Source organism: Vicia villosa, linkage group LG3 (assembly GCF_029867415.1).
Source record: "Vicia villosa cultivar HV-30 ecotype Madison, WI linkage group LG3, Vvil1.0, whole genome shotgun sequence".
NCBI classification, from domain to species: Eukaryota; Viridiplantae; Streptophyta; class Magnoliopsida; order Fabales; family Fabaceae; genus Vicia; species Vicia villosa.
In genome coordinates, this window is record NC_081182.1 from 160,323,647 (window position 1) to 160,395,735 (window position 72,089).

Consider the following 72,089-nt stretch of genomic DNA (forward strand, 5'->3'; position numbering starts at 1 on the left):
AATCAGGGGCATGCATCCAAGTATGTCTAAAGCTACTCCCCAATCAACGTGAGACATTGTCATGAGCATATGACTACTGGGGGCATATCACCCATAGTGAACATCTCATAAAGTCCTCGCGAGGCGAATCTTTCCAAAGTTCCTGCTAACTGGGGCAAATCTATGCAAGTCGAGTTCAACATCTTGATCAATACTCAGTGGCGTGTCCTGAATCAAGTAGTAAGTTACTATGATACTGGGGGCGGCTTTCAAGACACCCACATCTCCCCACAGAGCCAGGTTCATAAGATCATATCCCACAGAGTAATCATTAAGAAAATATCTTCAAAAGTTCTCGTCCCGACAAAGACATGGCTCCCCAACAGAGTTTACGTCTTCAACACTGTCGTTTCTCCAACACTTTGCTCTTCTCCAAACATGGCGTATTAATGTCTTTATCCCCAATCAGGGTACATCAAGTTACTGATCGTCCCCAAGCAGAAATCATAAATCCCCAGCTGAGCAAATTTCAAGATAGGATCAAACATCAAAGTTACAATGACATGGAGATCCACCTTCTCAATCAAGATATTCCAAATAGCATAAACTATAGTCATACATCGTATACATACATATTCATACATTGTTGAACTCCATCTCATTCATCACATGCATCATGACATGGCATAAAAGACTAGCTTTACCTTTTTCAGGTTACTGCTGCAGTCAAATAAACATTATCTACCTTCAGATCTAAGTCGATACCTTGGACGGTTCCTTAATGATCTACCTTTGGAGTTAAGTCGATACCTTGGACGGTTCCTTAATGATCCACCTTCAGAGTTAAGTCGATACCTTGGACGGTTCCTTAACAATCTACCTTTAGATCTAAGTCGATACCTTGGACGGTTCCTTAATGATCCACCTTCAGAGTTAAGTCGATACCTTGGACGGTTCCTTAACAACCTACCTTCAGATCTAAGTCGATACCTTGGACGGTTCCTTAATGATCTACCTTTTGGATTAAGTCGATACCTTGGACGGTTCCTTAATGATCCACCTTCAGAGTTAAGTCGATACCTTGGACGGTTCCTTAACAATCTACCTTTAGATCTAAGTCGATACCTTGGACGGTTCCTTAATGATCCACCTTCAGAGTTAAGTCGATACCTTGGACGGTTCCTTAACAACCTACCTTCAGATCTAAGTCGATACCTTGGACGGTTCCTTAATGATCTACCTTTTGGATTAAGTCGATACCTTGGACGGTTCCTTAATGATCCACCTTCAGAGTTAAGTCGATACCTTGAACGGTTCCTTAATGATCTACCTTTGGATTTAAGTCGATACCTTGGACGGTTCCTTAATGATCTACCTTCAGAGTTAAGTCGATACCTTGGACGGTTCCTTAACAATCTACCTTCAGATTTAAGTCGATATCTCAAACAATTCCTTAAACAATCAACTTTTCAAAATATAAAAGCGGTAACCTCGGGCGGTTCCGTAACGATCAACACTCAAACAACTACGTCTCAAACACTCCAAACATAATGCATGATTTATTGGATGGCATCTTCAAGCCCATCTCTGACAAAGGTCCCTACTTCAGCTAGGGCAAATTTCTCGGTATTCTAGTGTTCAATCATCTTCCACCTTCAGATACCGACTGGCACACAAACCATTCTACATCTTCAGGTTCAAGATAATTGAACAGGGGCAGCTGTCATACCCCCAAATTTGCCCTCCAGATTTTGTTTTTTAGCGTATGCTTTGCATGTCATTTGCATCTTATAATTAGGACATTAACTTAATTTTGCATTTAATAAAAAATAAAAAAAATTGAAAATATGCATTAGATGTTCATCTTTGTGCATTATGATCGTTTTACGATTTAACAATATTTTGGTTTACTAATCTTTTTTTTAGGCTTACAATTATAATTTTAAGTTGAATTTTAATTGAAATTAGTAAATCATTTCATTATATTTTGCATATTATTCTATTTCTTTTTTAAGTGTAAATAGAGATGAGGTCCATTAAACTTAAATTGATCCAAGCCCATCTTGTAAAGCCTTTTAACCTAATTGTCATTATAAATAAACCCTTATTTTTTATATTGGGGGGGACCCGAAAAATATTTTGGGGAACCCTTATTTTGTTACCGACCTTCTCTTTCACATGGAGAAACTTTCACAATCAACATTTGAACAATTTTTTTTAACACTATTCTTTTTTTGTACATATCCATAACATACACAAATCCCTTTTTTAAATTTTTATACAAAAATCTCAATGTTTGACTTTGTAAATATTACAAACAGTTTTTTTCTTTTTTTCTGAAAGGTTTCGTAGTCCCTTGTATATGGATTCTTGACACATTAATTAACAGCCTTGTTTTTGTTACCAACAATTGGTTATAGAATATTTTTGCAGGCAAAAAGGGAGCCTTCATGATAAATCGAAACAACAAGCTTTGCCGATCCACTCCTCACCACATCCGATTCACCAATTCAAATTGGCTTATTTGCAAGTACAAGAGCATATAACAGAAAGCTGAGGAAGATTGAAAGTCTGAAATAGAATTGGAAATCGCAAACCGCTAGGCGATTCATCGACACAAACACCCAGCCGCGAGCACCACCACGCTCGTTCATCCTCTCCACTTCGTTCAACCGTCCGCAAAGCAATACAGAAGAAACAAGAACCAGAAGGAAGGGAAGTTGAATCGCAAAAAGAACATAAAACAACAAATCACCGCCGCAAAACGCCATAGCCAACATCTTCGAATCGCTCCGATCAATCTCCTCGGCGCCGCCGTTCAAGCCGATTCACCTAGCCGGAAGCATCTCCACGAGAACCCCTCCAATGACCGCTTCGCCCTTCCGGCCGCCCTGGATCTCGCCGGAATTCCCTTTGAATCCGACGACCTCTCTCACCATGTTCAATCCAGGTTTTCTCTTTCTTTTTTTTCTTCTGTATATTGCTTTGTTCTACATCTGAGAGTGAGTTGAGACTGAGATTTAAGAAAAGTTGTAGATAGAAAGGGGATAAGATACGGCTGTGATTTTTGTTACTGCTCTCTCTATCTTCAAAAGGTGTAGATATGTTGTTTATTAAAATGTCAAAAAACAAAAAATAAACTTCCAATGCTGGAGGTGGTCCGCCCCTTTTATCATGTATATCACTTTAGTTTTCTTTTTATCATAGAAAAAGTGTTAATTAATTTGGTTGAAAAAGTCAATAACTCATTTATGTATTCATTATTTATTAGTTATTGTAATTATTAGTTATACTAATTTTTAAAATGAGTTAAAATGTAAATTAAAATTAAAGAACGTGCATTTTTAGGTTAGGCTGTTAATTTGGTTACTAGGTCACTTAATTTCTACCATTAACTTAAGTAATCAAAATACAAATTTTAAAAAATATATATAATATTAGTTTTATATTAAAATACAAAAAAAAAACATGTTTAATTTAAATCTTCTTTTAGAATTTTTTTTAACATGTTTATTGTTAGTTAATCTCGATTAATCGTTAATACTTTTTTATCATCTCTCATGAATTATTTTCTATATCCGTTGCTACCCCTTTTCTTGTTAATTGCGAGGTACATTCGAGCTGTTTATCTATCCTCGTGGATAGTCGCAAATTCATCCTTACTCTCTCACCACGAGATCTCCAATAATCCAGATCTAACGTCCAAGAGCCGCACCTCTACCATGCACCTTCACAAGGGAGCCACACAAGATCGCAAGGTTAACCAAAATCCTTCAGCCATGCGCCATGCCAATCGAAAAGCTAAGTTCCTGAATTCTTATTTTATTTAATATCATTTTATTTTGCCTCTTTTAATTAAAATAGGATTAACTTTAATTGCCATTGAATTAGCCATACACTCACTACTTCCTATTATTTCTTCTGTCAATTCTCATGGTCAGAGTCAATGCTTCAGGCAACCTCCGACCACCAACCTTCATCAATCGAAGCTGAGTATTTTTACTCTTTTCTCGCATTTTTTACTTTTATTGATTAGGGTTAACTGTGATTGCCTCCGAACCGATAATTCACTCACCCCTTCTTTTGTTTATTCTTTCTTTTCCAATCTTCAGGGTTTGTCAATTGCCAAAGCTACGAGTATCGGTAACCCTAAACCCTAAACTATTATATCTTCTGCTTTTAATTATATCCCCTGGTTTCAATTCCCCTCTCCTCCGCTGGTTACAATTTCCCTTCCCCATATTATTGCGTGGTTAGTAATTTAGGGAGTGTAACCTTGAACTGAATTTAGAATAACTAATTATAAGATAAAATATTGAATTAATCACGTGATTGTTGCACACACGCACACTTTTGGGGTAACCTCTTTGCTTCCTGTTGCCTGTTGCCTTGTTGCCTGTTGCCTTGTGTTTTTTGCAGAATAGCCATGTCCCTCGAATACGAGGATACCTCAGCCATGCTGCCTGGATACAAATAAAAGTCATAAGTCCCCCTAATGATGCTGCTGTCGGTATACGAATATGACTTCGACCCTCAGAAGTTGCCTACGGAAAAGGCTGAGGTATCCTCTGGTTGCCTACGAAAAAGGCTATTATGATCCTTCCCTTAGACTACCTGCCTCTCTATGGTATGGGTCAGTCTCATGGCGAAGGATATTTCGACGACCCTTCAACCTCCAAATGAAAGGCTTCCTGCCCTCTATGGCATGGATAGACCCTTTCACCCGGAAAGGCTAAAAGAACATTTTTCATCTAACCAGATAATTGCCCCTAATTGCTTTGCCTTGCTCTAAAAATATTTTCCTTACACTTTTTCTAAAACACTTTCAAGGCTACGCTCATTTACGAGCTAAAGTCCTTGTTTCTTCATCTTCTATACATTTCTAAACTTTTGGTTTCAAAACGAGCAAAGCAATTAAGAGCCCATGGAAAACCATGGATGCAAAGGGTGCCTTACACCTTCCCTTTGCATAATTACCCCCCGAACCCTATTTTATTTAAAAGGTTTTTCCTGTTCTTTTAGCCTTTCTAAGTAATTTGGATAAAATAAAAGTCGGTGGCGACTCTTGCTATCCGCAACATTTCTTTTAAGGTCAGTTCACCGTATTACACTCACCCAGGACACATTTTTCTCTATTTTCTTTAGCACTTCATGTTTGCAAATCCAACGTTGTGGCTCCCTCACAGGACTACAATGCACCCCCAATAATGGCCAATGGATCAGCGTTGCAGTTTGATCTGAAGGACCAGAACATGATCCACACCATACACCCTCAATGACGAACCACACAGAATAAAAAGCTAAGAATTCTTTTTTCTTTTCTCTAAAGTTTTTATTTATTTATTTGGTTTCTTTTGTTTGTTTTTTTACATAATAAAATATTAAATTTATTTCATATTATCCTTTGTTTTTTCTTTATGAATTTTTAATTATTTAATCGAAATTTGATTTCCCCTATGTTCTTTTAATTTTAATTTTATCTGTTTATACATTTAATTAATTAAAATATTTGTTTTAAACCCTATAATTATTCGATTTGTTTTGGTTTTATCTAGTTAATCGAACCTTCGATTCCATTAACTTTTTTTAGGGTTTGTTTAATATCATTTGATATTTTGTTCACCTTTTGGGCTAAAGTAGGGTTCATCATTCGATCAGTCATGCACTAAGAAATTTTCTTTTTCTTGGTGCAGTTTCAGTCCGACTACGCGCCATATTAGATCAAAGCTAAGTCCCTGATTCTATTCTTCTAATTTAAATATTTATTTTTTCCTTTTAATTTAATTATTTATTTTTGCCCTTCTGATTTAAAATTATGGTTTTATCTTCAATATCAATGAACTGGCCATACACTCACCCCTTTGTTGTTTATTCTTCCTTTTCCTATTTTCAGGGTTAACCAGTCGGTCAAAGCTTAAATGTTCGGTAACCCTAAAACCTGTTCTCTTTTATTTTAATTATTACTTGTTTCAGACTTACTGCTCTACTGTTTTTTTTTCTTATTGCTTTCTCCCCTTCCCCATAATTTATCATGTATCTGTTCCCTGGTTGTATTGTGTGGCCTTGAAGGCACTTAATACTGTATATTATTTAATTGCGTGGTTAGTAATCCTAGGGAGTGGTAACCTCGAATTGAATTAGAATAATTAATTTTACAAGTTAATTTATTTTGAATCTGATCACATGATTGTTGCACCCACGCACCTTTTATGGTACCCCTCTTGTTGCCTGTTGCCTTATGTTTTTCAGTGCAGAATAGCCAAGTCCCTTGAATACGAGGATACCTCAGCAATGTTGCCCTCAGTTCATCCAGATCATAAGTCCCTAATGATGCTGCCTTCGATTCGCTAATATGATCTCGTCCCTCGAAGTTGCCTACGAAGTGCTGAGGTATCCTCCGGTTGCCTAAAAGTAAATGGCTATTCTGATCCTTCCCTTAGACTACCTGCCCCTCTATGGCAGGGACAGTCTTATGGCCAACGATAATTCGACGACCCTTCAACCTCCAAATGAAAGGACTTCCCTACCCTCCTATGGTATGGATAGCCCTGAAAGGCTAAAAGAATATTTTTCATCTAACCAGGTAATTTGCCTCTAATTGCTTTGCTCTGGTTTAAAATTATTTTTCTACCCTTTTTCTAAAAACTCATAAGGCTACGCTCATTTTACGAGCTAAAGTCCTTATTTCTTCTTCTTCTACATTTCTAAACTTTTGGTTTCAAAGAGCATAGCAATTAAGAGCCCATGGAAAACCATGGATGCAAAGGGTGCGTTACATCTTCCCTTTGTATAAATTACCCCCCGAACTCAGTTTTTATTCAAAAGGTTTTTCCTGTTCTTTTAGCCTTTCTGATAATTTGGATAAAATAAAAGTCGGTGGCGACTCTTGCTTACCGTGACATTTCGATAAAGTCAGTTCACCGTATTACAATCCTGTTGTCCCCCTTTGTTGGTGTTGTTAGCCATTCTTTTAGTATATTTCCTCTTAGGTATTGGTTGGTTTTTGTCGAAAATTTTACCACTCCTAAGGTTCATACAACGTGGACGATAACGAAATCACTCATTCTACAAACTAATTTAAATGAAAAACACTTGACAATAACACTATGACACGGTCCCACCGGGTGTGTCAATTTGTTTACCAGTGATTTCTGACAAACAACCGCTAGTCCTCCAAAGTGCTTAAACAATCTGGTTAATCGCAGGATCGACTAGATTGATCCTAGGACATAGTCAAATAGTGTTTCAGTGATTTGATTCATATTCAATAATCTTTCTAGTTTGTGAGTATATACAACTTTCTAATGTAAATTGCAATAAGTAAATGACTTTAAAACAAAATTAAGTAAGTGCATAAATAACGTAACTTTCGACTTTAAGTATAACTTTGCGTTGAACAAATAACATGAAATGTAAATATGATGTTCTTCACACATACATTGTTTCAGCAAAGACTCTTTTCTCTCACGTTGGTACTTCGAGTATTTTTGTGAATTTTCTGTATATTGATTTGAACATATCAATCTAAACAATAGCACTCCTATTTATACTATTTCGACCCTAACAGTCTCTACATAGATCTCTGCCACGTTCGACGTTTCGAACGTTTACTTCACTTCAGATGTTCCCACGCGTCCGCTAGACAAAACCGTTCCATTTGAATTTCAAATCTTCCCGCTTCAGAATTTCGACTATGCCAGCGCTTCCGTCGAAGGATACTTGTAAAAGATTATAAAAATTATCCTTGGTCGAATAACATCTCTTCCAAAGAGAAAGACCCCTAAATAGCTCTACGAAAACCATTTCTTTATTATAATCCAATACTTCAAAGCATTACAATTCCTTAGTCGAAATCTTTAGCTAACACTCATATGACCCCCCTCATAAATATCTAAGTCCAGGTGTGCTTCAACTCAAGATTCAACAACTTTCAATTTCATCGGGTCCATAATTAGGGCTTTTGACCTAATTCATCTAGGAGGTTGACTTTTTGACAAAGTATGTTTCCATGACTCAAATGATGGTTCAAGATATTCAATACCTCATCATAATCCACTCACATCACTCATTTGATTTGAAGAGCCTAATTCAACTTATACTTACAAGATTATAGTTCATTTGAAAAAAGTCAACTGTTCAATATCACCTTTAACTTTCTAGGAAATTGGTCAACCATGGACTTCTAAGGATCAAAATCATGAATATATGGTTATTAGAGTCATTTGATCAAAATAAATCAAGAAAATAAATCAAGGATCAAAAGTCAACATTTTTAGGGTTTTGACTTTTTAATGAAGAATCACATATTTTTCATTCAAATTTTGAAAGGTCATAACTTCTTCATCCCTTGGCCAAGTTTTTTGTTCCAAAGCTTATTTTGAAGAAAAAGTCAAGATCTACAACTTTTATCAAGGTGAAAATTTTCTCAAAAGTGAATGTTTTTTAAGTTATGAGCTCATGAAAGTTCTTCCAAACACTTAGAAAAACTTTCTAAGTCATTTTAACCAAATTTCTTACCAACTTCAAGTCCACTTTTCATGGTGATCCAAGATGAATTAATCCAAACCTTGAATATGAAAGTTGAAGTACATCATCCAAGCTTTCCAAAAGGTCCTAGAACACTCTTTGATTTTACTTGAGCAAAAAGTTATGAATTTTTTAATAAAGCTTCATAAATTAGTTTTCAAGCATAATTAGTTTTGCATTTCACCAATTTTCACAAGTTCTTCTTCAATTTAGCACATGTTTATGCGTTGTCATCAACCAAGATCAAGTGGAATATTTTTGAATCATTTCAAAGGAATACCAAGTACATGAATAGTTCACTTGCATGTGAAAAAGTAATCATTACAAAATGAAGATTTTTGTGAAAATGGTGAATCATCAACAAAAACCTCCAAATGCAAAAATTTTGATTCATTCTATTAGGATTCAACTTGAAATTAGAAGAATGAGAAATAAGAGGATTGAGTTCTAACTAAGCCAAAAAACTCATCATTGAAAAAATGGAATATTCTCCATAACTTACTCACTAAGTTATTCAAACTTCAAACTCATTTGCCTTCAAGAATATCTCATGAGCTTTGCCAATAAATAGAGAGCTCTCCATCATTCAAAATCACCCCGAAACAACTTCAATACTTGTTTTCTCCAATTTCTCTCCTTTCTCATTTTTTCAAAGTTTCATGGAGTGAAGAAGTGAATTCTTCAAACTTGAGCTTCTCCTTTGAAAGTATGCATCCAAACACTTCACATACATCATGTAGAATAATCATCTTCACTTTCAACTAGGATTACTATGGTTGAGGTCGGGTAGAGCCATCCAGAAGGTTCGTTCCAATTGGAGCTTTCAAACACCTTCCATAATCATCTAGAAGCTTTCCAAATCATCATCTTGCAATTGGAACATCCATATCAAGATTTCAATTTCAACTTTGAAGGTTAGTGTCTATTTTCTGAACTCTATGATCCATGCACCATAACTGTTCAAACAAGTTTCCATCATCTTTCTGCATGTGTATAAATCATTAAACCTTAATCAATTGAACAAAACCATGCACATACACGATTTCATATCAAAATTTCAGTTTTAGGGTTCTTAATGTTCATTTGCATAATTTTGAATTAAACTTAAAATAAATGAAACTAAATGTAACGCCCGTAATTTAATTAATTATTTAATTGAATTAATTTTGGATTATTTGTTGACAAGTTGTTGTATGATTATGTTGTGTTGCTAAGTTGATTATTTAGTTGATTAGTCGGTCAATTACTAAGAAAATCATTTAGTATTATTAGAAATAATATTAATATAAGTATTAGAATAATACTAGATTAATTATATGGGCTTTTAATGGTTAGAAGTAGTAATAGTGGGGAGGTGTAGAAATGAAGCCCAATAAGAATAATAGAGTAACAATAGTATTATATTAGTTAATTATAATAAAAGAAAAATTAGAAGTAGCAGAAAGAGTTTTAGGTTATCAAAAAAGAGGCAAAGCTAGGTGCGATCGAAGAAAAATTATAGAGCAACCTTCATTCCAAGGTAAGGGTGAGGTTCTATCTCTATAATAAGGTATATGATGAATATAATGTGATACTGTGTTTGTAAAGTTGCTTTTGTTTGTGTGAAATCTCCCAAATTTGTCTAAACATGTTTATTTATGTTAAGAGTTTTTGAGAGGGACTAAATGGAATGGTTAGAATTCAAAGGAATTGATTTAAAATAAACTAAATGGCACATGGGTAAATACCAACTAGTTGGAGGGCATTATGGACTTTAGTTGTCCTTTGCATGGACATAAAACTTCTTCTATGGAATTATTATGTTACAAATCATAATTTAATGCAAGGAAGAGATAAAGGAGAGCATAAGAGAAAGAGAGAGAAAGGAGAAGCTCATGTTCATCACCATCATCAACATTTTCGTGTTTCATGGAGCAGCTGCACTACTAAGGTAATAACTCCCTGCTCGTTACTCCGATTGAAACAATTTTGGACTTTTAGGAAAGCTTACGAAATTCTCTACAATTTGCATATAATATTTGCCTTCTGCATGTTTGGGACCAGAGAGAAAATCGTGTTTGAAGTTAGGGGTCTGAAGCTGATTTTTGTTATACGAGTTCCTTGAGTAGTCCTCAATCATCAAGCCATAACTTTTTACTCGTAGCTTGGATTAAGGCAATTCTTTAAGTTCTGGAATCTGCACGAAATTCTCTTCAATTTGATATATGATTTCGCGTTTATAGGTTCTGTATTGTAGGAGAAAGACGAGTTTGAAGTTTGATGATCCTTGCTGAATTTTGAGTAGAAGTGGGCTACGGGTTTGGTAGTGTTGAAAGAAGAATCTTGGCCAAATTGGAAGCTCAATGGAAGAATTTGCAACCTCTAAATATCTATTATTCAAGGTGAGTTTCAATATATAGGAACCTTAGGTAGGAATTGTTGGTGCTTTTATTGGCTGATTGGCATCTATGTTTGGCTAAAACATAATAGCAGCAAAAATATAATACAATGTGTAATCTTGCAAATATAAAAGAACAAAACAGGTACAAGCAAGATGTTGTATGGAATGTCATGACTTCAACCATGACATTACGCCTGCAGAACTGGAATGAAGATTAAGTTTAATTCTCAACAAATACAGAATATTCTGTGAATATTATGTAATCCTATGTGGCGCAAATTTAAAGGTCAAAAGAATTAAGTCAAAATATTGAAGAATCAGATCAGAAGATTGAAGATTCAGCAGTTTCTAATTTATAAGATAAATTAGGAAACTTATGATTAAAAGACCTTGATTGTAGCAGAAGATATCTGCAGATTTGTAACAGCAAGGAGTGCTGCGATTTGTAAGCCCAAGTCCAATTGGGAATATGTTATAAATAGAAACCTTTGTAACCTAGTTATAAAATATATAGAAAACTGAAAACAGAAAAGATGTAGTCATTAGGGTTTCTAAAGGTAGACCACCTAGGTTGTGGGATGGCTGCCATGTCCTTCTCGAAACATGTAGGTACGAGAAGTTATTGTTCTCACTCGAAACCTGTAGGTAAGAGTTGACTATTGTATTCTTGATGGAAGTTGTGAAGAAAGATCAAGCTACTGTTTATTGTTAATTGTATAAATAGCTGTTGCAGGATTATAACAGTTAGGTATCACTAGGGAGTGAGCAGAGGTTTTCTTGTCTTAGATGGAGTTTTAAGATAAAAGTTACATTGGGTAGTGACTAGGTAAACCAAAGGTTGTTTATCTGTAAACCAGAGGTTGTTTACATAAAATAGTACTACTAATAATGAAATCTTCTTCCTGGCTTGTAGCCCCCAGAGTAGGTAGTTAAACCGAAGTGGGTTAACAATTAACTGTGTTATTTGTCTTCTGCATTGTATTGTCTGTTCAGTCATGGATGTTATAATATCGTGTATAACATCAGGTTTAGGTAGATGTTCCTTTACAGAACAAATAAAGTTTACAATCTGGTTATGTTGACTGAACATACATGATCCCGGTACTCATGGACTCCGTATTAGGGGTAATCTAAAATTAGGGATCTTTCTGTTTTGCCTTTGCTAAGTTAATAACAGATCAAATGTCTTGACATCGTAAGTGACATCCTGAGTTTGTCATACTAGAATTTCAATTGGTATCAGAGCAGGCATCCTGTCTGTTTCTGGATGAGATCCATGAGGGATACGTTCTGGTTGTGGTGAAGGTAGAAGATTGGTTGAACAAGGAATGTTCATATTGTATGGTCCCTTGAAGTGGAGGATGGACCTATATATGGAGGATTAGACCAACCTGACCTAGAGCTGTGATGCTGGAATAAAGGAGTGCTAAATCCAAAGATTTCATGCGGGAGTGAAGAATTTGAATTGAACTAATTCAACCAGTATCTATTGATAGAGAAGAAACGCATCAAAACCTTCATGCGGGAGTGAAGATATTGATAAGGTAACCTCTGAACCTATGTGAGTTTATCAGGTCAGGATGTTGGTTAGGTCTAGTCTATTGCTTGGTGCAGAAGCAAGCATTGTGCAGGGTTGAGTTGCAGTCAATCCTTAGTTGTCATGCTTACAACTAATATCTGGAGTAAGCATTGTATGAATTCTATTGAAGTATGGCTATTTCCCGCTGCATAGCCTCTGTGCAACCCCAATTATATAAGAAAGATTCTAGGGTTATGTATATTCAACAGAATGTATGGCAGAACCTTACAGCTATAATTAAAGTGTCAAAAGCTACTTGAGAAATCTTTCAAGTCCACTCATAATGGCATGGTTTATTAGAGCTGTTGAATATCAACTGATCAATGATATTCATAATCATCTGCAAGTGTGAACCTTGAAAAACTTCAAGGCTAGAGTATTCCTAGAAGGAGGAACAAATTTCCTACCAGATGTTAGGACATTAAGAACTGGTATGCAGCTACCAGCTGGAGAACAGGTGTTCTGGTGCTAAAATAATGTAGTGTGAGAACATTGGTTTGGAACCTACTCCTGGTCTGGAAGAGGAGACATCTGACTATAAGTTGATCAGGACACGATTAACATGTGCTTCTACTCCAATTCTGTTAGAAGTAAAAAGCTCAGTACCAAAGAATATTCATGAAGATATTCCCTTCTGATCCTTTATGTTTAAATCAAGAAGAGCTTACATCTGGTATTTTCCTCTGATCAATGGAACCAAATATGTGTATTTTCATTCATAACCATAGAGCAGTTGTTGGAGCTGAATACGGTGTCTCAACCACAGTGAAATATGGTCAAGAATGTTTACTGCCCTAGTAGTTATCCAGAAAGGGTAGTGTTGTTTGGAATCAAGGAAGTTAGATGGCTCAGAAGAATCTGACTAATTCAGTGTTATGCTATAACTAAGTATGTTCTAGAAACCTAAATGAGGGAATCTCCGCTATAGGTACAGACTATAGCATCCATCATCTCAAAATCAGAATGGAAGTCTGAAGAAAAGCTTATTGAGATGTTGGCTATTATAATATGTCTGGATATTGCTGAGAATTGCATTATTCTGTTTCCACCCCAAGTGTTATGAATTAGGTGTTAAAGATGTTAACCAAGAACCATGAAGGATGATGTCATATCAGATGTCACAACATCATCTCAAGATCTTCAGTTTCTTTGTATTGTATTTGCCAAGAGAAGAAAGTATAAATGTGAAGAGGTAATCAGTCGGAATGGCCTAGTGTGAGTAGCAAATTCTAACTAAATAACTGGTAAGTACTTTGACGAGAGACTTAGTACTTATTAGGTATAGAACTTGGATGCAAGACTGAGCAGAAGAAATCAGTCAGGATGAACTAGTGTGAGTAGTAAATCTTACTGAGTAACTAATAAGTACTTTGATGGGAGACTTAGTATCTATTAGATGAGAAGTCCTTCTAGTTATGTATTCAAGGACTAGTGTGAACCAAAAGTCCGTGTTCACTATTATCTTCACAAATTAAGGAAGTGTGGCAAGAATATCTGGTGAAGCATACTGACTCTGTTAAATATCTTGATGGGAGCTGGATATTTACAATGTCTGTATGAAAAGCTCAGACGTGTATGCTGAAGATTGATTTATGGTTATACAATCATAGTTTCTTCTACTTCAAGTTGTAGAGTGTGGGAATCTGAATCTTGTGTAGCAAGTAAGCTGAGGTTTCTAAACTTGGAAACTATGGCAAATTCCAAATGAAGGGAGCTTCAAGGACGAACATAAAAGATGTCCTAAATTTGTATATCTCAGGGGGAGTAAGAAAGTACAAAGATCAGCAAAGGCAATGTTATTCTGCTTTTAATCAAATGGAAAGTCCTTCAAAGACAAATCTGTAAGCCAGAAAAACAATGTCACACAAGATGTCAGAACATAACTCAAGTCATGTTTATTCTTAAAGACCAGCAAGGAATATTCTCTGCAGTATCATCTGAAGACATGTATTGATGTTGTGTATCACTTGTTCTGACTCAGTGCATGTTCCAACCTATGCACAAGTCCACCTGGTGCAGTTCCTCTCCAAATAACATCTCTTGATCGAGACTTTGGTTAAAGTCCAGGTATGTTGTTTAAATTGCTCAGGTTTCTAGAGTCTTTTCTGTTTTGTTTGAGTCTTTTTTGAGTCTCTCATGTTCTTCTTTCGGATATGAGGAAAGTCTAGAGTCTAGGTTATGGTTGTCAAATTATGACAATCATAGGGTTTAAGGGTAGTGTTCAGACATTGTTAAGTCTGAGGTCATTCTTTGCAGTTGTTTTGTAAAGAGTAGAGTCTTGTTTCTTATCGTGAACATAAATTGTTTCTTGTGTTCCAAGTCATTCTATAGAGACGTGTTATCCATAGTCAGAGTTTGTTTGAGTTTGGATATCAGAAGAACTTATGTCTTGGGTGATGTCAACATCACAATGTGCTATTATCCTGGAAGAATGTCTAGGAATATGCATGCGAAGTTTGAAAAAGCGACATTATTGTCTAAAGTGGAAGTTCAAACATAATGTGGATTAGAATGGGCAGGTTCTGATCTGGATGTTAGTAATGTGTTCTGGCAATACATAATTACTTTCATAATGAAGACTTCACTTCGTGAATATGACTATGAAGACAAAAGTTCTATGATCTGATCAACATAGCTGAAGATAAAGGAGGATTCTTTCTGTTCAAAATAAAGGAGCATGTTAATCAATGTGTAAGATTGAGAAACATCATATCAAGAAGGATTTCAAATTTTCTTAAGTAGACCATGATCTGATACAAACATGGTAAGGTTATGCTCAACAAAGTACAAGAAGTGGCAGTTCTTTATGTTGAGATTGTGGCAACCTCTCTATGTGTGCTTCTAATGTCAAGAGGTCATCAGTTGATCATTTATGGAGGAGATAAGTTGGTTGACAAGGGTCTGTTGCAGAAAGAGATATGAACCTTGTGGAATATACTGGTAGTACTAATGACAGACACAATGTCATAACATCAAATTTCTGGTGTGAGTATTTAATGTAAAGGAGCAATATTGCCATAATGAGTGTGTTCAGCAGGATAGTTGAACAGAGGGTGCTCTCTTGAAGATATGAAGATGCGTCTTATATTTTCCATTCATCATTACAAGTTTATTCCTTGAAGAAGCCCAGACTATCTCAGATAGGGATCTTGGTCAAAAATACTTTAACATCATGAAGAAAATGTGACATTATTGTCAATTATCTGTGAATGGTTGAATCTAACCATGTGCAACTAGAATCCACAATTATTTCTCTACACTGATGAGGTAGCTGTATGTCTACAAGTGTTGAGAGATTCTTCACGGTTACGTTAAACAGTCTCAAGGTGTTCAGAACAACAGAAGTCTATGTCTATGACTAGTGAGTCAGAAGAGTAAGTGGGGAGTCTATTACTTGGTTCATAGGATGCTTTACCTGAATATTTTGAAGAATCTTGAGCTATGTGCTTAAAGGGAAGAAAAGTGACAATGTCTGACAGGATGTCATGACATGTTTAAAGACATTGAATCTTCTAAGTCAAGCAAGGAAATCTGTCTCGAAGTTTATCTACACATCAGTGGTCGGTGTAAAGTACAATCAATGACTATGCATGCACTGGTATTTCAAGATAACTCCTATCAGAAAAACAGTCAAAAATTGCTTTGGAAAGAGTAATTGCTTTTGGAACTGTTTCCTAATTAACCGTTTGACCGTTGAACAATACCAAGGACCATCGTTATTTCCTATAATCTCCAATGGCTATATAATGGCGTCTCCACAGATTATAGAAATCAAACTCTCTCAAGATGTCATTCGTGTGTGTCCTTATGAGTCGTGTCTGGGTTTGGTATTGTAATGGGTTGCTTTACCAAAACCTGTCCAGAAAAAGAAAAACACGGGCTAGGGATGTTGGTTGTCTCTACCATGGGTTTTTCTGCAATAGCAACAAAGATGTTCCATCATATACAGCCTTCAGTATAGGAACCATTTTCGTTGTGATTTATGATCTGAGTTATAAACACAATTGTGGTTTGTGTTCTGAGTTACTAGGACTGGTGGGCAGTTTTCACTCAAGTCCTCTCTCAGGCTCTAAGCTAGGATTTGGTTTCTAGTTCAAGACTGAGTAAAGGTTCTCTTATGCCACCAGTGGTCCTCAGGGACAAAGGCCTTCTCCCATCATTTTCCTCATGTACATCAGTGTTGCATGAAAGTGTTCCACTGCATATTATGACATCGGACAATTCTTTGTCATATTATGTCTAAAAAGGGGGAGAGGAATATCATCTTCTGATTTTTCTACTGTAAAAAGAAATAAAGGATTAGCATATTGAAGATGTTATGATATGGTTCAAGACCTGAAGAATAGAGAATTAAAATTATGTTCTTCCTTGTTGTCTTGAAAGTTGAAGCATTTATGTTTTGCTGCATTTTTAATGAATGTATAGTTTTAGCCAAAATATGCCAAAGGTGGAGATTGTTGGTGCTTTTATTAGCTGATTGGCATCTATGTTTGGCTAAAACATAATAGCAGCAAAAATATAATACAATGTGTAATCTTGCAAATATAAAAGAACAAAATAGGTACAAGCAAGTTGTATGGAATGTCATGACTTCAACCATGACATGACGCCTGCAGAACTGGAATGAAGATTCAGTTTAATTCTCAACAGATACAGAATATTCTGTGAATATTATGTAATCCTATGTGGCACAAATTTAAAGGTCAAAAGAATCAAGTCAGAATATTGAAGAATCAGATCAGAAGATTGAAGATTCAACAGTTTCTAATTTAGGAGATAAATTAGAAAACTTATGATTAAAAGACCTTGATTGTAGTAGAAGATATATGTAGATTTGTAACAGCAAGGAGTGCTGCGATTTGTAAGCCCAAACCCAATTAGGAATAGGTTATAAATAGAAACCTTTGTATCCTAGTTATAAAATATATAGAAAACCGAAAACAGAAAAGATGTAGTCATTAGGGTTTCTATAGGTAGACCACCCAGATTGTGGGATGGCTGCCATGTCCTTCTCGAAACCTGTAGGTAAAAGAACGGTTTGCAAAGGATCGCATTCTCCCCAAAGAAAATTAAGAACTTATTGGGCTAAGCAACTCTCAATTTGAAACAATTGCCTTAGTCACTTTAACAGATTTTCACAAGATAATGCACACATATGGTTTAGCATGATACAAAAATGGTAAAAAGATTGTTGGTCTCTTGCATTTTGTAAACGGTGGAAGGCTTTCCTCACAATGGTTAAAGGCTAACTGATCCAACAATTAATATGTACCATAAAGAAACTTCCAATGGAATTTACTAGCAACTTAAGTTTCATATTCATATCAAGAGTTTGGGAATGAAATAATTTTACCTATTTTGTCGCTTTTCAAAAAAAAAATATCTATCATTACCATTCAAATGCATGTTGCTCCATTGTTGATACTCTCATTGCTCCACTTGAGCTTTTCTTTGTGTTCTAGGTACTACTCATTCCAAATTGGGGAAAATAAAACTTTGAAACTGAAATACGAATAACACAACACAAGATAAAAACTCAAAATATCATTAGTCAATTAAAACTATCCATCCGTCCATATCATCTGCATCTGCACCTCCCCCCCCCCCCCGCACAGGAAAAGGTTTGGACTTCGGCTAACCATAGTAAATGGAATAACCTTCCCGGGCTGGGGAAGTCCGTTCCTCAGGAGTCGCAGACAAATTCCTATTGGTGTGAGAGGATAAAAGAAGGAAGTTTGTTGAAATGAAACACTAATGAGGGAGTTTTGGGTATTTTTTTAAAAAACAGAATTTTTCGCGTCACCGCGACGCGACTACTAGCTCCTGCGCCGCGCCAAACCTACTGTTTGGGCTCCGCGGCGCAACCACATACCTCCGCGACACGACTTCGCGAAAATTTGAAATTTTTAAAAAAAAACTGGGGTTATACACCCCCTCATTCGTATCTGGTTCAGACTTCCTCTACCAATTATTTTTAACTGATGATGATATAAATGCAAAGCAATAAAAGAAAAACTTACGGTGTTGGGTTGCCTCCCAACAAGCGCTTTGTTTAACGTCGTTCAAGCTCGACGGTCGACACTTTCAAGGGGTCAAAAGTGAGAGTGTGCACACCTCTCTTTCAACCTCCCCTCGAGATAAACCTTTAATTGTTTTCCATTAACGGTCCAACTTTCATTAGTCTTAAGATCCTCCACCATAATGGCTCCATAATTGCACACCTATTTTACCACATAGGGTCCCCACCACTTTGACTTAAACTTACTCGGAAATAACTTGAGTCTTGAATTACACAAGAGCACCATTTGTCCAACTTGAAAGTCTTTGTGGCGGACGTTTATATCATGATATGCCTTCACCTTGTCTTTGTGAACTAGATTTGCCACCTCCATGATTTCCTCCTCGGTGGAATCGATTCAGAAAATGTCATGCTTGTCCTTAGGGTGCTTCATGGCTTCAAAAATATTAAACGTTACCTTTTCATCTTGCACCCTTACTTTCATAAGCCCGTCATTAATATCAATCATCATTCAGCGGTCTTCATGAATGTTCTTCCAAGAATTAATGGTACATCCCGATCCTCCTCCATGTCAACTACCACAAAGTCCACCGGAAACAAGAATTTGCCTGCCTTTACTAGCATGTACCGAGCAACTCAATACGGTGAAGTGATAAACTTATCGGCTAGTTACAAAGTCATCCTAGTAGGCTTCATCACAATATTCCCCAATATTTTGACAATGTATAAAGGGTTTAAATTGATGCTAGACCCCAAATTAATCAACCCATTACCAGTGTAGTTACCTCCAATCGTTACCGCCAGGGTAACTCGTTCTGGATCAGATTCCTTTCTTGGGGTAGTTTTTTTTATTACGGCATTAAAACGGGTATCAAGCAAAATTGTCTCTTCATCTGTGTACCTCTTTTTCTTTGTGAGAATATTCTTCATGAATTTAGCCTACTTGGGCATTTGCTCCAATGCTTTGGCAAATGGAATATTTATATGAAGTTGTTTAAATATGTCCATAAATCGAGCGTAGCACCTTGCATTTTCCTTTGTTGACGGAGCATGGGGATAAGGGAGATTTTGACTTGGAATCACATTATTCGCCATCTTTTCCTTGGCACTTTTTCTCCTCCCATTGTTCCTTTTCTCCACTTTCTCACTTTTTTTCTTCGTCGTCTCTTTTTTTACTTCTTCTGCAATAATTTCATCTTCTTTACTTCCCTCCCTTTGATTTTCAACTACAACCTCTATTTCATCATTACCCTTATCTTCTTCAATTTCTCCATTACTTCCCTTAGGTCTAGTCCTAATCACCACTGCTTTGCAATGTTCTTTAGGATTTGCTTCAGTATTTGCAGAAAAAGATGAACTTGATTGGTTTACCGCAATTTGCTTGGAAAGTTGGCCCACTTGAGTTTTGAGATTTTTTATGGCCGCTTCTTGATTTTTCTGATTGGCCATTGACATTTGCATGAATTAGACGTTCCCCCTTGCTGTTATTGTTGCGGTTGAGTGTAAGGTTGAAAGGAATTTTGTTGATAACCTTGGTTGTTGGATCTTTGTTGATAACCTTGGTTATTATTCCTTTGCTAATATGGTGAAGGATTCTGATATTGATTATGCCTTTGACCCTGATTATTGTTCATATAATTAACTTCTTCTTCCATAACCGGTGGGAAAAATCTAGTTTGATGCTCACATTTGCATAACTCACAACATGCTACTTGATAACTATTAGAAACTCCATTTAGCTCCTTGAGTTGTTGTGGTAGCTTAGACATTTGTTGAGTCAAAAGTTCCACTTGTGATGTCAATAGTTTATTTAGTGCGAGAATAGCATCACTATTATTCAACTCTAAGATTCCTGGTTTCTTGTCCCTGGTGGTGCGGTCATGATTACCTTGGCGGTCGTTTAAAGCCATGCGCTCAATAATTTGAGTAGCTTAAATGGGTGTCTTAGACATAAGAGAACCACCAGCTGTGGCATCCAAAAGTGTTTTATTAACTGGAGTGAGACCATTTAGGAACATGTGAATTTGATCAACCTCTGCAAAACCATGTCCTTTGCACTTCCTCAGCATAGCCTTGTATCTCTCCCAAGCTTCATTCAATGATTCACTGCTACCTTGAGAAAATACCACAATGGCTGTTTTTGCATCAAAGAATCGATTTTTAGAGTAAAATCTTTCCAAGAATTTTTCTTCCAAGGTATTCCAATCAGTCATAATAGCCTCGGGTTGATCAAGATACCAATCCTTTGCTTTAGATAGCAAAGAGTGTGGGAACAATCTCTTAAATAATGTTTCTTCATCAGCTTGAGCAACCCCCGTAGTACCCGCTAACTCATATAATCGAGTGAGATTAGTATATGGGTCTTCATGATCCAATCCAGCGAATGGACTAGCACAAATCAACTGTAGAATACCTGTTTTTAATTCAGACGTCCTCTCGTTGGTGGCAGTTCTGGCGAACTGAGGATTCAATCTTGGACTATTTGCACATGGAGCGGTAGCGGCCATCGTGACAACCGTGGGTTATATGATGACTTCTACCTTGTCTTCCATAAAGATCTCGTCAAGGAATAATCCGTCTGCCGACTCGTCAATTGTTTCTAGATCTTGTGATGATGTTGGGATTTCTCTGTCTCGTGCCTTTGCTATCTTTGCTCTCTTCCATGCTTTACTATTGAGTTTCCTAAATGTTATTTCAATCTCTAGATCAAAAAGAAGTTGATCGTTGGGAACTTTGCAGCGCATACACTGAATTCTGCAAAACTAACAAACAAGTAAAACAACAAGATTACACTAAAGTACATGAAAAGTCAAAATTATGAGACTATTGCAATGCGTGCAATATTGACACTAATCCTTGACAACGACGCCAGTTTGTTGAAAGTATTTTTGGGTAAAAATTTTCTATATATCGTATCCACAAGAATTGGTTTAATATCACTGTCGTTCTATAGTCAGATTATTTTGAGTGAGTAAAAATAGTTGGTTTTGTTGTATTATTCTAAATTTACTTTTAAACCTAAACTATTATTAAAACTAGAATGCGGAGAATTGGTTAACAATGAAAGAAATATGTTGAGCTTTAGGGTTCATCAACCTATTCCTGTGCAATTTATTAATTAAATTATAAGTGAACCATCGTTTGAATTATTATCTTCACTTATCCTCAAAATTGAGCTCATGTCTAATGATCAAGTTAGATAATCTTTCACCGTTATGATATTCGATCTCTCAGAATATCAATATCAATAAGAGTAATAAAGCATGATAATTATGAAAACTCATTCATAATTTCATCTCTGCAAATTATGAATGAATCAATATAGTAACCTAGGGCAAAAGTTTGAACCTTTTCTTTCGATAAAAGATTCAACAATAATTTATCATAAAAACAAGGTTTCTTATTGATAATAAATTCAAACAATTGTTTACAAGAATTAATAAATGGTATTGCATGAGGTTAAATACTACCTTAAACTCAACACAAGAGGATTAGCTTTCCATAGATATGACGAACACACAAGGTTTAATGGAAGTATTTATCTTGATCAAAAGAATTTCTTCAATAGGGATAGAATCCACCTTCAATTGTTGCTCTCTGCTTTAGAATCAGATTTCTCTCTTAATTTGGTTCACCAAAACACCACTTATGACGACAAGGGCTTCTTTTTATAATAAAACTTCCTGATACGCCGTGTCCGCGGAGAGGCTCGAAGTACCGCGGCGCGGCCTCAAGACAGAGGGTTTGGCGCGGCGCGTCTCCAACTTCCCGCGGAGCGCCTTGCTTTATCTTGCCTTTTTATCTTGCTTCTGATTCTTCCAGCTTCATTTCCTCTTCACACTCTTGTAAGTCTACTTTTCAGCTCCAAACCTGCATTAATAGTACCCCAAGTGATTCGATTTGCTTCACAACTTGAACTAAACTTATAAAGTTCAATTCTTACTGGAAAACCCATGAAACTATCAGAATTTGCTTAAGTTTAGAACATAAAAGAGTTATGCTAACACACGAAAATACCATTAATTCACTCCTAATACTCACAACTAAATCTTCACTCTCAGCTATCACCTGCACGTTACCAGTATAAAGGCAATGGCGAAACAAAAGAAAGAGTGAGATATCAAACCATATAAATAAAGTTATGATAAACAATATATTCAGGTTATAAGTCATAAAATATCACTTCGCTGTATAATTCTTACCGTTCAATTCACCTCGCTATTTCAACCAAAACAATTTAATTCGCATTCAAAGTCACACAATTTTATAAGCATACAAAATGAAATGAGACTCGATAAGTGCAAATGCATGTGGTATCCAGGGCTTCAGCCTCCATCGCCAATTACCAATTATTAGAGGCATTCCAACAGGCATAAGCCTTCGTCATTGTTTCGCCAAATCCAGGCCGTCACCGAAAATGCAATTTATGCGACACAATGAAATGTAACATCATAACAAAAATCATAAAAACTCATCGCGAGGCATGCGCCTATATCACCGGAAAATATCAATAATCATTGACATTACATCGTCACTTCATTTTCCTGCACTTCACAACAATTCATAAAAATTCATTGCATCACAGCCTCACAAAAAACATCGCGAGAACAACAGTTAGCGGATTATTCCTAAAACGATCCTAATATTATTTCTAACTGCTATATTCTTCTGTCTGCTATTGTTTTCGCATGGCAAGGTGGTTCTGCTAACGAAAGTGACACTGCTAACTATTATGCAAATATTACAAAAATTGTTATTAATATTACTCTTCTATTTTCATTGTTACTATTTTATACCTGCTATATTAATTCATACTAATATCTACTATTGTATCTAAAAGCTTATCTGCTAATCTTTTCAATTCTTATTAATCTGATTCCATGGCTAATTTAGCTCTGCATTGTATCTATTAAGGTATTTAATTAAGGGAAATAATATATTTTGAACTGAGGCCCTCGTCCCCCAAACTATGGCCCTCGTCCCACTAGGGACACTCCCCCTTTGCCACTAGGGCGCCTGCCCCATTACCCTGGGTTGCCCGTCCCACAAAATTGTGGGACACTCGTCCCACCTCCTCCAAATGGGACGCCCGTCCCTTCACCATGGCCCCCCGCCACCAAATAATTTTTTTCTTCATCCTGTGCTATATTTTCTTCGTTCATTTTAATCAACCAACCCAGAAATTATTGTTCCAGTCTCAGAATTTAACAACACAACATCACACAAAAATCATCGACCAGGGATATTTTCAATTCACCATAATCACAACACAAAACAGTTATTTAAGAATTAACACAGTAACAAATTCATATGCAATTTTTCCAACACAATCACAACATAGCAAACACCCAAAATTATACCAAATCAAAGATAAAATTACAACCCCAAACCCCACATACGGTTCATCATATCCCTATTTATAGAGCAAGAACCTCACCCTTACCTTGGCTTGGAGACCGCTCTAAAATTCGTTTCTCTGATCAGAATCATCCAATTGCTCTTCGTGCCTTTTCTGCTTCTCTCTCAAAACCATTGTTCTTGTTCTGCTATCCTCTATTTCTTTTTCTCCTCCACAACAACTTTTTTGTACCAAACCTTGTTCAAAACCCTTATTCCTGATAACATATATTTTTCTTTTTACTGCCACTCCAATTTTCCACTTTATCCCATTATCAAAATATTATTATTTTCTCATAAACTCCTTAATGGGCCTATTCCCTGCACACCTCCAATTTACTAATTCTCACACAACAGCCAAAGCAACTTAATTAAATAAATAATCCAATATAATAATATTATTTCTTATATTATTTCTCCGATTAAACCGACTAATTTACCCGACTATATTTATATTATGAAAATACACATTAATATTTAAAAAAATATCGCTATTAAACTGTTACACATTTTAACAAAAATGTTTATTTATTAACTCAACAATTACATTCATATCCATAATTTATTTAATATTGTTAAAAAAACTTAAATTATATGATATTTTGTAATTAATTGATAAAATTTTACTATAAACGGGCACATGTACGAGTATTGAGATACCCATAGAATACAGGTATAAATATTGGTGACGCATATTTGGACTCGGAGACGAAGATATTTTCAAACTGCGAATATAACAACAGATACTATAATACCATGCCCAAACTCTACCCATTAGTATCTCTAGCTTAGGTTAGGGGGAATCCAAAAAAAATATTATAGGTAATAAAAAAAATTATTACACAGCATAAAGCAAAAATATATATTTTTTTTGCTATTCGCACCGGTTTCGACCCACCATATGTGAGCTACTAATCCGGCTCTTGCGTAGAGGTATGAGCACTGACCAAGCAAGATTGTTCCACCTGAGAATCGAACTCGGTATTTCCCAAATATGTCCTTGGACGGGGCTCCTTGCCAATAGAGCTCAACCAAAGCGAAAATAACTTATATTACCGGAGTAAAGTAACCATATTTAATAAATTTAATAGACAACTTTTAAAATAAAATCTCTTTATTTACTTATCTGCTGCCATAAATAAATTATCGAGTTAATTTAGAAAAAAGTGGCTATGCCTATGAATGGAGTAAACAGGAGTGAGTTAAGATTTGTATGTTCCACAATTTGGGCTCTCTCCTCCACCCAACCACCCACTCTCCTCCATGCGGCACACGGATCTGTAGTATCCTTCTAACTTGTTTTTATCGGACCCTATCATGAACCAATCATCAATTCTTATACTTGTTTGGAAACCACTTGACTCTTATCGTAGGGGTTTTCCATTTTACCTAGAATTTTCTTTTCCATGGAATTAGGGTTCTAGTCAAAACTCAAAAGTCCTTTCAGCTTGAACCTTTTTTGGAAATGAATATGTTATTGTATTTTTGATCATCATGCATTATTTGTTCATAATATTATTATTAACATGATTTTTTTTATATGCAGGGTAATTTTAGCATTTCAACTATCTTTTCATTACATTAACTAGTAGAAGACCCGTGCGTCCGCACGGGTAAATCAAATCTTAAGATGAATAATGTATTACAAACGTAAAAAATGAAGTTTAAAAATTCGAATGAGAAATATTAATTTAAAATTTACAAAACATAATATAAATGAAATGTAAAAAAAAGAATATGGAAGTGCAATAATCATTCATATCTTAGATCATTCGATAAAGCTGAGTTATTTATTATAAAATTACTACTAATTGAAATATTTATCAAATCAACATGATAAATTTAATATTTCTAATAATTATAAATATTTATAAATATGACTATTAACTATAAATATTTATAAATATCACTGATAACTACTAATATGTACCAATATTTTGTTGATTAAAATAAAAAAAAGATTGTGGCGATAATAACCCGTAAAATTAGTAAATTTCAATAATAAAATTCATAAGAGTTGTTAAAATTTATAAATAACATTCTCATTCTTTCCTTAGATGTTCACATTCTAGCATGAATGATAAAATATATTATATCAATCAAATTTTTTTCAAAAACAAATACTAATTTTGTTTCTATTTTTCATATTTTCTTTCAATATATTAATGATAAAATTCATATCTCGATAAGTTTTAAAAAAATAATATATCATATTGAAAGAAAAACAAAAAGAGTGCACAGTGCTAGTTACAAATGAAACAACACATTTTAATCATGACCATGTTTTATCATTACATGTTAAACAACCCTCTTGTACAATTTTTATACTCTGAACATCAGAATCATATATCATCCCATTTTTTCAATCAATTGGTAGAACCATCTTTGCCCAGAATCATATATCATCCCATTTTTTCAATCAATTGGTAGAACCATCTTTGCCCAAATCCATTTTCCATCATACCCTGCCGTAACCATGTAACCATAAACCTTAATTGTAATGTCCCTTGTATCTTCACAAATGTGTCCCACACTACACCATGATTTCAACTTAAATAATTCCACTATGAAGATCCAATCTTTTAGTAATGAATAAGCCACAAAAACCAATGGTTAATTATTACTACGGATTTATATATATATATATATATATATATATGAGGAGGGATATTCTTACTCCAAGAGTAAGTTATCAAGACTTACTCCTCATCATGACAATTGATTCTTCTCAATCTAATGGTTAAAATTAATGAGTATTACTTTTCTCTCTCCATATTTAATTACTTAATAATTTTAACCATTAGATTGAAAAGAATCAATGGTCATGATGAGGAGTAAGTCTTGATAACTTACTTCTGGAGTAAGAACATCCCAATTCTATTTGATATATAAATGTCACCAGATTGTTTCAAAATTGGAAATGCCAACACCGCTCGAATATGTATAACCAACATCGCTCGAATAAGTATAAGCCATTAACAGTGATTAAATAATAGACACTGAGATATACAATTATAATCCATGGCATCCTATTTAGAAGTCAGAACAAATAAATATTAATGCTCACAAATTGGAAATTAAGCTTTTTTGGATTATGTAAACATCCTCAGAATCCATAATTTTTATTTAAATATACATTGTTTTCCTAGCATGACTTGTAATTATTTGGAAAAATTAATGATCCAGATAACATTCATATAAAAGTCTTCACAGACATTCTGTTTAGAAATAATTTCAGAGATGAGTTTTCATATAACTTATGCAACTTATATGGTTAATTTGTATATATTATTCTTTTTCATGGCAAATTACAGTTAATCTAATTGATATAATATAGATTCCAAGAAGGTAAAGCACTATTATACCTATATTGCATTAGAATATATATTTAAATGGTTTTAATATATAGATCTAAATTGAACCAAAAGAACATATAGACTACTAAACTATTCCAGGCCACAAACAAAGTGAAGAAGAAAAAAAAGAAAAAAAGGTGACCATTTATGAATTTCAGAATCATTAATTCATTATATTAATTAAAAGTTTCTTTCAAGTAAATGTAATTAGTAGTCAAATATTAAAGTTTGATTTAAACTTGATAGTTTAGGTTCTTGCCAATCCCAATTTCACATCTTCTGTTATCAATTTAACAAACAATTCAAAAACAACTTTTATTATATGGATATTGTAGAAAAATAGTAGGTTGAAAAGTACTACACCAGATATTATTATGGATATTGCAGAAAAATAATAAGGCCTCATAGCATCATAAACTCAGCATCTGATATATTTAGAGCTAGGCAGCATATAAAACATAAGTATAAAAACACACACAAGACAGAAAAAGTTATAAACAAATATAAAATTATGAATAGTATTAAAAACCAAAACATCAAATGCACTTAAACATCACTTTCCTAGATATCCATAGGCAATACAATCTCTGCAGAAAGTAGAAATGCATTACAAAGGAAAGTCATTAAAAAGTACAAACACGAGAAAGATCAAGAAATTCAGCTACTTGAAACTGACAGAGTAGAAAACCAAGAAAACTGAAAACAGAAGGAATAAGTCTATTGGCTTAAAAAGATAATACTACAGTCTAAGTAGGCAAACTTGTATTTGAAAAAGTAACTAAAGTAAAGAGTATTTAGTTTGAATACTTGTTTCTATCGCATTCAGCTTTCCATAAGACTTGCTATAGGCATGTAATGACTGCATTGAAGAATCACATTCAGCTCTGCATGAAAAATAAAGTCAGAATCATATCATAAAAGTGAAAAGTGTAGAAAATAGAGTGGGATGGTTTAATGAAATGGTGGCTTGACAACACTTTTCAAGCAACTGCATTATAAAATACTATAAAATACATGGAAATGTACTGCTTAGAAGATTATGCTAAGTTAAAAAAATGAATTGTAATGATTTAAAATAAACTCAAGAAATATGACAATTGACAATAAAACACATGGTGTAAATGTGGATTATGCCGGCGAATCCATGTTCCAACTACTGGGAAATATCGGCGAAACAACAAAACACACTTATGAATAAAGCGAATTCTTAGAAACACACTTTAAGCACCTTTTATGATCTATGTTCATGATAAGGAATTATTTTAGATGACAGAACATGTATTGTTGGTAGAATATTCAACTAATTCTGACCTTACACTTCCAATCGAGAAAAGAACTTGTGTTAAATTGCATTGTAGCACCTGAAAAAATTATTTATCAGAATTCAGAATGGTAGGATTTTAGAAACAAAAGCACACAAGCAGATAAGGGCACCTAAACTTTGACTAACTTTTTTCTGAATCAATTCCCCCAGTTCCCTCTTTAAAGTTGAGTAAGTTTTGGCTAATTCTGGTTTCATGAAAAATACCAGATACCCAACATTTTTAGGTGACCATCCTGTCAAAAGAACCATATCACCATATGTCAAAGCACAATGAGTAGTTAAAAGGAATTAACAGGTATAAATAATAAAGAGCTCATCGAGGGAAGACGTGATGAAAAAACATAGTAGGAACTTACCAGTCCACCTTTGGATATGTTCTTGCCAAATAAGAGCAACATAGAATCAGGTACACCAGTTGAATCTCTAAAAAATACTGTATTCACTTTAATCTTTTCATTCAACACTAACCACAGGTATGGAATTTTGGGTACACTTCCATTTACAGAGTTCTACACGATGCAGCACCAAAACTTTAGAACTTTAGTTATCTATTAAAAACAAAAGTAAACATGAATGTAAAATTTAAAAACATATAAATATAAAAAAAGAATAACATGATACCGCAATTTTCCATACATTTTGTTTGGGCCGTAAGTCGCAAATCATGATAGAAGGCCTTGACATGTCTGAAAGCAAGATCTGTGACAAAATCAAATAAAAACACAAAGAATGAAACTTTCATGGAAATAGTAACGACAACAAACAAAGAATAACCTTTTGATTCACAACATACCAACTGATGAAAGGTCGAGAAATATTCATTCTGTTTTGACCGATGGAACAATCATCATCATCGATGAAATTCATTAACCGTCAAGACAATGATATGAATTTATGATGATTGCTACTGTTGTTATTCACCTTCAAGACCAGAAACTATAAAAACCGTAAAACAAAACCAAATGAAAATAAAAATTGCAGAACAATGATTCAAAACTAAAATTATAAATCAAATAAAAACATGGAAACTTCCCTCTTTAAACTTGAAGCCATGATTGAGATTTCTCTTTCTTAGATGAGCTGTGACGGTGGTCGACGATAGGATTCGCCAAAACCAACAACTATTCGGTTCATTTGGAAGGGAATGAGATGGGGATAATGAATATGAGATTAGTTTCGTAATCGGAGGTGGTTATGGTCGTATAGAGGGTGGAGAAAGTGGCTGCGGCGCTTTGGGAAAGGAAAGAGAGACGAGAGAAGAGAGGGAGGCGATAGGGTTTGTCTGGGTGAAAGAGACGAGAGAGAGTGTGAAATTTGTGTTTGGAGAGAGAAATAGAACTATGAAATGAGAGGGCTAGTAGTGCATAGTTGAGTAAATGTGTAAGAAGAGAATTGCTTTACCCGGTTAATGGTGTGTAGTCCTGAAAATTTGAAAAAAAGAGTGTGCCACTTGGATGAATGGGTTAATATTATTGGTTGAAATTAATCCATTTAGTAAATTACGATAAGGGGCAAATCTTAGTGATAATTAAAATACAAAGAAGGGTATTTTAGGCGGTTATGTGGCATCTTCTATTCTTAGTTAGGTAGTTGATTTCCAATTCAACTTTGGGAGATTTTGACATTTTCTTAAATGTTTGGGAGCCCTCCATTACATCTCTCAACATTCCCTACTTGCTTATCTTCACCTTTGATTATTCTTCCCAGTAATTCCTACCTTCCATATGGACCCCGGAGAAAGATAAACAGGATAACAGCTATTTCTGCAGATGCAGGGAATGTTGAACCATCCTCTCCTTCTGGATCAAACAACCCTCTTTCACTTGTTTTCGACATACCTCGTGCCATTTGGAGGCAAACTACACGTCCATTAACCGATTTTGGGTTTGGTGGTAGGAGCATTTGGGAAGGTGGCGTTGGTCTCTTTCTGGTTTCCGGTGCAGTTCTTTTTGCACTTAGTTTAGCATGGTTGAAGGGTTTCCAAATACGATCCAGGTTCAACAAGTACACAGCAACATTTGAGTTTTCTCAGGCTTCTGGTATATCTACTGGAACACCCGTGAGGATCCGAGGGGTGACTATTGGTGATGTCGTTCGTATCAATCCTTCCTTAACAAGCATTGAAGCAGTTGTTGAGGTGCCTTTTCATATCATAATTTTGTTTCACTTCTCCTACCCTAACATCCCGGTTTTGCTTTATTGACTGATTTTGGATCCTTTTGTAGATTGAAGATGATAAAACAATCATACCACGTAATTCATTGGTTGAAGTTAACCAGTTAGGTCTTCTTATGGAGACTATAATTGACATTACTCCTCGACACCCCATTCCAACACCTTCCGCTGGACCTCTTGACCATGAATGCCATAAAGAAGGTCTCATTGTGTGTGATAGACAAAAGATTAAGGGTTACCAAGGGGTAATTTTGGATGCATTGGTTGGGATATTTACCCGTCTTGGCCGAGATGTAGAGAAAATTGGTATTGCCGACACCTATTCATTGGCTGAAAGAGCTGCCTCTGTTATTGAAGAAGCAAAACCACTTCTTACAAAGGTTTGATGTAATTTTCTTAAGCTAATGTGCTCGATTGGCAGTAATACATCCTCTAGAATAGACTCTTGTATCAAAAAAAAAATTCTTGTCAATTATAACTTGACCGTTGCATAACATTGATTTACTCAATATATTACAACATCGTTTGTTCATCTTTTAGAATTCTTTGTTTGAAATATTTAGTTTGAGAATCAAATTTTAATTTCTGCTGTTATATTGTAAGAAACTTATTCTACAAACTTAACATATGGAGCATACACTAACACATCTGTCTTATACTCCTCTTTTTACCAATCAAATAACTACAGCAAAAGGAAATGTTTTCAGTATAAAATCATTTGGTCACATCCAAATTCTCATGGACATATTATGGATTTGAACTATTTTTTTTATCATTCAGTAAAAGTTAAATACTATTGTATTTCTTCATGATTATGAGCGATTTACTAATAATTGATAAGAAGAATGATAGTAAGATCATATACATACTCTGATGTCTTAATAAGGGCCTACTTATATATGGTACTCATGCATTTTGTGTGTGTTTGATGTTTCCTTTTCTATTATTCTACTATTATATATGCTCATACCTATATTTCCCTTTGCTGTAGTGATATCTCAGATCAAAGCCATGGCTGAAGATCTTCAACCTTTGCTGGCTGATGTCCGTGATAGTGGTCTATTGAAGGAAGTTAAGAATTTAACTCGAAGCCTTACACAAGCCTCTGATGATTTGAGGTTGATGTGTAAACCTCTTTGGCTCTTATTTTATCTCTAATTTGGCCTGCATGTATATACATAGCACTGTAGCATGTTAATGTTAGAATAGGAGATGACATTGTGCTTGTCAACATGGATCAACAATTGAGGTGGTAAGAGTATGTGGTTACAACTTGTAACATGTCTTACTTTCACTTTCACCTGCAAATGGACGCGCAAACTGTCATGATGAGTTGCTTCATGGAATCCTATCTCAAATGTTTGGTGAATGGATGTCCCAAGCAGGGGATGGAAGGGATGACATGGGCTGAGTTTTGATTTGATTCCTCTCACAATGATCAAGTATTAACAAGAAATTACAAATGTGCAATAATGTGGACCAATTGCTATTAGAAAGGGATTTAACTTTGGAGGAGCTTAAGTACAGCTATGTAGTGCTCAAAACCCAATGAAACTGCAGGCAGATTGCAAAAGGAGGGAAGTCAAAGTTGGAGTAGGTGAGATTGTGTATTGTGGACACAACCTTATAGGATGAAGTTGCTGCCAGCCGCTGAAATGAAAAGCTCAGTCCAAATTTTTATGGTCCGTATGCAGTGGGAGAAAAGGTGGATCAGAGAGCTTATAAGTTACATCTACCAACTCATGCAAGAGTCCACTCAGTATTCCATGTGTCATGACTAATAACTGAAGAAGCCGATTACTGCCAATGATCCTTGTTAGGGAACTCCCCCTTTCCTAATGGAAGATTGGGAGTTACAAGTGGCTCCCTTGGAGGTGTTGTGGTTACTGAATAGAACACAACAAGTGTTGATAAAAAGGAAGGATTTACTCAGCCATTAGAATACTTGGGAAGTAAGCACTGTGATTGATCAGGTCTTTCCTTAATTCCACCTCGAGGATAAGGTGAGTCTAGTTTTGGGGGATAGGGAGGCAGGTTATTGTTAGGCCTATCATTAAACATGTGTTTAAGTGAAGTGAAGGGGTGCTTGGAGAGGAGTAGGCCAATATAATGTACAATAGGAATGACTGAAGGAGGAATAACAGAATTGACAGGTGGCCATCGGGGATCGGACAGAGAGATAAGAGGAATATTTGAGAGGAATAAAATAGAATGTGGGTAAGGAATAATAGATAAGTATTTTTGGTGAGGCAGAGCCAAGAGTTGTGGTCTCGATCTTTGGGAAGCACACCCTGCCATTTTATCATATTTTATTTATTCCATTTGCTTAACCTTGAATTCTCAGTTTTCTATTAGTTCTGTTTTCAATTTTTCTTGTTGTATTAAGTAATACTCTTACAAAGTAAACATGTAACTCTTACGAGTAAGTTGTGGGGAAATTTGATGTGTTAATCTCGACTCTCAAGTTTGACAGTTTTGGGTGCGTGCGTGCAAAAAAAAAAGAAAAAAGAATGGAGAGAAAATGTCACCTGTCCTTGCATTCTGTTATTTTGCAGTCATTATACTCATTATTTTCACTTTCATAAAACTTAATATTCTTGAACTATAATGGTTAGCATATGATACCTCTCTTTTTGTTTTGCAACTAATGTAAAGCATCCAATGGTTATGCAGAAGGGCACATTCATCAATTATGACCCCAGAGAACACTGAACTGATCCAAAAGTCCATATACACTCTCATATTTACCCTGAAAAATATTAAGGTAGAACCTAAACTTAGAATGAAAAATATATGATTATTAATAAGAATGTTTTGGTATTTTATTGATTGCTTTTTGTTGTTTCAATCTTGCAGAATGTTAGCTCTGACATTATGGGCTTCACTGGTGATGAAGCTACACGAAAGAATTTGAAGCTACTAATTAAGTCTCTCAGCAGGTTATTGTGAAGTCAAATTCCAATCATAATAGGGCATAATACAAATAGTTTATTTCCAATGTTTTTCATCAATCACAACATTGAAGGGGGAACAGTAATCTGTGGCTGTTATAGTTGATTCTAAGTTCTGGTATTTCCTATAGTTCTTGCACTTGCATTGTGTCCTGATAAAAATGTATCTTTCCCGATTTTGAATGAAGTGTAGATGGCAGGTGATTGCTCTGAGCATATCCTTGTTTTACTATTTAATTTGTGTGATCTATTTGTTTAGCATGGCGGTAAATGTTAATAGTCGTCATTTTTTAGTACTCAGCTAAAATGAACGCTGAAGAGAGTGAGAGGTTATGGGCTTATGTTATTCCTTATGGTTTTTCTTTGACGAGTTATCAATTGTATTTATCTTTCAAATCAAAAGAATTTGGGGATTGGTTTTTCCACCCTTTGTGTTTCTCATCCACCACAGAGAAATTACAATATTGCCCCAAAATTTTGAATTTTATTTTCCAGACACTCTAAATGGGAAATGTAAAGGCTAAAAAAATTTGGAGATTAGAATCTAGACCCACCCCTTGCAACACCAAACCCATATCTCAATATCAGATCAAAACAACGTTGAAATAATTTTAATTTCAATTTCTTATTTCAACATTAGTTAGTCTTAAATTGAATCTTAATGTTGATTTTATATTCGAGGCGTTTTATGATCAATTCATATGGTCCTAGGTTCCTCGGCCATGGAGTGCGTATGGTTACATCTAATGATTTTATAGTGTCACATTTTTATATGACACTAGATGCAGAGGAAAAGTCACTTAAATTAGCTCATTAGGAGATATTAGAAGAGGAGCAGGTAAGGGAGGACCATGTTGTTGATGTGTTGTTGAATTGTCAACGTATTGTAGTCATTGGAGGAACGAACATAGAAATAAGAGCTCTCATGGGATGACCACTATGTAGGCCATGATCCTAGAGGCATAACATGTTTTACAGTGTAGGAGGCACATAGGGAACTGAGGGTTAGATATCGAATAATCATAAAATTTTAATAATTTGTATTATGGTTTGTATTTTGTTAATAATGATGTTTGATTTTTTTAATAAAAAAATTATGCACGATATAACATTCTAACCACCATCTTGACTTAATATATATTGTATTTTAATTATATGACACATGCTTATGATTTGATTTAATAGCATTTATGTATATGTTATATATCATGTTTATTAAAAATAATGTCATTATTTTTAAAAATTTAGTAAATAACTTACTGTTTAGAGGTTGGGTTTTGAGATTGTTATCCAGACTCACCCTTAAGTTTATCCGGAGATTAATATCCGAATATATTTTGAGGATAATGAGGGTGCCTTTATGAGAAATTCATTTGTTGTTAAATATGTACATTTGGATTTTATTCTCCGAACACACGAAAGACATTTTTTTAGTCTTACAAGGGTGGCTGATAATCGTGGGAAAAGCAATGGCAAAAAATGATCCATGATTTTTTTGGGTTTTTTTCTTTATCCACCTCCCTATGGGGGTCACTTCCAGCGAAAACCCCACTTTACCCCTGCTTCGAAAATGCATTTCCGAAATTTTTTTTTTTCTAAATTTTTCCAGATTTCGGAAGTACACTTCCGAAAAAATCCAAAAAATTAAGATTTTGATTAATTCGGAGATGCATCTCCGAAAAACTAAAAAAAATTTAAAAATCCCAAAAATAAAAAATTTTAGGATATTAATTAATTCACATATCATAAATTTGATATAATTTATGAGTAATGAATAATAATAATTATATATTTTGATATAATTTATGAGTTATGAATAATAATTATTATATATTTCTATTCTGATTCATATTTTAAAATTTAAAATAATTTTAATTAAAAAAATTAAAATAATTTTACTTACAAAATGAGTTATAATTTTTTATTTATATATTTATATATTTATAATAATTATTATATATTTATATATTTACAAAAAAATTAAAAAAATGAGTGTTTTAATTTATATATTTATATATTTATATAATAATTATTATATATTAATTATAAATATATTTATATAATAATTATAAAAATTAAAAAAAATGAGTGTTTTAATTTATAATAATTATTATATATTTATATATTTATATAATAATTAATATATATTTATATATTTCACTTACAAAATTAATAATAATTATTATATATTTATATATTTCTATTCAGATTCATAATTAAAAATGAGTTATAATTATTTATTTAGTTTAAAAAAATTTTAAAAAAAAAATTTCTTGATTTTATTTAATGAATAAATTTTATATTTAATTCTATATAATTCAAAATTTACTTATGAAATTAAAATGTTTTTGATTTATATAAGTTAGTAAAATAATTTTTAACTTTAAAATTGATTAGGAAATTTTGATTCACCTTGATTTTATTGATTCACCTTCATTTTTTTGATCCACCTTCATTTTATACCTATTAATTGTATTGAGTCACCTTGATTTTAATTTTTTTAATAATTATTGAATTCTTTCGGAAGTGTATATCCGAAACATTCCAAGACCAATTTGGTCTTGGAATATTTTGAATATGCATCTCCGAAGACACCCCTCTCCCAAAAAAGGGGTGTTTTCGGAAATGCATCTCTGAAAACACCTTTTTTTCGTGTTCTTGGAAGTGCATTTCCGAAATAAGACAAATTTTGAAAAAAAAAAACGTTTTGGAAATGCATTTTCGAAGTAAGGGGTATTTTGGGTTTTTCACCAGAGGTGACCAAGAAAGTAGGGAGGTGGGTAAAGAACTTTCTTTTTTTTGGCTCATAACATTTAATATGATAGAAATTCTTTGAAGTGGTATTTTGTAGGCATGCTTAAGCAGTAGCGGAGCTAGAAATTTTATGTAGCCTGAGCAAAAAAATTAACTGCACGTTACATGTGACAATATATAAATAGTCATAAAGTGTGTTATATAAAAGCGATGAAACCTAACATGCAAATAGTGTGCTAAATAAAATTAAGAGGTAAATTCCCTCTCCGAGACTTCTTTGCGGTGAATGTTTGAATAATATCAACATCTTTAAGTGACTTGAATATCTCTCGCTCCGTGTAACATATCATCAAGTCATTGAACCACACATCATTGATCTTGCTGCGCAAATTAGACTTGATAATCTTCATTGCTGAAAAAGCTCTTTCAACGGATGCTATCGACACCGACAATATCAAAGGCAACTCAATGAGCATGTAGACCATGGAAATACCAAATGTTTCTCAGTTTGAACCATCTTCATAGCCAAACTTTCAACATCTTCACAAGAAGTAAAGGAAGCATGCCTTTTCACTTGATGTACATAAGTCTCAAGTTGCTCTCTTATTGTTCCACAATCATCATCAGAAAAGTCTGCATGATAAATATTAGCAAGACGAGCAAGCTTATCAACATAAAACTTGGAAAAAGAGTTCTTGGGGTAAAGACATGAGAAGCAATCAAGCACAACATTACTTCCTTCACTAAACCGGTGATCCATCTCCACATATATTTTGTCAATAGCAACATAAAAAACCTCTGCACGGTAATGGTGAAGATTAGTGACAGTCATCCATTCTCTTCTTGAATGACCCCGAATCTGTATTTCTTCATCCATATTTGGCACCAGAATACTTTAAGCAAAACAAAAATCCTGGACATCAATAAATAAATCATCCCAACCATTCTTTCTCAATGTAGCCAACCTGTCATACCCTAATTTTTGACCCCCCTGAGATGTCATACTTTCAGGCTTTTCATCAGAATCAAAACAGATACTCAGAACAATCACTTATTCATCTGGTGCTTAATCGAGGGTGTTCAGAAACAAAAGAGCTCAGACAGAGGATCAATCAATAAAAGAGATGGTCTCCAACACAAACATAGGATTCAAAGACTTCATTCTATTCACCTATGATTGATTAGACACCCATCACCTGGACCCAAGTTTTGCTTACTTCACCAGTCTAGGGTTTTGAGCCCCATCAAGGACTAAAATCAGGGATCACATTTGGGAAACCCTAGAAAGCTCCAGGGCATCACTCAAAGGGATCAATCATCTTCAAATATCTCATGTGACAACATAAGGCATTACACTTCAATTCAAGATCTACAGCCATCAATTTCATCTGGTCGACAATTAGGGTTTTTAACCTAATTCACCAAGATAGTTGATTTTTAATCAAGACATGGTACCACAACTCAAAGCATAGCTCAATATCCTCAAAAAACTCAATATGATCCATTCATATCATTCATTTGATGAGGATAGCTCACTTCACTTGAAATCTCCCGAAACGCGATTCACCTGAAAAAGTCAACTGTACAAGATCACCTTTGACTTTTTGGAAATTTTGGTCAACCATGACTTTTGAAGTTTTAAATCATCAATATGTGATATTTAAAGTCATTTGATCAAGAAAAATCAAGAAAATCAATCAAGAATCAAAAAGTCAAAATTTGACTTTTCATACTTAGAAAATTTTCTAAGTATTTTCAAGTGGTTTTTACCAAACTTTGGAAGAGAATATCTCAAAATTTCACCTACAAACTGAAAAAAATTCCAACATGAAAGTTGTAGATTTTTATCCAATGAACAATTTTGTCACATATAATTTTTTGGCTAAAAATCAACCATTGAAGAGATATGGAGCTTCACTGCCTTCACAAAATTTGCAAGAAAACCCTAGTTTTCTTCAAACTTTATGGGACTTTTTCACTAATTTCCCTAAAGATTTTGGGCAAACACCAAACTAATGAATTGAAGTACATGTTAAGGGCTTTTCAAATTATGCTCAACCTCCTCCAAATTCATTTTGAGCTAAGAGATATGATTGATCAAAGTTAGGCATTTAAAGTGAAATTATAGGTCATGCCTAAGTATGAAATTTGCAATATTGTACAAATGCTTACACTAAATGATGCCTCTAAACTTCAGAAACATTGCAAGGATAGGAGAGAATCATTTGCATCATTGCACAAATTTTTGAAGAGAATATTTCAAAACCAAAACATGTGATTATGTAATGATTGCATTTTGAGAATTTATGGCCAAGTGGTGATTCATCAAAGGAATCTTCTCCCAACCAATTGGAGCTCATTTATGCAGCAAATTTGTCCCCTAAGATCAAGCAAAACCGATGGCTAGGGGAGTGGTATCAAAGAGCTCATCATTGCATAATGGATCTTTCTCACATTTCTTCATAGCCAAGGAAACCAAACTCACTTCACTAAGCAAGCTTACTATCTCCAATTGCTCTGCATCATTTGCCTATAAATACAAGTGCATTTCCTTAGAATTAAACACACAAAAGCAACAGAATTCTTGCTTTCTCTCTTCTTTCTTCATACTTAAGTTTTTCAAAGGTTCTTTGGCAAGAAGACTCGGATTCTTCAAACCAAAGCTCTTCCTTTGGAATTAAGTATTCAAGCACATTAGGGGAGGTATTTAGTGGTGATCCAAACCTCTGAAACACTTCTGTACGTGAAGAATCATCATCTTCACCTCTCATTTGGAGCTGTTGCAATTGGGGTCGAGCAAGAGGTTCTGGGCACTTTCAATCCAGGTTAAGCATCTCAACACCTTCCAGGAGGATCACCGAAGCTATCTGGATCGTTGCAACAACTCTGTAACACCCTTTGATCAGAGCCAGATCTCCATTTTTAAGGTAAGTTTCAAAAGCTTCAAACTCTATAATTTACGCATGATAAATCTAAAACGAAGTTACCAGTTGGTTTCTGCACCTTCATAGATCATTAACCCTCAATCAATTGCATCAAATCATGCATATAGAGTATTTCATGTTTAATTTCAGTTTTAGGGTTCTTAGTGTTCATGCTTGCGAATTTTAAGTTACACTCAAAATAAATGAAATTAAAGGATACCATCATGATCCTCGTCCAAAAACGAGCAAAATCCATCTTTACATCTTTGGATTTGGTTGAGAATTGAGAGAGATACGATTTCCAGAAATTCAAAAGCTTGAGGTTGAAGATGAAGATGGTGGCGCCATTTTTTGAATTTCCCAGAAACGAGTTTATTTTATTTTGAATGATAGGTGTGTCACTTACGAATTCATCGTACTGTCACAATGGTTACAGCGTGCGTCCAAACTCTTGCCATGCCTTAGGTCTGGGGTTCGATCCCCCCCTCAGACCTTTTGTCCATTTTATTTTTTTCAAATCTTTTTCATGCTTTGCTTTCACATATAATCACATGGGCACCTCTGGTAATCAGTCCACACGTGTGGCTCAGTTGGTAATTGTTTTGTTGGATAACCAAGAGGGCGTGAGTTCAACCCTTGGTGAGACCAAACCATATTTTTTACTACTATTTTTCTTCCATTTTTTTTACCAACTTCACACAATTATTTAACCTATCAAATTAATTCATTTTCACTTCATTTTTCACACACTTGTTAATCAATATATATATTTTATGAATAATCAAAAAAATCACAAAAATGTTATTTATTTTATATATTTTTATTAGGTTAAAAATGGTGTTATTTTAAGTATTTTTAAATATATTTTAATACATGTTTTCATTGAATTTTCAAAACCTAATATCTCATAAATATTTTAGTAATAAAGTCCTAATCATTTAGGTCTTAATTAAGTATAGATATTATCTTTACTCCAATTAAGTTGACTTTTTTTTTTGTCAAAATTCAAACTGTTTTCAAACTTCAAAATAAACAGACGATCGAGGTTTTCAAACAACAGAACCTCGCATCTTCTCAACTTTTTCTCATAAACAGTGAATCATTTTCAATGGGCCTCTAATAGAGTGTAAGTCCCAGCACCTTTTTCTTTTCATAGTTTGTTTTCAAAACTGTATTTACAAAATCATCTTTCTGTTTTCAAAACATTCTTCTGGTATTTGAAGGGCATTATTCCCGGTGAAACTCTTCAGATACCTATGTGACCTTTATCCATCTTCACTTCTTCTGTTTTCGAAAAACCCTTAACTGTTTATAATAAATATTCAAATGTTATCAATAAAATGGCTGGTGAGGCTTTGTACATACTTCTTCAAAGGCCTCCACTCCATCCAGGTTAGGCTTTATAAGCTTTCAATTTACAGGCTTTATTTAAATTACTGTCAAATATAGAAATGTTTATATATATTAGAACTACGTCTGAGTGAAACCTTAGGACAGTTAAACTATATATATATTATAGGAATATGGCCTAGGATTGAGAATGTCTTCCCGGTGAAGGCTCTTTCCTAATTAAAGATCTTTAGTTCAAACCCTCAAGATGAATTATTCCCGGTGAAACATCTTGAAAAAAGCCTTAGAACCCAAAATAGGACACATCCACCCAAAGAGGAATTATTCCCGGTGAAACCTCTTACCCATTTGCTTAGAGCCAAAATAAGTTCAAAACTACATAGCTTCCTCTTGTGCTACCCTCGATGACCCTCGATTAGCCTCCTCTTGGGCTTTGTACAAGGACCCACAGGCTTCTTAAAAGCATTTCCAGCTTCCTCTTGAGCTTGTATACAAGGACCCATCAGGTTTCTTATAAACATAGGAACAGGTCTTTAGTTACCTTTTAGCCTATCCTGGTGAGCTTCTTTCACTTTAAACCAGACTTTAAACAAGCTAAGTTTGTCTCAATCTCATATTGAGCACACCTTTTGGAAAGAGAGACATGGACAGTCTCTGACACCCTTATCTTCATCAATCTTCCTTAGCAGAGTCTAGGATCCATATCTGCTTATCCTCAGCAAGAGTCAACCTTAATCTTGGGCTTTAAAACAAGAAGTCTCAATTAGATAATCTTTCTGCCATCTTAAAAAACCCCTAGAAAGGGTTAGCCTCCAAAATCATTCCTTCATTTTTAACAAAAACCCCTGGAAAGGGTTAGCCTCCACACATTCCTTCATTTTAACAAAAACCCCTAGAAAGGGCCAGCCTCCAAAAATTCATTCTTTCAAAAGATAATTTCCCCAGCTAAGCCAAAAATCCCTGGAAAGGGTTAGTTTCCAAAAATCAGTCTTTTAATATATAAATCCTCCAGCATAATAAAACTCCCCCAGCGAGTCCTTCATCATTAAGTAGCCACAACCTTGGGCTTTGTACAAGGCAGATAAAACACATTTTCCTGTGTCAAAGATTCCTAATCTCTAGGATCTTTTCCCCATAGAGTCATGCATACTCAGTTTCTTTAACAATCCGCCACAACCCTGGGCTTTGTACAAGGCAGAAAATAATGTTTTCCCTAGCCAAAATAGCCACAACCTTGGGCTTCATACAAGGCATAAATCAATGATTTCCTCAGTTAAGAGTCAGCCACAACCTTGGGCTTTGTACAAGGCACAAAATAGAGTCATCCTAGTCTTCAAAAATTCAGTTCCCTCAGCAGTTAGCCACAACCTTGGGCTTCATACAAGGCACAAAATAGAGTCTCCCTAAGTAGAGTCAGCCACAATTCTGGGCTTTGTACAGAACACCAAATAAAATCCACCAAATAAATACTCTCCAACTAGAGTCAGCCTCAATTCTGGGCTTTGTACAGAACACAAATTCCCTGTAGTTAATCCCTAGTGGAGTTATCTCCCAGAGTCAATAAAAATAAAATAATCAAAAAGCCTCAAGCTTGGGCCTCATACAAGCCAGCTAAAAATCAAATCTTTCAAATAGTAGATAGACATAGCTTATCTCTATAAAGAGATCTTTCTCCTATCTCACCACATTCAAACAAACATTTCAATTTCAATTTCAAACATTCTCCCATTTAGGACTCTGAAAGGCATGCTCTGAGGCAAACAAACCCAGACTTGTACACTTTCCCTAATTTGGATGAGAATCCTTCTTTCATTTAAGAGAACGCGACTGGCATACTTGCAAACATACAAGTAAGGTCCCTATCTTAATGAAATGAATTTAGCTTTTCTGTCACTTTAAAATGTTTGTGGTGGAATAGTAGAAATACCTCTCTATAAAGATGACTTCATGTCTCTTTACTGTAAACAGAGATTTAATTCAAGCTTCAACCTTGAGCTTCAAGCAAGGCACCAAAAATAATTAATTTCCCTAATTAGTTCCCCGAACTACATTAAGCTCTGACTTCCATTAGGGATATGTAGGCATGAGGTTCACAAGGAATCTCAGCGAGCTAATAAAATACCAAAAATAGTCAATCTGTCTGTCTTTCTTAATCAATTTAATTCCTTCTCCTAACACAAAGGAGAAACTTTCCCAATCATTAGCAGTAAACACAATCACAATGACACAGAGAAGGTTCCCGTAGAGTACTACAGATATGTAGGGTGCTTAAACTCTTCCCTATGTATAACCGACCCCCCGGACTCCAGAATTTCTAGTCTAGGTAAATCCCCACACTTAGCAAACTCCTAGGGTTTATTTGAGATCTTTTTCCCATTTCCTACTCGTAGGATAATTAAAAAGTTCATGTGATATTGTAGGAAGAACTGAAACAAAATTCATCCCACCCCGGGCGCATTCTCCTTCCAAATTTCGCCTGAAGGGTCTAGCGTGCCGTCCTCCCAAGTGAAACGGGGAGGTAAAAAAAACGACACCACAGAAAAATGGCGACTCTGCTGGGGATATAAGTGTTAAAAACCTTGGTTTTTCATCCAAACCAATGGTTGACCTGTTGCTGGTCCAGCCCCAATGAGGAATTAGGGATGCCAAATTCCCCCTCAAACAAGAGTGGTCCTGCCTAACCTCTGTGTCATTTCATGTGTTTGCTGCATTCATATTTGTTTATTTTGTTTATTCTGTATCGGGAAAGGGCTTGATTCCCCCTTGAGGTGAGAAATCCTATACCCGGATTTGAGTGCAACATAAGATAGGATGGAGGATGTCTTCTCGGTGAAGGCCCTCTAATATTGGTTTCCAAATCTACTCTTGGGATTTGCCTGGCTGGTTGTGATTAACTGCGCCAACGCATTCCGAGACTGATTTGTACCAGGAGGACCTAGAAACACATTAACCCCACTTAAAGCCTTTTTTAGGACGTAGAGCGGTGATTACGAAAGTAATTGTCACGCAGATACTACACTCAGAGAAAACTCTCTTATAGATACCAATCAACGTATCTTTAAGGTTGAGTAAAAACTCTGAGACCCCTAGAACCCGTTCTACAGGTACAAAAATCCTTATCCTTAGTTTACCATTGGGGCGAGGTTTGCGTTGTGACTCCATGACCACTATACCCTTCTACGCCATGTTTGTTAAAAACTCTTGTGTGTGCATTCATGCATTCATGCATCATTCATAATAGCTAAAAAAACAAAAAGAGTCTTTTTCGAGTCGTTTTTCAAGGAAACTAAATAACGAACGTTTTGAACTTCAGAGAAAGAGAGAAACGGAGAAAGGACTTAAGGATCTATACCATGGATTATGGAAGAAAGAGAGCTAGGAAATACACCTTCAAAATTCCTAAGGTCGAGGAATTGGAAAAGCTCGGAAAACTGGTGGTCAACCCTCAGGCTTTCAAGGAGAAGTATGGAAAACTTCTGCCGCTTCTCAGTACTAACATTGTGGATGGGATCCTTCCCACTTTGGTACAGTTTTACGATCCAACGTATAACTGTTTCACCTTTTCAGATTATCAACTCATGCCTACGTTAGAGGAGTACTCTCGTCTAATTGGAATACCCGTGTACGCGCAAGATCCGTACTCCGATTTGGAAAAGAATCCTGACGATATTATCATTGCAGCAACTACTCCTTTGAACGTAGTCGACATCAGAACTCATATGGCGAGTAAAGGAGGAATTCAAGGATTGCCCTCCAAGTTCCTATTAGATCAAGCTCGGTACTTCGTCAGCATCCAAGATATGAGCGCTTTTGAGGAAATCTTGGCTTTGCTTATCTACGGATTGTTTTTGTTTCCTAACATTAACGACTTCGTCGACATCAACGCAATTAAGATCTTCTTAATTGGAAATCCATTTCCAACCTTGCTTGCAGATGCTTATCACTCTGTGCATTCAAGAAACCTACAGCGAGGAGGATTAATTACATGCTGCGTACCGTTGTTATATGAATGGTTCGTCTCACACCTGCCAAAGTCTAGCACTTTCTGGAACATGAGGGATGGCCTTTACTGGTCACAGAAAATCATGTCCCTCACTCATACGGACATTGAGTGGTGTAGTCCTGAGAACGACGAAACCAAGATCATCTTCAGTTGTGGAAGTTATCCCAACGTATCCCTTATTGGAACTAAGGGAGGAATCAGTTACAATCCAGCTTTAGCCCGTCGTCAATACGACTATCCCATGAAAAATATACCAAGTAGTATTCAATTGGAGGATCTGTTCTTCAAGAACATCGACGTTCATGGCAATATGCTGAAGAAGGAAATTGTCCAAGCCTGGCGTCTTGTTCACACAAAAGGGAGAAGATTGTTAGGAAAACATCTTTGCATCTCCCTAGATCCTTACCTTCAATGGGTACGCGTCAGGGCATTCAAGCTCAGGATGCCATATCAACATCAAGAACCTATTCCCCTAAGGGAACCAATATACCTTTTCTCCACCGATGTTGAAAAATTGCAAGCGGCGTTGAACAAGGTATGCCAAGAAAGGAATGCTTGGAGGAACAAGTATCGAATCGTCAACACAGAAAACGATGAGATCCAAAACATCCTAAGAAGGAAGGATGAGTTACTTAAAGTACTCGATCGACAAGTGACATAATCTTCACTTTCTCATCATATCCCTCCTGCTTCCTGGATCATGGATCAGCTTACGTCAGAGAATGCTCAGCTCAAGAAACAGAAGAAAATGTTAGAACATGAAGTCGGCTCTTCGTCAAAGTTTTAGAGTCCTTTCTCTCTGTTTCTCTGTATTTCCTTTTTTTTCAAAGTGTGTAAAAAATGGCGTTTTCGCTTAATCAATAAAAGTTTGATGTTTCATAACGTAATTACGGTGTTTCTTTGAAAAATATTAAATTAATTACACATCATGCATCGCTTTAGTCGTACGCACTGACACGAGAATTGTCGCGGATCTAATAGTCACTTTCCTTTCTCCAGAAAGAGAGGAGGAGAAGGAGGTGAACAAAGACATTCAAGCTGTCTCATCCATACAACACTCGTTCAAGTCGCAAGAAAAGAATGGAAGACTTTGAACACGAGAATGGAGAACTCAGAGAAGAGGTTACTACTCTCAAAGATGTTGTTGAAAGACTCAATAGTATGGTAGAACCCCTGGTAGTTGCGCAGAATCAACCAACGCCAGAAGAACCACAAAGGACTGTGGTTTCCGAGATTGTTTCTACCCCTATTCCTCAGTATACCATGCCGCCCAACCGACCTTGGGGCATGCCGTATAACTTTATTCCAGACGGGTACATACCCCCAGTTTCTGAAGTTCCAAGAGCTACAACGGAGATGCATCCACTGGAGGGTTACAGACCTCTGGAAATTGAAGTTCCAAGAGCAACGGCAATGGGTTTCACACAACAGAATGCTGAGATTCCAAGATCTGCTGTCATGGCTTCTCCACAGCCGATTATGCATACTTTTCCTCCACCGGGTGGACAAGTATATCATCACGCTCCTAGTGAGGATGCTGGCGTGTATGAAAGATTGGACGAGTTCCAGGAACAGTTTCTGCAAATGCAGAAGGAACTCAAGGCTCTCCGAGGACAAGATCTATTTGGAAAGAATGCTGCAGACCTCTGTCTGGTTCCAAATGTTAAGATTCCTCACAAATTCAAAGTACCATATTTCGAGAAGTACAAAGGGAATTCATGCCCACAAAGTCACCTAGTGATGTACGCTCGAAGAATGTCAACTTAGACTGATAATCAACAATTACTCATTCATTATTTTCAAGACAGCCTGACTGGTGCTGCACTCAAATGGTACATGAACTTGGACAGTTCAGAGATTCGTACTTTTCGAGACCTCAGAGAGGCCTTCGTCAAACAGTATAAGTACAATCTAGATATGGCTCCCGACAGAGATCAACTCCGGGCCATGACTCAAAAGGATAGAGAAAGCTTCAAGGAATACACTCAGAGATGGCGTGAAGTTGCTGCTCAAATCTGTCCACCACTTGAAGAGAAAGAAATGACAAAAATCTATCTCAAGACTTTAAGTCCATTTTACTATGGACGAATGGTTGCAAGTGCTCCAAGTGACTTTACCGAGATGGTGAACATGGGTGTACGTTTAGAAGAAGCAGTTCGAGAAGGACGTTTGAACAAAGAACTAGAATCTTCTTTTGGTCCTAGAAAGTATGGAAGTTCTTTCCAAAAAAAAAGGATCAAGATGTCAGCAATGTCTTGCACAAAGCTAAGAAGAAGTTTTCACCTCAAGTTGCTACAATAAATCCGGTTGTTAACTCAGCGCCAGCTTATCAACCTCAGGTTTCTCAACAACCATTTCAACAAAGGTCACAACAACCTCGGCAGCAGGTTCGACCTCCAAATTTCAACAACAATCGGGTTCCAAGGTATCCTCCTTTTGACCCCGTGCCCATGCCTTATGCGGATTTGTTTCCAACACTACTGACGAAAGGACTCATTCAGACAAAGAATCCTCCAAATCCTGCATATGAATCATCACATTGGTTCAAGGCTGACCAATCTTGTCCTTATCATAAAGGGGCACCAGGTCACAACATTGAAAACTGTTTCAGTTTCAAGGCCGACGTTCAAATATTAGTGAAAAGCGGAATGCTATCCTTCAAAGATACTAATCCTAACGTCCAAGCAAATCCTTTGCCGCAGCACAAAGAAGCTTCAGTGAATCTGATAGATCAGCACCCCAATGTCATTCAAATTTACGACATCCGTCAGATAGGGGAAAATCTAGTCAAAATGCACGCTAGACAAGCTGGGTACGGCCATGTACCATCTCACAACTACTTCACATGTGAAATTTGTCCAAAGAATAATCAAGGGTGTGCTATAGTTCAAGCTGCATTACAAGAACAAATGGACTTAGGATGGATTCAACACATCCGAGTCAAAACTGAGCACGACGTCAACATGGTTCAAGGATATCCAGGAGAATACAAAATCTACAGAGTTGAAGATCTCGAAGGATCGGTAGTCAGGTTCCATAAGACTTTAAATGGACTTGCCTACTTTGGAACGGATTTCCATCCTTACAGTAGATGCAAAATTTGTCGAAGAAATTCACGAGGTTGTTTGCGCGTTCGCAACGACATTCAGAAACTAATGGATGAAAATACCATTACAGTTCTTGCCAACAGAGAAGATGACGAAGTCTTTACCGTATCTCCTCAAATTGATCAAGAAGAACTAGTGCAAGTCAAGTATGACAGCAGGAAGACATCAATTGCTCCGTTAGTCATTTACTTACCAGGTCCTGTACCGTATAAGTCCAGCAAAGCTATACCATACAAGTACAACGCTACATTCATTGAAAATAGTAAGGAAATACCATTACCGTCTGTTGTCAACATTGCTGATGTTAGTCGAGTCACCAGAAGTGGCCGAGTCTTCAACAGAACAACATAAAATGTGGAGAAACCTTCAGAAGAAGCACCACATAGGCAAGACAATCATCCGACCAATGCTGTTAAAGCGAAAGAAAATGATGAGATCTTGAAATTAATCCAGAGGAGTGAATACAACATTGTAGACCAATTGCTACATACTCCGTCTAGGATATCTGTTCTCTCCCTACTATTGAGTTCTGAAGCTCATAGGGAAGCTCTACAGAAATTTTTGGAACAAGCTTTCATAGAACCAAGTGTTACTGTGGGACAATTCAACAACATCATTGCTAACATTTCCGCAGGAACTAACCTGAGTTTCTGTGACGAAGATCTTCCTGAAGAAGGAGTGGACCATAATCTTCCACTTCACATCTCAGTTGGCTGCATGAACGATGTTCTCACGGGAGTCCTAATAGACAATGGATCCTCTCTCAACGTCATGCCCAAATCAACATTGTCAAGATTATCCTTCAAAGATTACCCGATAAGGGATAGTCACGTCATCGTCAAAGCATTTGATGGATCAAGGAAATCAGTTTTTGGAGAAGTAGATCTTCCCATAACTATTGGACCTCAGACGTTCAAGATCACTTTCCAAGTTATGGATATCCCGGCACAATACAGTTGTTTGCTTGGTCGCCCATGGATTCATGAGGCTGGGGCAATTACTTCAACACTTCATCAGAAACTAAAGTTCATTAAAAATGACAAATAGGTAACCGTATGTGGAGAGCGAGCTTTGATCGTCAGTAACCTGTCATCATTCTCCGACATAGAACCAAAAGAAGACACTGGAACTAAATTCCAAGCACTTTCCTTGGATAAGGAAAAAGGAAAGGAGAAAGCAGCGTATATTTCTTCCTACAAAGATGCAATCCAAGTTGTAAAGGATGACACTACCATTGGTTGGGGGCACATTAATATTCCTACCAACAACAAGAACAGAACAGGAGTTGGTTTCTTTCCGACATCATGAAGGGCTATTCTAGGAATTGAGGTAGTTCTTCCAATTCAAGAAACTTTCCGCAGTGGAGGTTTTCTTCAACCTGTTCAACAAACAGTCAATACCATCGGTACGGAAAACACCGATGAGAATTTTGAAGTGGAATGTATGTCCTACCTTCTCGAGGCAGGATACATCTCCCTATCAGAGTCTGATTCACCTTGCTGTTATCCGACTAAAGGATCTGAAAGTAAGACTCACCCAAGCAGTGACGAAGTTACAAACAACTTCACCACCAGAAGTCATGGTTCATCAGAAGAAGTTCCTCCTATCCCCGAAGAAACATGGGATACATTAGGAGAACCAAGCAGAAAATTCGACTACATGGTGAAATACTCCGCTCCTGAAAGTTCAAAAATATCTCTTGAAGACATTGTTCCAATTGGATGGAACATTGACTATGAGTACTTTACTCAGCCAAAAGAGATATATAACCCTTGCTATTCATCATCATCGTCTGGTGAAGTCATCATTGAGGATTATATCCCCGAGTCACCCTCAGAGGCTACTGATTTAGAGTTTACATACCTAGTCAATGCCATCTTGGGAGAAGAGCAAGACCAAAATACAAAAGAGGATGATCTCGAAAGTGTCTCCCACAACGAGTCTCTCCATTCAGAAGATTGGAAGTTTCCTCAAAAGAAAGTCCGACATACTCCACTTGGAAATGGGTATGCTCACACCGCTCAGTCTGCTGAAGTAGAGGAAGATCGTCTGAGTGTTGCAAAGACAGTGGTTGGTAAATCAAGAACTACCACAGGCCAACTCAAGCCTAAGGTGCCAGATTACCTAGTGCACAATGGGGTTCGCCACTATTGGACAACTGTTGAAGTTTCAACTGTTGTTCGCACTCCTAAGTAGGAACTTTCACCGTTATTTTATCCTCTCACCATAGCCCAGGGTGAAGAGATGTTTCACAGGGCTTTGCATTTTACTATTTCTTAGGAAAATGTCTCTCTTTGCTTCGCCCAAAGCAATAGAGTTTTGTTTTATAGGGTCTTTGTCTCAAGAAGTGACTGTTGATAAATAAAAATGTCATTTTGTTCCTTCGTTAGTTTTTCCTTTTCTTTTTTCGGAAATTGGTAATCCTAAAAAACACCCTTAAAAAAACATCAAAAAAAATTCCATTAACTGCATACACCGAGTCTTCCCTCGTTGTCTAAATAAAATTTATCGCACATATGCAGATTAATCATAAAACACCCCGTTGAAACGTACGACCGTATGACTTCTCCAAGCTCTGGGTTTCCTGTATTCGAGGCGGAGGAAGAAGAAGACGAAGAAATATCAAAGGAAATTTCATGGTTACTTCAACAAAAGGAAGACGCCATTCAGCCATACAATGAGCCTCTAGAGATCATTAACCTTGGTTCCAATGGAAACATAAAAGAGGTTAAGATTGGAGCTTCGCTCAGTTCAGAGATCAGAGAGAGTTTGATACAACTGCTCAGAGAATTCTCAGATGTCTTCGCTTGGTCTTATCAGGATATGCCAGGGTTGGATACCAGTATAGTGGAGCATCATTTGCAATTAAAACCAGAATGCTCTCCGGTCAAGCAAAAATTGAGAAGAACTCATCCGGAGATGGCTATGAAAATCAAAGAGGAAGTTCAAAAGCAAATCAACGCTGGTTTCCTCATCACTTCAGAATACCCTCAGTGGTTAGCTAACATTGTTCCCGTTCCTAAGAAAGACGGAAAGGTCCGCATGTGCGTCGACTACAGAGATTTGAACAAAGCTAGCCCTAAGGATGACTTTCCTTTACCACATATTGATATGTTGGTTGACAGTACAGCAAAATCCAAAGTTTTCTCATTCATGGACGGATTTTCGGGATACAACCAAATCAAGATGGCACTTGAAGACATGGAGAAAACAACTTTCATCACCCCCTGGGGCCGTTCTGCTACCGCGTTATGCCTTTTGGACTAAAGAACGCAGGGGCAACATATCAAAGAGCCATGACTACACTTTTCCCCGACATGATGCATAAGGAAGTGGAAGTCTATGTGGATGACATGATTGCCAAATCAGAAAATGAGGAAGATCACATACAAAATCTGACAAAGTTGTTTCAACGCTTACGGAAGTTTCAGCTTCGCCTGAATCCTAACAAGTGTACCTTTGGTGTCTACTCAGGAAAACTCCTTGGTTTCATCGTCAGCAAACGAAGAATTGAAGTGGATCCAGACAAAGTCAAGGCAATTCAAGAAATGCCTTCACCTAGAACCGAGAAACAAGTTAGAGGATTTCTTGGACGTCTGAGTTACATCTCGATGTTCATATATCTCATGACTGCAACTTGTGCTCCAATTTTCAAAATTCTACGGAAAAATCAAAGTTGCGTCTGGACAGACGATTGTCAGAAAGCGTTCGACAGCATTAAGGAATACCTGCTCGAACCACCCATCTTGTCTCCTCCAGTGGAAGGAAGACCTTTGATAATGTACTTAACCGTCTTAGAAGATTCCATGGGACGTGTCCTTGGACAGCAAGACGAGACGAGAAGAAAAGAACATGCCATCTACTACCTAAGCAAGAAATTCACTGACTGTGAATCTCGCTACTCCATGCTCGAAAAGACCTGTTGTGCTTTGGCCTGGGCTGCCAAGCGTCTCCGCCAGTACATGATTCGACATACTACTTGTTTGATCTCCCATATGGATCCAATCAAGTACATCTTTGAAAAGCCTGCCTTAACTGGGAGAATCGCCCGTTGGCAGATGTTGTTATCAGAATATGACATTGAGTATCACGCACAGAAAGCCGTGAAAGGAAGCATTCTAGCTGAGCACGTGGCTCACCACCCACTCACTGGTCATGAATCAACCAGTTTTGACTTTCCGGACGAGGATGTCATGTACCTCAAGATGAAAGATTACGACGAGCCACTACCAGACGAGAGACCTGAGATAGGATCCCAGTGGGGCTTAATTTTCGACGGAGCTGTCAATGCTTATGGACGAGGAATTGGGGCAATCATTGTTACACCTCGAGGTACCCATATTCCATTTACCGCCAGATTAACTTTCAAGTGCACAAACAATGAGGCCGAATATGAAGCTTGCATCATGGGTCTCGAGGAAGCCGTGGATCTAAGAATCAAACACTTGGATGTATACGGAGATTCTGCTTTGGTCATCAATCAAATCAAAGGAGAATGGGAAACACGCCAACCAGGGCTAATCCCTTACAAAGACTACGCAAGAAGATTGTTACCATTCTTCGACAGGGTAGATTTTCATCACATTCCTCGTGAAGAAAATAACTTGGCTGATGCATTAGGCACACTCTCTTCCATGATTAGGATAAATCATTGGAATGACATTCCTCGGATCGATGTTATGCGCCTGGATAGGCCCGCTCATGTTTTCACAGTAGAAGCAATCATCGACGACAAACCGTGGTATCACGACATCAAAAACTTTCTTCAAAGGCAAGAGTACCCTCTTGGGACGTCAAAGAAAGATAGAAAAACTTTGAGAAAGTTAGCCAGCAGATTCTTCCTGAATGAAGATGTTCTGTACAAGAGAAATTTCGACATGGTTCTGCTCAGATGCGTTGACAAGAAAGAAGTAGAAACACTCATGAGAGAAATACATGAAGGTTCCTTTGGTACTCACACCAATGGACATACCATGACAAGGAAAATACTGAGAGCAGAATATTATTGGCTGACGATGGAGTCAGATTGCTACCAGTATGCAAAGAGGTGTCACAAATGTCAGATCTACGCCGATAGAATTCACGTTCCACCATCTCTTCTCAACATACTCTCTTCCCCTTGGCCTTTCTCCATGTGGGGAATCGACATGATTGGAATGATCAAGCCAAAAGCGTCCAACGGACATCGCTTCATCTTGGTAGCCATAGACTATTTCACCAAATGGGTCGAAGCAGCTTCGTATGCAAACGTCACAAGACAAGTTGTCGTCAGGTTTATCAAGAATCACATCATCTGTCGCTACGGCATTCCTAGCAGGATAATCACTGACAATGGGTCAAATTTGAATAACAAAATGATGAAGGAACTTTGTGAAGAATTCAAGATTGAACATCACAACTCATCTCCTTACAGACCAAAGATGAATGGAGCTGTAGAAGCAGCTAACAAAAACATCAAGAAAATCATTCAGAAGATGGTCATCACTTACAAAGATTGACATGAAATGCTCCCATTTGCTCTTCATGGTTACCGTACGTCTGTACGTACTTCGACTGGAGCAACTCCTTTCTCCCTTGTATATGGCATGGAGGCAGTCCTACCCATAGAGGTTGAGATCCCATCAATGAGAGTTTTGATGGAGGCACAATTAACAGAAGCCGAGTGGTGTCAAAGCAGATTCGATGAATTGAACTTAATCGAAGAAAAGCGCATGACAGCTTTATGCCACGGACAGCTATATCAACAAAGAATGAAGAAAGCTTTCGACAAAAAGGTTCGACCTCGCACAATCAAAAAGGGCGACCTTGTACTCAAAAAGATTCAATCTTTTCTCACAGATTCGAGAGGGAAATGGACTCCCAATTATGACGGCCCATACGTGGTCAAGAGAGCTTTCTCAGGAGGAGCCTTAATAATCACGACTATGGATGGAGAAGAATTCACCCGTCATGTGAACGTCGACGCAATCAAGAAATACTTCGCCTAAATAAATAAAAGAACAGCTCACTAAGTTGAAAACTCGCAAAGAGCGACTTAGGCAAAAAAGAGCGTCTCGGTGAATCGAAAACTCGAAAGGGCGATTTAGGCAAAAAATTAGAGACATAAAAAATATATAATCAATCCTGGTAGACTTAAAACCCGAAAGGGGTAGTCTACGCAAAAGTTAGGGATATATGGCAAGTAACTGTGTTCAGGACATACTTGATCATTCGAAGTCCATAGCGGAGTATTCATCATCAGTAGGTCATCTTCTACGAAGCACGAATACAGCGCAATTCAGAGTGGAAGGGAAAGATAACGGTCGTCACGTTTCATCATAGCCCTTTTCCCGAAAATTACCAATTTCCCACTTTGTAAATATTCCATGGAATCAAGCATTTGGCTGGTTACCATTCCATAAATAAAAATTTGAGCTTTGTGCCTTTTCTTTGCAATCGAGTCTTATTCAGTTTCTTAAAATGCATTTTAAGTTTCAACAGTCATTTTCTTGAAACAAATGTTTTCATAAAATAAAATGAATTTACTTGCAAAAATAAAGGTGAAATTTCTTTCTAAGGTTTACATACAATAGGAAGAATGCAAACAGTTGCTCCAAAAACGGTTGAGATTCTGGGAACCAAAATTTCCCCATAAGATCGCTTTGCGAACATCTCCCGATGACGGATCTCCACTTCAATTCATATCACTTCTAACAGCGGACGACCGGTAACCCGGTATCCCCAACAGAGTGCAAAGTACAAATTGCAAGAAGAAGACATCTTCTGATCAACAAAAATTCAAGTCGTATCACAGGATTTCATATCCGCGACAATTCCATTCACTTTACATTTTATAATCATCATGTTCATGCATACTTCGCACCTCATAACTTCATAATTAGCATATCTTAGATAAGCTTTGATCATGTTCGTACTCGGGATTCCCTAGCAAGTCAGCAAGCAGAAATCTCCCTCAAAGAGATAATTTGTTCACTACTATTGCTATCCCCAACGGGTCAGTAGACGACAATCTTCTCCGGAAGATAGTTTGTCCACTTTTGGACTTCCCAAGCAGGTCGACAGTTGACAGTCTTCTCCGGAAAATAGTTTGTCCGCTTTCGAATTTCCCACCAGAGTCAGCAAATGGCAGTCTCCTCCATTAGAAGACAGTTTGCTCACTTTTTTCCTAAGACGGGTCAACAAATGGCAGTCTCTTTCAGCAGAAGACAGTTTGTTCCGCTTAAGGATTTCTCGACAGGGTCGGCAAATGGCAGTCTCTTTCAACAGAAGACAGTTTGTTCCCTTAGAGATAACGGATGGCAGTCTTCTTCATGAACACAGTTCGTTTAAGAATTCTTATTTTAAAGTCAGCAAATGGCAGTCTCCTCCATTAGAAGACAGTTTGCTCACTTTTTCCTAAGACGGGTCAACGAATGGCAGTCTCTTTCAGCAGAAGACAGTTCATTCCGCTTAAGGATTTCTCGACAGGGTCGGCAAATGGCAGTCTCTTTCAACAGAAGATAGTTTGTTCCCTTAGAGATAACGGATGGCAGTCTTCTTCATGAAGACTGTTCATTTAAGAATTCTTATTTTAAAGTCAGCAAATGGCATTCTCCTCCATTAGAAGACAGTTTGCTCACTTTTTCCTAAGACGGGTCAACGAATGGCAGTCTCTTTCAGCAGAAGACAGTTCGTTCCGCTTAAGGATTTCTCAACAGGGTCGGCAAATGGCAGTCTCTTTCAACAGAAGACAGTTTGTTCCCTTAGAGATAACAGATGGCAGTCTTCTTCATGAAGACAGTTCGTTTAAGAATTCTTATTTTAAAGTCAGCAAATGGAAGTCTCCTCCATTAGAAGACAGTTTGCTCACTTTTTTCCTAAGACGGGTCAACAAATAGCAGTCTCTTTCAGCAGAAGACAGTTCGTTCCGCTTAAGGATTTCTCGACAGGGTCGGCAAATGGCAGTCTCTTTCAACAGAAAACAGTTTGTTCCCTTAGAGATAACGGATGGTAGTCTTCTTCATGAAGACAGTTTGTTTAAGAATTCTTATTTTAAAGTCAGCAAATGGCAGTCTCCTCCATTAAAAGACAGTTTGCTCACTTTTTCCTAAGACGGGTCAACGAATGGCAGTCTCTTTCAGCAGAAGACAGTTCGTTCCGCTTAAGGATTTCTCGACAGGGTCGGCAAATGGCAGTCTCTTTCAACAGAAGACAGTTTGTTCCCTTAGAGATAACGGATGGCAGTCTTCTTCATGAACACAGTTCATTTAAGAATTCTTATTTTAAAGTCAGCAAATGGCAGTCTCCTCCATTAGAAGACAGTTTGCTCACTTTTTCCTAAGACGGGTCAACGAATGGCAGTCTCTTTCAGCAGAAGACAGTTCGTTCCGCTTAAGGATTTCTCGACAGGGTCGACAAATGGCAGTCTCTTTCAACAGAAGACAGTTTGTTCCCTTAGAGATAACGGATGGCAGTCTTCTTCATGAAGACAGTTCGTTTAAGAATTCTTATTTTAAACTCAGCAAATGGCAGTCTCCTCCATTAGAAGACAGTTTGCTCACTTTTTCCTAAGACGGGTCAACGAATGGCAGTCTCTTTCAGCAGAAGACAGTTCGTTCCGCTTAAGGATTTCTCAACAGGGTCGGCAAATGGTAGTCTCTTTCAACAGAAGATAGTTTGTTCCCTTAGAGATAACAGATGGCAGTCTTCTTCATGAAGACAGTTCGTTTAAGAATTCTTATTTTAAAGTCAGCAAATGGCAGTCTCCTCCATTAGAAGACAGTTTGCTCACTTTTTTCCTAAGACAGGTCAACGAATGGAAGTCTCTTTCAGCAGAAGACAGTTCGTTCCGCTTAAGGATTTCTCGACAGGGTCGGCAAATGGCAGTCTCTTTCAACACAAAACAGTTTGTTCCCTTAGAGATAACGGATGGCAGTCTTCTTCATGAAGACAGTTTGTTTAAGAATTCTTATTTTAAAGTCAGCAAATGGCAGTCTCCTCCATTAAAAGACAGTTTGCTGACTTTTTCCTAAGACGGGTCAACGAATGGCAGTCTCTTTCAGCAGAAGACAGTTTGTTCCGCTTAAGGATTTCTCGACAGGGTCGGCAAATGGCAGTCTCTTTCAACAGAAGACAGTTTGTTCCCTTTGAGATAACGGATGGCAGTCTTCTTCATGAAGACAGTTCGTTTTAGGATTCTTTATTAAAGTTGAGTGAATGGCAGTCTCTTTCAGCAGAAGACAGTTTACTCACTTTTTCAGGCAGAGATAACGAATGGCAGCCTTCTTCACGAAGATAGTTTGTTTTGCTTAAAGATTCCTCAGCAAAGTCAGCAAATGGCAGTCTCTTTCAGCAGAAGACAATTTGCTCACTTTCTTTTCCACAGCAAAGGTCAACAAATGGCAGTCTCTTTCAGCATAAGACAGTTTGTTCCCCTAGCAATTTACGAATGGCAGTCTTTCCCGAGGAAAGACAGTTTGTCTGTTTAATACCCCAAGGAATCGGCAAATGGCAGTTTCTTCGCAAGAAACAGTTTGTCTACTTCCGAGATGTTTTATCCCCATTAGGGTCGACAAATGGCAGTTCTTCTCCTAGGAGAACAGTTTGTTATTTTCCCAGCGGAGTCGGCAAATGGCAGTTCTCCTCCTAGGAAAACAGTTTGTTAATTCCCCAACATAAGTCGATGAATGGCAGTTTTTGTCCCAAAAATAGTTCGTCTACTTTCAAGCAAAGTCATTAGCTCCTCAAAAGGATGCACGATCATTTGGCATTCCTTCGAAGACGTCACAGTGAAAAAATATGATAAAGTTTCTTATCATCCATCAAATGGCATCTCTCCAACGGACGCTGGTGGGAAGTTTTATGAGGAAACAAACCTTTGGAGATTTTTCTCTTTATCTGAGATATCGTCCAAAAATCAAAACTAAGACCAGTTTCGCGATTGGACATCCGAAACAAGAGAAAGTTGTTTACCTTTTTATAAGTATTAACACTTAGTCAAAGAAGATGGATTGCGCATTCCACTTTGCCTTCCATTCACCAAAGTTTGCATAAGCACATTTCTACAGGAGTTTGTCTCCCTATCCCCCGCAGAATGCGACAACGGGATCAAGCCATGCAAGAATTTTATTGTAACCATGACATCTCAAGGACGCCCAAAATTCGGGCATTCTTTGATATTTAAGTCTCTTTCACTCAGGAGAGATCGAGATATCAATCCCTCTCCCTCCAGCTGAAAGAAACTTAAATAGGGGCATCTGTCATACCCTAATTTTTGACCCCCCTGAGATGTCATACTTTCAGGCTTTTCATCAGAATCAAAACAGATACTCAGAACAATCACTTATTCATCTAGTGCTTAAACGAGGGTGTTTAGAAACAAAAGAGCTCAGGCAGAGGATCAATCAATAAAAGAGATGGTCTCCAACACAAACATAGGATTCAAAGACTTCATTCTATTCACCTATGATTGATTAGACACCCATCACCTGGACCCAAGTTTTGCTTACTTCACCAGTCTAGGGTTTTGAGCCCCATCAAGGACTAAAATCAGGGATCACATTTGGAAAACCCTAGAAAGCTCCAGGGCATCACTCAAAGGGATCAATCATCTTCAAATAGCTCACGTGACAATATCCAAAAGGCATTACACTTCAATTCAAGATCTACAGCCATCAATTTCATCTAGTCGACAATTAGGGTTTTTAACATAATTCACCAAGATAGTTGATTTTTAATCAGGACATGGTACCACAACTCAAAGCATAGCTCAATATCCTCCAAAAACTCAATATGATCCATTCATATCATTCATTTGATGAGGATAGCTCACTTCACTTGAAATCTCCCGAAATGCGATTCACCTGAAAAAGTCAACTGTACAAGATCACCTTTGACTTTTTGGAAATTTTGGTCAACCATGACTTTTGAAGTTTTAAATCATCAATATGTGATATTTAAAGTCATTTGATCAAGAAAAATCAAGAATCAAAAAGTCAAAATTTGACTTTTCATACTTAGAAAATTTTCTAAGTATTTTCAAGTGGTTTTCACCAAACTTTGGAAGAGAATATCTCAAAATTTCACCTACAAACTGAAAAAAACTTCCAACATGAAAGTTGTAGATTTTGATCCAATGAATAATTTTGTCAAATATAATTTTTTGGCTAAAAATCAACCATTGAAGAGATATGGAGCTTCAAAGTGACTGCCTTCACAAAATTTGCAAGAAAACCCTAGTTTTCTTCAAACTTTATGGGACTTTTTCACTAATTTCCCTAAAGATTTTGGGCAAACACCAAACTAATGAATTGAAGTACATGTTAAGGGCTTTTCAAATTATGCTCAACCTCCTCCAAATTCATTTTGAGCTAAGAGATATGATTGATCAAAGTTAGGCATTTGAAGTGAAATTATAGGTCATGCCTAAGTATGAAATTTGCAATTTTGTACAAATGCTTACACTAAATGATGCCTCTAAACTTCAGAAACATTGCAAGGATAGGAGAGAATCATTTGCATCATTGCACAAATTTTTGAAGAGAATATTTCAAAACCAAAACATGTGATTATGTAATGATTGCATTTTGAGAATTTATGGCCAAGTGGTGATTCATCAAAGGAATCTTCTCCCAACCAATTGGAGCTCATTTCTACAGCAAATTTGTCCCCTAAGATCAAGCAAAACCGATGGCTAGGGGAGTGGTATCAAAGAGCTCATCATTGCATAATGGATCTTTCTCATATTTCTTCATAGCCAAGGAAACCAAACTCACTTCACTAAGCAAGCTTACTATCTCCAATTGCTCTGCATCATTTGCCTATAAATACAAGTGCATTTCCTTAGAATTAAACACACAAAAGCAACAGAATTCTTGCTTTCTCTCTTCTTTCTTCATACTTATGTTTTTCAAAGGTTCTTTGGCAAGAAGACTCGGATTCTTCAAACCAAAGCTCTTCCTTTGGAATTAAGTATTCAAGCACATTAGGGGAGGTATTTAGAGGTGATCCAAACCTCTGAAACACTTCTGTACGTGAAGAATCATCATCTTCACCTCTCATTTGGAGCTGTTGCAGTTGGGGTCTAGCAAGAGGTTCTGGGCACTTTCAATCCAGGTTAAGCATCTCAACACCTTCCAGGAGGATCACTGAAGCTATCTGGATCGTTGCAACAACTCTGTAACACCCTTTGATCAGAGCCAGATCTCCATTTTTAAGGTAAGTTTCAAAAGCTTCAAACTCTATAATTTACGCATGATAAATCTAAAATGAAGTTACCAGTTGGTTTCTGCACCTTCATAGATCATTAACCCTCAATAAATTGCATCAAATCATGCATATAGAGTATTTCATGTTTAATTTCAGTTATAGGGTTCTTAGTGTTCATGCTTGCGAATTTTAAGTTACACTCAGAATAAATGATTAAAGGATACCATCATGATCCTCGTCCAAAAACGAGCAAAATCCATCTTTACATCTTTGGATTTGGTTGAGAATTGAGAGAGATACGATTTCCAGAAATTCAAAAGCTTGAGGTTGAAGATGAAGATGGTGGCGCCATTTTTTGAATTTCCCAGAAACGAGTTTATTTTATTTTGAATGATAGGTGTGTCACTTACAAATTCATCGTAGTGTCCCAATGGTTACAGCGCGCGTCCAAACTCTTGCCATGCCTTAGGTCTGGGGTTCGATCCCCCCCTCAGACCTTTTGTCCATTTTATTTTTTTCAAATCTTTTTCATGCTTTGCTTTCACATATAATCACATGGGCACCTCTGGTAATCAATCCACGCGCGTGGCTCAGTTGGTAATTATTTTGTTGGATAACCAAGAGGGCGTGAGTTCAACCCTTGGTGAGACCAAACCATATTTTTTACTACTATTTTTCTTCCATTTTTTTACCAACTTCACACAATTATTTAACCTATCAAATTAATTCATTTTCACTTCATTTTTCACACACTTGTTAATCAATATATATATTTTATGAATAATCAAAAAAATCTCAAAAATATTATTTATTTTATATATATTTATTAGGTTAAAAATGGTGTTATTTTAAGTATTTTTAAATATATTTTAATACATGTTTTCATTGAATTTTCAAAACCTAATATCTCATAAATATTTTAGTAATAAAGTCCTAATCATTTAGGTCTTAATTAAGTATAGATATTATCTTTACTCCAATTAAGTTGACTTTTTTTTGTCAAAATTCAAACTCTTTTCAAACTTCAAAATAAACAGACGATCGAGGTTTTCAAACAACAGAACCTCGCATCTTCTCAACTTTTTCTCATAAACAGTAAATTATTTTCAATGGGCCTCTAATAGAGTGTAAGTCCAAGCACCTTTTTCTTTTCATAGTTTGTTTTCAAAACTGTATTTACAAAATCTTCTTTCTGTTTGTAAAACATTCTTCTGGTATTTGAAGGGCATTATTCCCGGTGAAACTCTTCAGATACCTATGTGACCTTTGTCCATCTTCACTTCTTCTATTTTCAAAAAACCCTTAAATGTTTATAATAAATATTCAACTGTTATCAATAAAATGGCTGGTGAGGCTTTGTACATACTTCTTCAAAGGCCTCCACTCCATCCAGGTTAGGCTTTATAAGCTTTCAATTTACAGGCTTTATTTAAATTACTGTCAAATATAGAACTGTTTATATATATTAGAACTACGTCTGAGTGAAACCTTAGGACAATTAAACTATATATATATTATAGGAATATGGCCTAGGATTGAGAATGTCTTCCCGGTGAAGGCTCTTTCCTAATTAAAGATCTTTAGTTCAAACCCTCAAGATGAATTATTCCCGGTGAAACATCTTGAAAAAAGCCTTTGAAGGAATAGTTGATCATTCTTTTGTTTCAACACTTCTTCATAGGATTCTTCCAACATTCCTAATTCAGCATCAGAATACTCAAACTTCTTCTTCCAGTGGTCTCTTGATTTCTTCATTTTTCTTAGAGCTTCTTGGAGACTTTCAATTGTTGAAGGAACTACAATGGGTGGAACATACTCCTCAATTGGGGGTGCATATGTTCCAGGGAAAATATGCATTCTCATTTCAGCAGCTCTGGCAGTGACCTAACTATCAAAGGGCTCAAGAGAGAGATCCCCTTTGGTCTTAAAATATTTGATTTCTCTTTTATGGCTTGGATGCCAAGCATTAGCAATCCTTTTTCTAAACTCTTTGTTCTCAACTCTTTCTTCCAGAAAGAACCCATCCAATAAATTGCTCCTTGGTCTTTTATCCATAGGAAACCCGAATTGACGACGAGCTAACACGGGGCTATAGCTGATTGTTTTTTTTTACCAATGAGGGGCACATTAGGGAAATCACCACATCAGTCTAAGGTCTTCATTCTACAGAAGTGACTGTTTGTCCAAACAATCTCAGTGTTGGTATGAGTCATGATCTTGTGTGACCATTTCAATCCTTCTTTCTAGCTCCAGAATTCAGGGGTGTCAGGAAGATGAGATATGTACCACTTGTAAAGCAAAGGAGTACAACAGGTAACCATTCCCTTTCCATAGGAATTTTTGAGATGAATAGAATAGTAAGTGTCCCCAAGTAAGGTAGGAACAAGATTCTTCTTCATAAAGATCTTGATGGCATTCACGTCAACAAAGTTGTTAGTGTTTGGGAACAAGAACAATCCATATACCAACAAGGAAAAAATAGCTTCAAAGTCTTCTTCCTTTATTTCTTGTGACAAGGTGAGAGCTTTCTCAATTAAGAACACAACAGGTAATCTATGTAATCCTCCTTTAGTAACTATGTTCTTTTCAATTTCTCCCTTTCTCAAATGAGTAGATTTTGCAATCTCACAAGGCTTGGGATCTTGTTCTAAACCAATGAAAGGGTCTTCCAGTAATAGGTAACCCAATAATACTTGAATACTCTTCCAAGGTAGGCAATAGTTGTTAATCAGGGAAGTGAAGCAATGATACAATGAGTCATAGAAATGGATCAAAGTGGAGAGGATTCCTTCTTCCATCTTGGTTCTGAGGAGATACAACAATCTTCCATACTTTCTACAAATCTTGTCTTGATCAACAATCAAAGATCCTAGCTTTCTTAATTCTTCGACCTCTAAACTCTTGAAAGTATATTTCTTGGTTTTTCTTCTTTCCGGTTCCATCCCTATAACGTTTACAAAACAAAAGGTTTCTTTTAATTCCTTCAAAGATATTATGTTTTTTAGATGCATGGATGAATGAATGCAAACATAGCAAAAACATGGGTTTGAGGGTTCAAAGTCACGAGCATGGAGCCAAAGGTCTACCCATCCCAAAGGTGTGTACTATGGTTATTTTTTACCTGTAGATCAAGGCTCTATTGTTTCCCAGACTCAAGCAGCCCAACTTGGAGATTGTAAACTCTGTATCAACATACTCATTTGAACAAAATCCAAGAGAACCTCATCTAAGCGTAGCCTCGTGTAACAACTATTCTGAAAATGAATCAGACATAGTTTCCACACTACATCTTAATGGCCAAGATTGGTTAAGGGTTTCTAGGTCCCCAGCTTCTACAACCTAGTTGAATGCAACGATGTATTCTCAACTACATGGTCAACAAAGTTACTTCCAAAGAGGCCTGCACTGAGCGATGGATCTCAAATTGACTTCTTCGGGACTACTCCTTCAAGATCAAAATGACTATACCAGTCACCTATAATAAGTGTACACTCTAAATCCGGGTTAGGATTTGTCTCACCACAAGGGGCATGACTCCCTTTCCCAATACAACCCAATAAAATAACAAGTATACACATAGGAAAGTAAAAGACAAAAATAAAAGGTTAAGATAAAGATAATAACAAAGACAAAAATTGGGTCAACCCTTCCAGAGATGCACCGATAATTTGATCAGTATCCCTAGCAGAGTCGCCACTTTTCTGTAGAGGCGAAATTGGTGAGACTAGAGTCATGGGAAGACTTAGCTCATTTTAAACAGAGTCGCCACCGCGCTTTATTGTTTCCAAAAAGGAATGGGTGAAAGAGCGAATAAAACCCACATAATTTTTAAAATCAAAACTAATAAACTTATCAGAGATCTAGCTATAGAGGGTTTGTTATACAAGAGGAAGGTTTTAAGCATCCCTTATATCCATGGGAACCTTTTGGTTTTGTGTTATTATCTTTTGTTTATAAATACATTTTTTTAAAAAAACCTATGTGAAAAGCTTGTTTGAAATAGAGGGTGGGGATGGGAAGAGAATGTTTTGAACGTGAGCTCGATAAGATATTGCATCTTAGGCCTACATACCCCTCTAACAATAGGGAAGTCAGAGCTGTTGTAGTTCCGCTTTTTTTAAAAAAAAAAGGAAAAGGAGGGCTAAAGTGGCCAAAATCTTTTTGGGTGTGAGCTTTAAAATACTCACAAGTTTTTAAAAGATGGTTAAGCTTTAAAATACTTAACAAGTTTAAAAAAAGATTAGGCTTTAAAATACCTAATAAGTTTATAAGGTTAAGCTTTAAAATACTTAACAATTTTGGAAAAGGAATTAGGCTTTAAAATACCTAATAAGTTTTAAAAAGGTTAAGCTTTAAAATACTTAGCAAATTTTAAAACAAATCAAAGAAGGACCAAGCTTTAAAATACAAGGTCAATGGGTTAAGAGAAGTTTCACCGGGAATAATTCATCTCTTAACACCAAGGTTTAAAAAACAGGATCAATGGATCAAGAATAGTTTCACCAGGAATAATTCTATTCTCAATACCAAGGTTTCAAAACAAAAGGGTTTTGGCTAAGCTTTAACAATACTAAACCACAAACAAGTGAAAAGCTTTAAAAATAATTAACACAAAAGTAAAAGAGATTGGAAAAGAATTTAAGTACCTAGACAATTTAGTCAATACCATTCCCATCCTTTGGATAAAACATCAAGCTTAAACAATTAACAATAAATACCTCATGTGTGTACAAGAACAAACAAGTGAGTGGTAGCAAGCAAGAGATGGATGTATCTAAACCCTTGGATTCAAATCATGTATGAATGATGAATGATTAATGTGATGATTAAACATTGGGTTAGATAAAATAATAAGTACAAATCACATGGATATAAAATCAACAAGTATATGTACAAGACAAGGTTTAACATTTAAGTACAAAGCATGGATTAGAAAATCAACAAGTATGTACAAGCACAAATAAACATGGATAAACAAAGATTAACATGGTGCAAATTTTTTGGTTAGGGTTTTAAACCTAAGGTTTTTGAAATTAGGGTTTTGATTTAGGGTTTCTAAAGAAATACCTAGACCTAATTGATTTTAATTGTTAAATACCAAATTCTTTAAGAGAATTGGTCTAAGGGTACATGAGAAAGTAAATGAAATTCTATCCTAACCTTAAACAAGTATTTACAAAAATATACTAAGTCACTTTTGAAAAATAATCAAAAGGAAACATATTTTTGTAGATTTTTCATATATTAAAAGACTTGTATTTGATTAATTTTAAAATGATGAAAAAATAAATATTTTGGTTATTTTTTAGCATGGTATAAAAATACACTAATTAAATGAAACACAAAAAAGAAGGGATTAAAAAGACTAATTTTTCTAGTTTTAATGATTTTTGAAAGTTTAATAAAAAACTAAATAAACAAGAGGTAAAAAATTAGGGAATGTAGTCACAAGGGTTTGAACCCACGCCCTATAACTTAGTGCACAAAACATGGACCAACTCCGCTAGGCGTGTGTGGTGATAGAGGGACACATTCAGTTGAAAATTTGTGAAGTTTGAAAAAATCCCAAAATAATACAAAAGTCTGGGGCGAGGGAGATTCGAACCCCATACTTTATGGTCATGAGAAATGTGAAGTTCTTTGCCAATTGAGCTGTAACGATGTAGTCGTTAGTAGCTCAACTCCAATTCAATTTATTTTAAAATGGCGCGCCATAATGAGATTTAAATTTCCAGCCAAAACAACAACATCAATGGCCAAATTTCAAACTCACTCAAAACTTAATCATTTTTGACAAAATAAAGCACTAACATGATCAACATAACACCACGAAGCTAGCCATATAATTAACTATCATTTATTCAACCTAAAACATGTTAATTTATGGAAAACGAATAAGAACCCTAAAAAGTCAAATTCAAATTAAATGCTTAAAACACACAATCAGGCCCTAAAAGCTCAGGGTTTTCCTTCCCTACATAATTCTAAACTGAGTGGTAACTAGAAATGCAACAATTGATGCCCTTACCACTAAGCTCGAGTTCAGAAAATATAACTCTGAAAATGGAGGTTGAATCCATGCCTGGAGGTGTCACAGAAGTGCTTGATCAATCTGGATAGCTTCAATACCTTTCAATGAAGCAATCTGGGCAGTTAGAATGCTTTAAAAGTGTCTGCAAGTTCAAACTCGATTCCACCTACAAAGAGAAAAAGTTATGGCTAGAACACTTAGTTATAGGTGTTACAGATCTTGATCAGGGACCTGAATAGCTTTTATATATGATACAGAAGGTATCTGAAGCAAGAAGCCTTAAAACGCACGAGCCGATTTCAAATTCATAACTTTGGTTCAAAGAGACTTTTTTTGTGAAATTTTGAACGGTGATTTTCTGTTTTAGGTGTTTGGCAAGTGTTTAGATGTTATGGATAGCTTCCAAATGATAAATAGAAGCTGTTTGAAAGGTTGTTTTGGTTTGAAAGTGTTTGGTTTGGATTATGGCATGTTATGAGCTTAAAAGCTTTGAAAATGGGGTAAAAATGGTGATTTTAGGTTAGAGACTTTTTGGTAGGTTAAGGAAGGTATGGACAGCTTCTAAATGGAATTTAGAAGTTGTTCAAACTCTTGTTTGACACCCAGAACTTGTGGATCAAGAATTCACTATAAAAGTGAAAAGATGGAAAAATGGAGAATTTCAAGTGAGGTATGACTTGGAGAACTCTGGTGTAATTGATCAAGGGAGTGATACTCTCTATTTATAGGCAAGATTTAGGGTTTGTGGGAGGGAAAAACTCAGAAGTTTAAAGCTCACATGTGATCTTGTACCATCTTGCTTGTTTGTGAAGAAATGAGAAAGTTATGGTTTCAATGGTGACGTACAAAGCTTTAAGCATGCTTGCAAAGTTTTGATTTGATCTTAGAGGCTTGCTTGTGGGTTTTAACTTGCTTTTGAGGCAGAAGAGAAATTGTAGTGGCTCAAGGAGTGGACTTTGTGCATAAAGCTAACTTTACTAGAATGGAAGTGTTAACTTTGTGCCATTAATGAAATGATCAATTGGATAATGGCTTAAACACTTGGATTATAGCTCAAAAGCAAGTGTAATCTTCTGATTATGGTGCTTTGAACAAGTTGTATGGGCTGCAAGAAAGGAATCTTTCAAATTTTGTAGATGTTTTCAGATTGGCTTTATGTTTGGTAAAACTAATTTAGCAGCAGTAGGTTAAATAGCATTATAACTTGTAAGAGAAAGCAGGTTGAAGTTCTATTTAATGGAAAAACTTGTTGTGTTGAAATGTTTCAACATCTGGAACAACACGTCGAAGAAGATGTCGTGACATAGGATTTGAGCTGACAGTTTGGATTCTATTATAAAAGAAACAAAATCTTCCTAAAACATTGAATCCTATGTGGAGCTATATCTAAGGAGAACATTTAGGAAACTAAATGTTAAAAGATTTTATAGGAGAATCTGTTGCAAAAGTGTAACAACTTATTGTTGTTATTTGGAGCATATTTTATGGAGATATTTGTGGAGAATATCTTGGAGCTTATATTGTGGAGCAATTTTAGCAACAGCTTGTTATGTCAGTTTGTTATGATTTAAAGGTCAAAAGAATCAAGTCAGAATATTGAAGATTATACAGTTTCTAATTATGGAGATAATTTAGGAAACTTATGATTAAAGACCTTTCTTTTAGCAGAAGAATTCTGCTAATTTGTAACAGCAAATATAACTGTGATATGTTATAAATAGAAGCTTTGTAACCTAAATTTTGTACCAGCCGTAATTTTAACAATGTAGTTTTTAAGGGCTGAGTCTGTAAAGTGAACCACCCGGATTGTGGGATGGTCACTGATATGTGATTCTCGAAGCTGTTAAGCAAGAGAAGTTTAGTGTGAATCTCGAAGCCTGTATGTAAGAGATGTTGTGTTCTTGGTGGAAGCTGTTAAGCAACTCTAGGTTATGTTTGTTTGTGTATTTAGAATGTTGGTGATTAGGTCGTCGATGCAGTGGCTGAGGTGTTGACTGCTAGACATCATTGCTATGATTGGGAGTGGAATGAAGATATTCAATATTTAGGGAGAACCTAGGTATAAGGGTCATTGGGTAGTGATTAAGTGAGGAGTTGTAAATTGGGAGTTTATCTCTGAATTGATAATGCTAATAGTGAACTTCATCCCTGGCTTGGTAGCCCCCAGAGTAGGTATTGTTGTATACCGAACTTGATGAACAATTCTGTGTGTTATTTATTTTCTGCACTGTTTTATTTTGCCTACCTTGTCTGTTTTATAATGTCAGATTAGATGTCACGACATCCTATATGACATCTGAGTTCTGTCACCAGAATTTTCAATTGGTATCAGAGCAGGCATCCTGTTTGACTCTGGATGAGATCCATGGGGGATACTTTCTGGTTGTGTACAAGGTAGAATATGAAGTATAGAAAAACACTTAGAAAGGGGGGGGGGGTTGAATAAGTGTAGCTTTAAAACTTGTAAGATAAAAACAATTTGCACAATGATTTTTATCCTGGTTCGTTGTTAACTAAACTACTCCAGTCCACCCCCTTGGAGTGATTTACCTCACCTGAGGATTTAATCCACTAATCACACGAGATTACAATGGTTTTCCACTTAGAAACACTCTAAGTCTTCTAGAGTATCCTGATCACAACCTGGTCACTCTAGGAACAATCTGCTTAGATACCCTCTAAGACTTTCTAGAGTATACTGATCAACAACCTGATCACTCTAGTTCTTACAACTTAATGTAAACAAATTCTAAGAGTTACAATGCTTCTTATAAAGCTATTATCACAACTGTGATTTTCTCTTAAGTTTAAGCTTAAATCTCACTAAGATATTACAACAGCAATGTAGTGAGTTTGATGATGAAGTTTGAGAGCTTTTGAATTTGACAGCGTTTCTGCAAGTTGGTTCAGAGTTTGTAATTCATAAGTTGTAACCTTGCTTCTCATCAGAACTTCATATTTATAGGCACCTTAGAAGATGACCGTTGGGAGCATTTAATGCTTTGCGTATTCCGTATAGCATTGCATTTAATGTTTCACTTTTTTGTCAACTACCTCGAGCCTTGTTTTCACTGTGTCTACTGACGTTGCCTTTAATAGCTTCTAACGTTCCTTTTGTCAGTCAGAGTAGCCTGCCAGTCTAGTACTTGCTTCTGATCTGATGTTTGTGTAACAACGTTTGAATGTCATCAAAGTCAAACAGCTTGGTGCAGAGCATCTTCTTGTCTTCTGACCTTGAAGTGCTTCTGAGCGTGATACCATAAGAACTTCAGTGCTTCTGCTTCTGATCTCAAGTTCTTCTGATGCTTCCATAGACCCATGTTCTGATTCTGCTTGACCATCTTCTGATGTCTTGCCAGACCATGTTCTGATGTTGCATGCTGAACCTTCTGAGTCAGTGCTTCTTGCGCTGATTTTGTGCATACTCTTTATATAATTCCTGAAATGGAAATTGCATAGTATTAAAGTACCACATTATCTCATACAAAATTCATATGCTTGTTATCATCAAAACTAAGAATATTGATCAGAACAATTCTTGTTCTAACAATCTCCCCCTTTTTGATGATGACAAAAACATACATAAATGATATGAATTTGCGATCAGAATATCAGACGGCTAAAGACAATTACACAGCTATAGCATAAGCATATAAACATAGTGTGTGAATATGTCTCCCCCTGAGATTAACAATCTCCCCCTGAAATAAATACTGGAAGAATTTTATAAATAAATGACTTCCCTGAGTATTTTCCATTTCAGTTGAGACAATCACATATGCTTAGATCTTTCAGAACATTCACAGCTTCTGATTCTTGCTTCCATAGGACAGCTTCAGAACTTGAACTTCTTCGATCTTCAGAACATTCAGCTTCTGATTCTTGCTTCCATTGGACAGCTTCAGAGCTTGAATTTCTTCTTGAATCATTGCATGCTAGATTGTATCAGAACATTGTTGAATGTACCAGAGCATCATTGGAGCATCTCTACATCCTGAAATGTTACAGAACAAACTAAACGACAAAAGTCAGCATGAATGAATAAGAACATAAAGTATGTGTCAGAACATATAATTATGTATCAGAGCAACCACAAGTAATGTTACAGAGCATATTTTATAACTAAAAAACATGCATCAGAACATATAAGGAATAAGAATGTGTTATAGCATATTCTATCATTAGAATATCAGAACATTCTTCCTTCTTGCTTCTGATCTTGAAGCTTTGTAGCATTCAGCTTGCTTCAAGTTCCATGAGCTTGTTTCTATACAGAATTGCTTTTCCCCATGTCTCTGCTTCTTATGTTGAGCTTTAAAAAGGATCTTCAATTCCTGCAAAACACTCAAAGACATAGAACTTTGCAAGTTCTGTTAGAAATGTGGAGCCTTTCTCCCAGCAACTGATAAATAAATCAGATCATTTATCACATTTTTCTCCCCCTTTTTGTCATACCATCAAAAACATAAAAGATTCAGAAGAAAAAACAAGACAAACAATATGAGAGAAGAAAAGATAAATTTCATTGATTTCCCAAAGAGAGAAATGCATAAGAAGTACAAGAGGGATGCTAGGAAAAACAGATGCAACAAACAAAGAAAACAACTAAGACTCAAAGACTAAGATGACCCTAGCTTGGACATGATCTTGGCCAGCATGTCATGAATCCCATTGTTGCTCTCAGTCTGCCTCTCCATAAAGGTGCGGAATTCAGCATTGATCGTGTGTTGCTCATCCATGCGAGAAGATAGCTCAGCCTGGTTCTTCTGAATAACTTCCAGAGTCCTTGCGAGATGAGAAGGTTCATCAGAAGAAGCTTCACAACTTCTGTCCAGAGGGATAGCATTCTGAACCGCAGCTTCCATGATCAAATCATCACCTTGATTTTCCTCAACAGGAATACTGTCAGCAGGATGATCTTCAGCATCTGCTTCTTCCATAGAAGCATCTCCATACTCTGCAGCAGGCACCTCAGAATCTCCATTCTCAAGAGCCTGAAGAATGGCAGCTAGATTCCTTGGAGCAGAAGGACCTTCAACTTTTTGAGGATCAGCAACTTCTGGAATGACCAAGCTTGAGTCTTCCTCAGAAGGATTTGCCCTCAGCAAGTCAAACAAGAATTTGAAGTCTCCAAGCAGAACTGGATACTGAGGTCTCCAGACCACAATATCTCTACAAGGGTTAGCTTCCATTGCTGCAGCAATTCTTGCTTCCTCAAGTTCATCAGCAAAACTCTTTTCTTCAAGAATATATCTCCCTCCGAGACGACTGAACCAGAAGTCTTCATAACTCCTCAGAATTCCACAAGGGCGTGGAGCAGTTTCTACACAAATTTCCTGAAGTTCTTCAAAACAAGCATCTGTTTTTCTTCGGAAGATTCTCCAGAACTTTCGCATAGCAACATCATTCAAGCCAGAACTTTCAACAATTCTGAGAGTATCAAAGACTCTTCTGAGATTCCTCTTTATCATTTCAAAATTTACACCAATAGTGTACTCTCGGCGGGATTTCATTTTGGTTATGGGAGAAACAGGGTTAGGGACAGAATAGGGTTGAGGCTCTCTATCCAACCGAAAAGATGATTCTGCTTCATTCTCAGAATCTAACACTACCATCTCAGCTTCAGGACGAGGCTTGGGAGTGTAGTTGCAGTCACGGAGCAATTGCTCATGTGATGCAGAATCTGGAAGACCAGAACCAGAGGGGTTGTTTTGAGAGGTGGAAGGAATGGGTTCAAAGTGTGCATGAGGAGGTGGTTGAGAAGAGGATATATTTGTGTGAGGTGGAAAGAGAGTTTGTAGGGGTGGTATATCAAGAACAGGGTTTCCAAGGGCCTGGTCAGAAGCAAGGTTGGATGTGGGTGGAGATGAAGGAATGGGAGCATTTTTGATGGGTGAGGGAAGAGGAGTAAGGTTTTTGGTTATAGGAGAGGAAGGAGGTGTGAGAACATGGACTTTTATGGGTGATTCTGATGGGGCTATTTCTGGTTGATTTACTGGTTCAGGGGTTTGAGCAATAGCTATTGGTGCAACTTCTGAACGTAAAGTA

The 72,089-nt window shown here is 36.4% G+C and overlaps 2 protein-coding genes and 1 long non-coding RNA gene across 7 annotated transcripts; 1 reads left to right on the forward strand and 2 right to left on the reverse strand.

The window, feature by feature from the left end:
- The first annotated feature begins 25,042 nt into the window (after nucleotides 1-25,042).
- LOC131656846 (protein TRIGALACTOSYLDIACYLGLYCEROL 2, chloroplastic-like) lies at nucleotides 25,043-33,923 on the forward strand. 4 transcript variants are annotated; one of them, XM_058926434.1, is made up of 7 exons: nucleotides 25,045-25,249; nucleotides 25,427-25,464; nucleotides 30,154-30,697; nucleotides 30,786-31,115; nucleotides 31,738-31,853; nucleotides 33,409-33,499; nucleotides 33,592-33,923. In XM_058926434.1, the coding sequence occupies exons 3-7, from the start codon at nucleotides 30,194-30,196 to the stop codon at nucleotides 33,682-33,684; spliced, it is 1,134 nt and encodes a 377-aa protein (XP_058782417.1). In that variant the 5' UTR covers nucleotides 25,045-25,249; nucleotides 25,427-25,464; nucleotides 30,154-30,193; the 3' UTR covers nucleotides 33,685-33,923. The 4 variants fall into 4 exon arrangements, with proteins under 4 accessions (XP_058782420.1, XP_058782417.1, XP_058782418.1 ...); XM_058926435.1 differs by having other exon boundaries at nucleotides 25,061-25,163; XM_058926436.1 differs by having other exon boundaries at nucleotides 25,096-25,160.
- LOC131656847 (uncharacterized) lies at nucleotides 28,052-29,904 on the reverse strand. 2 transcript variants are annotated; one of them, XR_009300331.1, is made up of 6 exons: nucleotides 29,354-29,904; nucleotides 29,197-29,259; nucleotides 28,917-29,069; nucleotides 28,687-28,793; nucleotides 28,548-28,597; nucleotides 28,052-28,120 (listed from the first exon to the last, which is right to left on the reverse strand). It is a non-coding gene; the product is annotated as an uncharacterized LOC131656847 (long non-coding RNA). The 2 variants fall into 2 exon arrangements; XR_009300332.1 differs by having other exon boundaries at nucleotides 28,917-29,108.
- Nucleotides 33,924-62,253: 28,330 nt separating the features above from the next.
- LOC131659267 (uncharacterized) lies at nucleotides 62,254-62,952 on the reverse strand. Its single transcript, XM_058928477.1, has one exon. It carries the CDS (start codon nucleotides 62,950-62,952, stop codon nucleotides 62,254-62,256), a length of 699 nt encoding a protein of 232 aa, XP_058784460.1.
- Between the last annotated feature and the right edge of the window lie 9,137 nt (nucleotides 62,953-72,089).

Bases quoted from the DNA above. Each gene is read 5' to 3' on its own strand.
- LOC131656846 (XM_058926434.1), top strand. From the start codon at position 30,194: ATGTTTGGGAGCCCTCCATTACATCTCTCAACATTCCCTACTTGCTTA. The intron at 30,698-30,785 runs GTGCCTTTTCAT...ATCCTTTTGTAG, and splicing joins GCATTGAAGCAGTTGTTGAG to ATTGAAGATGATAAAACAAT. The intron at 33,500-33,591 runs GTAGAACCTAAA...TCAATCTTGCAG, and splicing joins TTACCCTGAAAAATATTAAG to AATGTTAGCTCTGACATTAT.
- LOC131659267 (XM_058928477.1), bottom strand. From the start codon at position 62,952: ATGGAACCGGAAAGAAGAAAAACCAAGAAATATACTTTCAAGAGTTTA.